The following is a 72,089-nucleotide window of genomic DNA, read 5'->3' on the forward strand; positions in this document are numbered from 1 at the left end:
CAACTATCTCGGAGGCAGATAACCCAGCCAACAAAACTTCCAAGCTTCAGATCAAGTTGAAGAAATGAGTCTTGCCTTGTAATATAATTATGACTTTTGTAAGGGATTTCGTCCCCCTTTTTTTTTAGACACATTTTAATGAAGTATGCGTTTTTAACCTCTTGAATTCATTTGAGTTATTATTCATTTCATTTTTATTTTATATGTTTTGTTACTTTGGTTTTGAATAGTTTCCATCTTGACTGTCCTTTGTCTGTACAAAAGGAAAAAACATAGTTTACTCATGCTTTTGATTGGCAGTTAAAATGGACGATAACCATTGAATCTGTCACATTGCATAGACATATTTTGAATACATATATATCTATTCTAATAAGTTTAAACTCAAGTAAACATCCAAGCGTTTAATTAAATAAAGTTAAATCCGGAGTGAGTCGGTATGCTTTAAATGGTGCTCATAGGCTTATTGAGGTTTATATCTTTACTAGGTGATCACAAACCCTGTGATCCGAGAATGGAAATTAAGGGTTTACTCCCTTTAAGTGCTCAAATTCATGTTGAACTGGCATTTTAATAGTACGAGGGTGTATCAATTTCTATTGAACCTGTTTAGGGCTTCAATAGATGTCATAGGGTATTAATTTCTACTAAGTTTGTGGTCCGAGGAACTTGACATAACTTAGTTTCTGTTTAATACTTCGATAGATGTCATAGGGTATTAATTTCCACTAAGTTTGTGGTCCGAGGAACCTAACATAACTTAGTTTCTGTTTAATACTTCGATAGATGTCATAGGGTATTAATTTCCACTAAGTTTGTGGTCCGAGGAACCTGACATAACTTAGTTTTTGTTTAATACTTCGATAGATGTCATAGGGTATTAATTTCCACTAAGTTTGTGGTCCGAGGAACCTGACATAACTTAGTTTCTATTTAATACTTCGATACAGGTCATAGTGTATTAATTTCCACTAAGTTTGTGATCCAAGGAATCTGACATAACTTAGTTTCTGTTTAATACTTCAATAGATGAGGAAACACATGACATATGATTGGAGCAAATTAAAGGGAAACTAAACAAGACTACTTCTATTAATAGTAATACCTTTTTAAATTGTTTACATTCCAAGCGTGGAGTACGACTTTTTTGTCTAGATCTTCCAAATAGTAGGCACCTATTCCTGCCACTAAAGTGATCTGATATGGTCCTTCCTAATTAGGCCCCAATTTTCCCCAGGTTGGATTCTTGGTGGTTCCCAGAACTTTCATCAGTACCAAATCTCCTACAACCAAAGGCCTCAGCTTTACATTGGTATCATAATCTTGCTTGAGTTTATGCTGGTAGTAAGCCAGTTGGACCATCGCATTCTCCCTTCGCTCTTCGATTAAATCCAGACTCCTTTCCAACAATCCATCATTACCGCCCGGGGTGAATGCACTAGTTCTCAACGTTGGGAAACCAGTTTCCAGAGGGATTATGGCCTCGGCTCCATATGTCATCGAGAAAGGGGTTTCTCCTATTGATCGTCGAGGCGTTGTTCGATACGTCCAAAGGACGTGTGGTAATTCCTCCACCCATCTTCCCTTTGCGTCGTCCAACCTCTTTTTAAGTCCACTCACTATAACCTTGTTGACAGCTTCAGTTTGCCCATTCCCTTGAGGATAAGCCGGAGTGGAATACCTATTTTTTATTCCCAGGTTAGAACAGTATTACCTGAAGCTTTTGCTATTGAACTGAAGGCCATTATCCGAGATAAGGGTTTGGGGAACCCTGAATCGAGTAACGATATTCTTCCAGATAAACCTTTTAACATCTACGTCCCTGATATTAGCCAAAGGTTCAGCTTCGACCTACTTAGTGAAATAATTTATGCTGACCAGCAGATACTTTTTGTTCCCCAGTGCTTTAGGAAAAAGACCTACAATATCTAAACCCCACTGAGCAAAAGGCTAAAGGCTGGAAGGAGGATTAAGAACTCCTCTAGGCTGGTGGATGTTTAGAGTGAATCTCTGACATTGGTCACATTTTCTGACATACTCTTGTGCTTCTTTCTGCATATTTGGCCACTAGTATCCTTGAGTAATAGCCCAGTGAGATAGGGATCTTCCCCCCGTGTGACTTCCGCAAATTCCTTCATATAGTTCCTCTAGGAGTGACTCTGATGCCTCGGGATATACACAAAGCAAATATGGCCCAGAAAAAGAATGTTTATATAACTTTCTGTCCTCAGACAACCAAAACCGAGGAGCTTTCCTTCGTATTTTCTCAGCTTTTGGCTTCTCCTCAGGCAATATATCCCTTTCGAGGAATAACAGTATAGGGTCCATCCAGCTCGGCCCCAAATTAACTTGATGGATTTGGAGCAAATCTTTCCTCATTGGGGTGAGAATGCACAAATCCTCGACAATTATCACTCGGGGCAAATTCTGTGCTGAGGAGGTAGTAAGGGTAGCCAAGGAATCTACATAAGTATTTTCACCTCTGGGGATATGTGACAAATCGAAGGATTCAAATTTCGTTTGTACACTCCTAACTTGACCCAAATATTCTTGCATTCTTGTATCTCGAGCTTCCAGTTCCCCTTTTACCTGACCCACGATCAGTCTTGAATTTGAGAACATTTCCACTACCTTTCCACCCATTTTCTAGACCACAGTCATTCCCACCAACAAAGCTTCATATTCCGCTTCATTGTTTGTAGCCGAGAATCCCAACCTCAAGGACTTTTCAAAGATGATCTTTTCGGGAGATACCAGAACTAGCCCCACTCCTGCTCCCCATTGGTTTGCTGCTCCGTCCACATATAATTTCCAGGATAAGGTGTCTTGTGTGGAGATTAGGCCAAGCGATTTTTCATTCATGTCATGTCGCTTCACCTCTACTTCTTCTAGAAGTTCAGCGAACTCGGCTACTAGATCGGCAAGGACCTGGCCTTTCACAGACGTACGAGGCATATATTTGATGTCAAAAGCCCCCAGATTCGTGCCCCATTTAGCAATCCTCCCAGTATAATTTGCACTTTGAAGTATGGACTTAAGCGGTAATTGAGTCAGAATCACCACGGTGTGCGCTTGAAAATAATGGGGGAGTTTTTGTGTAGTATGAACTACTGCCAAGATAGCTTTTTCCAGTGATAAGTACCGCACCTCGGTCTCGTGAAGTGACTTACTAACGTAATAGACTGGTCTTTGGATGCCACTGTCTTCTTGTATCAGAACAAAACTTATTGCATGGGAGGCTACCACCAAGTAGGAAAACAGGACCTCATCCACCTCAGGACTGGACATGATAGGTGGCCGAGATAGGTACTCTTTTAGCTGCTGAAATGCTACAGCACATTCCTCATTCCATTCAAATCCTTTCCATTTATACAGTAAAAGGAAAAAGGGTCTGCACATATCAGCTGACCTAGATATAAATCGGTTCAAGGCAGCAGTCATCCCTGTCAGTTTCTGTACCTCCTTGGGATTCCAAGGTGCTTGTAAGCCATTGATGGCCTTAATCTGATCTGGATTCACCTCGATTCCCCTGTGAGTCACCATGTAGCCCAAAAACTTTCCAGAGCCTACACCAAATGAACACTTTGAAGAATTCAAACGTAACTAGTGCTTCCTCAGAATTTCAAAAATGTTCGCAAGATCTCCCACATGCCCAGACACCACTTTGCTCTTTACAACCATATCATCGATATAGACCTCAATGTTCCTACCCAATTGTGGTTCGAACAACTTAGTCATCATTCGTTGATAAGTAGGCTCTGCATTTTTTAAACTAAAGGGCATCACTTTGTAATGATAATTTCCAATGGGAGTAACAAAAGCTATCTTTTCTTAATCAATCAATGCTAACAGTATTTGGTGATATCCTTGGAAGGCATCCAAAAAGCTCATTCGAGGATGACCTACCATTGCATCCACCAACTGGTCTATCCTAGGCATAGGGAAAGGGTCCTTGGGACAGGCCTTATTGAGGTCCGTGAAGTCCACGCACACTCACCATTTCCCAGTTTTCTTCTTTACCACTACCGTGTTGGTTAACCATTGGGGGTAAAAAAAACTTCCTTGATAGCCCCAGCCTGCTTGAGCTTGGCCACTTCATTTCTGACAGCTTCGGCATGCTCTTTTGACGGACGCCGAGGTGACTGTCTCTTCGGGGTGATGGAAGGATTAACATTTAGATGATGGCAGATGAAACTTGGGTCAATACCCGGGGCTTCATATGCGCTCCATGCGAACACATCAACATTTCCTTTGAGGAATTCAACCAAATGCTCTCTCTCCTACAGAGGCAGTTTAACTCCAATCTGAAAGAATTTCTCTGAATCATCGCCAACGATTACCCTTTCCAAATCTTCGCACTCCGCCTCGTCGGCTGGTCCGTTGAAGGGTAACGTCGGGGTTTCTGATTGCTATAAATCGTTATCAACGGTGGCCGAGGTTTCTGCCTCAGGCCAATGTTGGATAGCTACCACCAGGCATTGTCAGGCCGCAGTTTGATTTCCTACTATCTCCAAAACTTGGTCTCCAGATGGGTACTTCATCTTCTGGTGTAGAGTAGAGGAGACAACCCCCAGGATATGAAGCCAAGGTTTGCCCATAATGGCCATGTAGGGAGAGAAGACATCTACAACGATGAAGTCCACCTCCACCACATTCGTACCGGTCTGCACAGGTAATCTGATCTGACCTTTTGGGATAACTGTCTTTCCCTCAAAACTCACCAGAGGAGAACTGTAGGCCGTCAAGCTCTCAGGTTTCAAATTTAACCCTTTATACAAGTTAGGGTACATTATGTCAACAGCACTGCCTTGGTCAATCATCACCATTTTCATATCGTACCCACCAATTCTCAGCGTAACTACAAGAGCATCATCATGAGGCTGTATAGTTCCAACTTTGTCCTCATCTGAAAATCCCAACACCAATGAGGCACCCATCTTGACTTTCTTAGGCATTGAGCTAGAGTCCTCGGCCGGAGAATGGGATACCAACATTACCCTCGAAGGACAAGATCCAGTCCTTCCCAAGGCAGTAAAAATAACGTTTATTGTGCCAAGGGACAGTCTTGAAGAAGCATCCCCACGAAGTTCTGAGCCCGCCTGGCTTAACCGACCACGGGAATGATGCAATAGTTACTTCAACTTCCCTTCTCGGACTAACTGGTCCAAATGGTCCCATAAATTCCTACAATCCTCCGTTATGTGTCCATGATCTTGATGATAGTGGCAATAAAGGTTCTGGTTATGTCTCATAGGATCTCCTGCCATCTTGTTTAGCCATTTGAAGAACGGCTCATTCTTAATCTTCTCTAGTACTTGTTGCACTAGCTCTCGAAATACAGCGTTAACCGCCTGGGTGTTGGCAGATCCTGACTGCCCTACAAAGTCTTTCCAAGGTCAGTTATTATTGTACCGGTCTGACCTGAAATCCCTCCTCTCCTGAGGGATCACCTTAGCCTTTCCTTTTTCCTGCAGTTGGTCTTCTTCTACTCTTGTGTACTTGTTAATCCGATCCATCAATTGACGTACACTAGTAACAGGTTTACCAGTTAGAGATTTCCTTAAATCATGCTCGGTTGGAAGACCAGCGTTGAAAGTGCTAATTGCCACATCATCATGCTCTCATTCTATTTCATTAAACATCTCCCAGTATCTATCCGAATAAGCCTTCAGAGTCTTACCCTCCCACATGGACATAGATAATAAGGACCCCAAAGGTCGAGGAACCCTACTGCAAGTAATAAATTGAGCACCAAAAGCCCGGGTGAGTTTTTTGAAGGAATCGATAGAATTCCCCCTCAAACCGTTGAACAACCTCATTGCCATCGGGCCCAAGCTAGATGGAAAGACCTTACAAATCAAAGCCTTATCTTTAGAGTGAACAACCATCCTTTGACTGAAATAGCTAACGTGTTCTACCGGGTCAGTTCGACCATTATAAATGGTGAATGTGGGTTGATGAAATCACCGAGGAAGGCTCGCATCTTCAATATTCCGTGTGAAGGGTGATATAGAGACTTGACTCAGCGTCTTGTTCATGGCATCATTGCCTAAGCCTCTGCGAGGTGGGCTTTTGTACCTACGTCTATGGTGGTGCTCCTCTTCATAGGAAAAGGTCTCATTGGGCGGGGTTCTGGACCTCTGTCTATAACTAGCACCATCTGTCTCTTCAGATGACGGCCCAGAACTGGGTGGTGAACGTCTTCACCGAGCATGATGCAACTCCCTCTTTAACTCGTCGATTTCACGTTGCATATCCCTGTCATTCTTTGCATGGGAAATATGACTCTTCCCTCGAGATTGACTTTTACTGGTATGAGCTGTGTGCACACTTCCCTCACGGCCCCCTTTCCGTTTGAGGCTCCTGCGCTGATTGCCATGTTGGGAACCCTTTGACTCTACTTGATGTAGGTCAACATCTACCTGGTGTGGTCCTGCTACTGCCTGGTGTGGACCTGCCTCCTCCATCGTGAATGTTGTAACCGAATGTCCTTTGAACTAGATCGAGCTCTTCCCACAGACCGCGCCAATTGTAAGGGCTAAAATGGGATTAGGCCCAAAATAGGATTGGGTTCTAGCTCGAGCGGCCCAAACAATATATTTGTAGAGCGTGGATGAAAGAACTAGATCTATTCCAGAAGAAAAACGATTAAATTAGGTAATGTAACACACGTAAGATGAGAAAATCTGTCCTCGGAGTCACTTGAGGAGTTTATATTATATTGTACTTGTTAAACAATAAGATCATACAAGAGTTCACAGTCTTCTTCTCCAATTACTTGATTTTTTCCACCATCCCTCTTTTTGGTACATCTTCCTATGTTATATACTGCAATCTTGGTATCATCCCTACCACACACGTGTAGGTTAGATTTGGGGAACCCCTCTCTGTCCCATCCAGCACCTCCCAGAACCATTAACTAGTAGCTGTAAGGCTGCTTGATCACTGTTCAGGCATCACTTCCACATTAATGCGGCCAGAGAGTTGGTTGGGAGGTATTTAATGCGGAGGTAGCAGCCTTTGAAGATATTTTTTTGCCCCTTTTCCTTTTTCTACCCCTTGTCCAACGTCCAACCCTTGTTTGTGATGTAATTTTGAAGAAGGTCCATGATGATATGGCACTTTTACTAACCTCGGACACTAGATACCGAGATGGCTTTTCTCCTCGGACATTCGTTGGACTTATCTCTTATTATCCCTATTCTTCTCTTTATTCCGCTCCCTTATAAGTTCATCTTAACATCCTCGGATGGTACAATGTCCTCGGATTGGGCCATGGGCCCAATCAGTATAGCCTTAAGAGTACCTCCTAATCAAATGGCCCCCACATCGAGTTCGCAAATATCAAATCAATTGGATTTATACAAACTATACCAATTATATCTCAAGTGAAATATTATTTTTATTTGTTTTGATAATTCAAAAGTTGGGGGAGGGGAAATTTAACCACTAGACGTCTCCATTATAAACACCAAGAATTGTCAATTGAACTATAAAGCTATTGGCATCTCAAATGAAATACTTATATGCTTAGTTTTTGGAATTCTTATGTCATTAAGTAAAATGTCCTTCATGGCCATTATCATAATTCATTGGCTAATAATGTAAATGATGAGATTCACATCTATATGTAGAGAAGATATTTGGAGTACATTATTCATTAACACAAATGTACTATAACCCTCTCACAAGATATTCATACAAGATGTCAACATTCACATTAAGTTTGAATTGCATTGAATACTTTGCTACAAGCCTTATAGCAACTGAATCATATTAAAATGATTTGACTACCATCCATATCAAGATTGGAATTGTGTGCTATGGGACAGATTATTATTTTAGTCATTTTAAGAGTAAAATAAGCTTACATATGATCCAGGAGAACCAAATCCTTATTATCCTACCACATATTGTTCTTTTGTCATAATCTTCTTGTGCTTCTATTGTATTTGTTGGTGGATCGTCATTTTATAAGATTGTTTCGCAATCTCTCCATAACGAAAAGAAGTCTGGGGCAATGAAGTGGAGACAAAGGCATTGCATGCAAAGATAAGCAAAATGGAGGAAGAAATCATAGAATGCAAAAAATTAATTGGACGAGCAGAGATATATAAGCCTTTTGCAGATTTCAAGCCAAAGAAGATCTCTTCCTTCGAATCAAATGTGGATATAAAACCAGAGGATGTGATTAGATTCTTCATGATGAAGGAATCTATAGGTAGGCAATTTTTGGATGATATGATAGTTCCTACCGTCAGAATAACTAGGAAGAATTCTAGGAGAATGCAATTTCATTTCAAGGTGACAAGATAGGTGGAGTGATGAAATAATTGTTAACTACTGGGATGATAAATATTTGTATGTCTCAGATTTTGTGTAATTATTGGGGAACCCCCCTCCTCACCCTCTTTGGTGTTTGTTTTGAGTTGTGGCAGAATTGGGTGTGATTAGAAATGATATATGCTGTTAAGTATTGGAGTGATGAATTTATTATTAAGTATTTGGATAATAAGGATTTGTATGTCTTAGATTTTGCAATTTTGTGTAATTATTCCTCTCTCTCTCTCTCTCTCTCTCTCTCTCTCTCTCCTCACCCTAAACTACCTCTTTGGCCTTTAGTTTGATGAGGTAGAATTGGGTGATTAGGAATGATTTATGTTGTTAATATACTAGTCTTTAAGGCTATATTTGCAAACCACACCCCTAAAGTTTTTGAGTGTTTTGATTCTACACCCAAAAATTTCAGAATTTAGATTTTATCCTTTGAAGCTCTGTTATGTTTGCAGCAACTGCTCATCCAACCATTTTTTTTTTTTTTTAGTACCACAAACTTGCCACACATGCTTAGTTTGTCCAATAAAATGATGCCCCATTATTTTTGTAGCCTAAAAAATATAAATTATTAAATAATTTAAAATGACATGGTATAATAAAAATGATGTCATCATTTTATTAGATGAACTAAATATATGCTACAAGCTTATGGGGCACTTAACAAAAAATATGAATGGAGAGGCTACTGATGCAAACTAACAAAATTTGAAGGGGCAAAATTCAAATTCTAAAACTTCAGAGTGTAAAATCTAAACACCTCCAAACTTTAGAGTAGTAGTTTGCAACATGAATATGAATAAATTAAAAAAAAAATTACTACAATCTCATTTAAGAATATCTTTTGATAAGTTTTGTTGTGAGCAATATCATAAAATTAGATGAAAATTTTGCAAATGGACAAGAAATTCATTAAAAAGAGTTAGAAGATAATGGAATGGTATTATATGAAGATAATAACAAAAAACAATAACTATAATGAAGTTCAAACATGTAATATAGCAATTCTTGATTATATAAAAAGATTAGATTCATTTTTAAATGCATGTGTTGTCCACAAAATTTTATTGACAATGCGGGTTATAGTTGTTTATGTAGAAAGAAAATTTGCTAAACAAAAATTTGATAATATTGAAACTGAGAATCTGGCAATACTATTTTTCTCTACAAAAAGAGCTTTCTTGGACTTGCAATTTTGTTACACTTGTCCAAGGGTGAGAAACTGAGAATGTTTGCTTATTATTCTGTGCTATTGTTGTTCATGTAGCTCATTACCATTGCAAATTCTGGTTGCACGTTGGTAATGCTTAAACGTACATCATGCCCCTCCAGGGAAACATGATATATGCTTCAAAGAAAGGAAGGTTAGATTTCATGTTCCAAAATTCCAATGGTTAGGTTAAAAATTTTATGCCAATTGCCACAATGAGCAATAGTGAAGCTTTTTTTAAACTACAACATATTTAAATTGAATGATGGTTTCATGCAGTAAATAAGTTGGTTTCTGTATATTACATACTTGAACTTTTCTTGATTTAAATATATTATTTTATACTTAGGTTCTAAAAAAATATATTATTTTACACCATATCAAATTATCAACTCAAAATCAAAATAATTTACACTCTTTTTTTTTTTTTTAAGTTATATTATTTGGTTTTGAATTGATAATTTGATATGGTATAAAATAATGTGACGAATTGACAATATTTCTAACTCTTAATCGATATGCTAGAATAGATTGATACTGAAATAATTTGTTCTAATGGACAATAAAAATGATCAATGCTATGCAATTGACAAGTTCAGATTCAAAACCATATTTTTTATCTAACCATAAGTAGAAAAAAAAAAGATTTTAAATTTGGGGAAATACTTGATCTTTTCTTGATTTAACATACTTTTTGCAAAGGCCATAGTTCCATTTGATCTGATTTGGTTTTTCTTTTTTGGTTGCAGAATCACATATTTGGGATTCATCTATCCCTAGGAATACTTGGTCTATACCTTGGGGTTAGTGTACAAAAGCAGTGCACGCTTCTGGCATGCTGATGTTCAGTGGTTGTGAACATCTTTCATAGCTATTCTTAATTGACATACTTTGTATGTATGATTTAATAATCTGTGGAAAAAAAATATGCTGATGATACAAGCTTCTTTAATCATCAATTTGGCTTTACTTCTTTGCATCATGTTTTTTATTCTTTTGGGTTAATTAGTTGAGAAGCTTTTGGGTCATCTACCAATATGTAACAATTTTCTTCCCATATCTTTGTTATTCCTGTTGTAAGGACCAGAATAGAATTCCTAGCCCAACACGTAGATGGGCTTAGGCCCAAAAAGCCCAAAACAATAAATTTGTAGAGAATGGGTTAGAAAACTAGGTTTTAGTTAACCGAACAACGAGTTAGATAGGTTTGATGACAAAAGAATGAAAATACACAAGTGTAAACTGAAGAAAAAACGTCCTCGGCGAAATCCGAAGACAGTGGTTCTTATATAAAGTTTTTAGGTAACGTTACAAATTTGATTGTAGACTGCTACAGTGTTTCTTTCCTGGATTTGTCGATCCCCTTTTCTCACCCACTCCCTCTCCTTTTATACTGTCTTTCCTTTTCATCTCCACCTTCCACGTGCATGCTAGACGGTTGATTTGGATACTTGTCCCATTAGCACTCCCCATATGTCCTTATGTAGTAGCTGTAACGCTGAAATCCACTGTTCAGGCATTACCTCCACATTAATGTGGCCAGAGAGTTAGCTGCAGTGCATTTAATGTGGAGGCAACAGCTTTCACCTAAGAGATTTTGGGACTCTTCCTTATAAGATATCTCTGCAATGTTTGTCCACTCCAATTGAATTTCTGGGGTTGTCACCCTTGCTGATAAATCATCTCCCAGGACCTCGACTTAGTCTGGCTGAGGACGTTTTCATCCTCGGCACACTCTCTGGAGCTATTATGACCAAATCCCACCTTTCTATTTTTCAACACAGTCTCTTCTAACGAAGGCTTCTCCTTTTCGGGCTGGTCTTTGTCCTCGGCTTGGGCCATAGGCCCAATATACGGGTAGATAATGAACCTCAGGGCCCAAGGACCCTAAACCTGTGTATTCATCATGAAATTATTCGTGACTATAAATGGCATTATCCTTATATTTATATTCATTCAATTTTTTTCTTGTTTTATCCTAATTTATGATTCTAATTCATTCAAGTGTGGTTTCATCACAACTTGAATGCTGTATAATCACTCTCAAAATGATTGGTGCAACCTATATTAAATTTGCTCGAGACTAAGAATATCAATCTCCACTAGAGGTCCCTTTTAACTGTTTATTCAGTATATTAAACTTGGTTTGAGTTCTATAATTTACCTCCTTTCCCTTTCGAATAAATAAGCTCAATCACGATGGTTCCTAAATGTCTTAATTTTTGACCTAATAGTTGGAATTTTTGACCTAAATGTCTTAATTGCTTTGGTGGCCAAATTAATTCTGTTATAATTAATTTTATTTTTCTTTTTGCATACTATATATTATGTTATATATAATAGTAAAAAAAAAAACGAAAATAATTTAAACTTTAGTAGTTTTAGGAAACTAAAACAATCAAGTATCAAATTTGAGTTAAACTTTTCATTTCTCAACAATTTCTCTCTTAATATAGGCAACCGCATTATCTATTAAAAAAAAACCATAGATTTGAAAGGACACTTTTTGGGAATTGAAAATTCATTATTGGAATCCAGAGTTATATTGCTTTCTAAATTGTTTAGTTTTGATCAATGTATAAATAGTTCTAACTTGTCCATACTTAACTTTTTAAAAGTTAAATCATCATGATGATTAATAAAATAAAAAAAAGAACCTAGTTCTTGGTACATTAGTTAGATTTAATAGTATCAGATATAATCAAGAATTTAGCATTAATATAGTGAAGTAAGAACATTATTTTGAATGCAAAGACTCAAATATGAATGAAAATTGATATATATTAAAAAAATCAACTAAAAAATTTCTAGAGATAACAAGATTAAAATTTTTGTTGATGAGAAGAGGAATTGGGAAAGACAGTTACATATTCTTGCTACAACATGACATAGGACAGTGGTATTGTGCCATTGAAAGATATTCTATATAGAGTGGTATTGTGCGCATGAAAATATTTGATATGCAGTGGGATTCTGCCAATAGTTACCACTTGCAAATGCAAATTGTAATAGAAAAAATAAACCATCCTTTTTTCCAGATTTTATTTGAATGGATGAATGCAGGTATTTTCACGTTTATCTCTTTATCTGATTTGATTGACAAATATGTACATTTCATGAGTCTTAGATTTGGTGTTTTCCTGTTTCATTGGCACACACTGCCTATGTGCTCGGGTTCTTTGTATTCCATCAAATTTTTTTTTTTCCCCAATAAAGTTTTTAATTATATATAAGAAAAAATGTTGTAAACGAAAAATAGGGATGTTTACAGGTTGAGTTGTATCTGATTTTGTGTACAACAGCCACTCGACCTGATCCTTTTGGATGGCACACTCTTTCACTTGCTACCGGAATGAAGGGTTGAATTATATCGTCCCGCACCTTATGTTTGGTTGGATGGTTAGCATCGGATGGGTGGCCAGGTTTAAGATCTATGCACATGGGCAAAAAACATTCATAGTCCTCCAATAAAAAGAAAAAGAAAAAAAATTACACAATTCTAATACAGCGAATTTCCTCAAATCTATATCCCAACAACCAAAACGAAAATCTATGTTCGTAAGTCTAGATTTAGACAAATCTCAATCTCATGCAAAAAGAAAAAAAAAATGATCTAACTAACCATTAGGTTTCCACATTTAAATCTTGGCGTAAATGCACTTTTAATCCCTATATTTTGGCTTTTTTTCATTTTAGTTTCTACATTTTAATTTTATCACTTTTAGTCCCTAAATCAATTAACGCGTTTTATTTTGGTTATTTCCGTTAGCCTACCAACGGAAATTGCTTAGGGGGCACACTGATGCTGACGTGGCCAATTAAAAAATAATAAAAAAATTTAATTAGCATTTAAAAAAATGCCATGTCAGCTTCTAAATATAAAAAAATTTATTAATCAATTTTAACGAAATTAAAAAAGAAAAAACAAAATTAAAAACAATAAAATAAATCAATTCAGATCTAATTCATTTTGAACAAGAACATAATCACAAATTTAAACATCAACACAAGAACATAAACCACAAACCCAAAACCAAACACAAAAAACGCAAACTCAAATTTAAACATTAACACAAGATCACAAACACAAAGAACACAATAACAAACATAAAAAAATGCACAAAATTTCAAAGTCACGAAACAAATCATATTTACATATATACACAGGAGAAGAACAAATTGATGAGAACAAACTGGACGAGCAAACTCGATCTTGATAGGGTGGCCATGGAGATTGGCGCCTTGTAAGGTATCCTTGGTGGCCTTAGCGTCTTCAATTCGCTTGAAGAAGACGAAAGCGTAGCTGTGAGAAAAGTAGGAGGTGACGCTATCAAGCGCACCGTACTGGGCAAAGAGATCCATGAGATTTGAGTCTGCAACATCGCTGGCTAGGTTACCGACCCAGAGATTGTTCGACGGCGTCTCCGATTCGTCGGAGTCGCCGCTGATTCTTCTTGGTCTGGTGTTTATCATCATGGATTTGTTGTTCAGAGGCGGCATTTGCGGATCAATTGGGAATTAGGGTTTCACCACACAGAGAGAGAGAGAGAGAGAGTGATTGGGTTTGGAGAGAGAGAGAGAGAGAGAGAGATAGAGAGATTTGATTTTGGGAAATGGTCTAGAGAGAAAAAAGAGAAGTGGATGAGAGTGAAAAGAGGGGCGGAAGAGATTTGATTGGGTTTGGTGGTTTCGGGTTACTGCTGTGTTTATTTTAAATTTCTGAGTTTGTTTTTTTCATGTGGATTTTATTATTTTTCTAGGTTTATGGGTTTGATTTGTTGGAGAATTCAGCGGAAGAAAGGGATTTTGAATGAATTTTTGCATGTTTATTTGCTTAGAAAATGTAATAAAAGAAAAGAAAATATTGATTATTTTAATTTTCTAGGCAACCTTCATGTTCTTTCCCGAAGAACATGAAAAACATGTTACTTTGTTCTTTCAAAAATAATGAAAAGAAAAAAAAAGAAAAAATTTTAATTACTCTTTTTAATTGGTTTATGTTTGTTATTGTGTTCTTTATGTTTGTGATCTTGTGTTAATGTTTAAATTTGAGTTTGTGTTTTTGGTGTTTGGTTCTGGGTTTGTGGTTTATGTTCTTGTGTTGATGTTTAAATCTGTGATTGTGTTCTTGTGTGTTCTTGTTCAAAATGAATTAGATCTGAATTGATGTATTTTATTGTTTTTAATTTTGTTTTTTCTTTTTTAATTTCGTTAAAATTGATTAATAAATTTTTCTATATTTAGAAGCTAACATGGCATTTTTTAAAATGCTAATTAAAATTTTTAATTATTTTTTAATTGGCCATGTCAGCATTAGTTTGCCACCTAAGCAATTTCCGTTGGTGGGCTAACAGAAAGAACCAAAATAGAACGCGTTAATTGATTTAGAGACTAAAAGTGGTAAAATTAAAATGTAGGAACGAAAAAAAAAAAAAAAAAAAAACAAAAAAAACAAAATGTAGGGACTAAAAGTGCATTTACACCTTAAATCTTCAACACTCCAAATACAAAAATATAGGTTCATGCATTTTGCACTTGTTGATAAAACTTGATAAAAATTACTTCTAGGTTGGTGCATTTTGCATTTGTTGATGCATGCACATTTACTTTGTATTCATGAAATTTCTCTCCACTATTTATGCGAGAACAACAAGCTTCAAGGGAGAACTCTTTACCCATTCCAATATAAAGGATTAGTCAATCAAATAGTAGATAGTGATTAGTTTGTCAAACAACCCATTTTCATCACCATCAATACTCTACGTACATTTGGTTATATGCCGTAAGGCATTTTGCACCTTTATAAACATTGTTAAGGTGAAAATCCATTAGGTTATTTGATAATTCGATTGTTGAAAGTGGGGAAGGGGGACTTGAACCGTGGTTTTCCTCGTAAAGGAGTTCAAGACATGCCATTGAACTACAAGGTTTTTGGGCGAAAATCCATTAGGTTCTTCTTTCTTACCTTTTGCTATTTTTTGGTTTCTTGATTAGCGTATATACTTATATTACCATTCTTCTTGTGGAATTACTTGGTGCTTTTGAGAAAGATACAATCTCTACTTATCATGGATGAATCAATACCCTGTAATCTTTTATTACAATACGATCAAAGTATCACATGCATAAACATGCACTTCCTCTTCTTAATAAGTCACTTATCCCTTTCAACAACCATATAAATCTCCCAAACTTAAAAGTCACAGGTTAGAATTGTGAGGTTTAACACATGGGATGTCTAGTGGCTTTTTGGCTTCATAGCTAGACTCTTTATTTTCACAAAGTGCTTAGCCACCATGTTTATTTTTCTAGGATTTTTTGGGTTCCTTCATTAAAAAAATTACATGTTGAACGTGTCAGTTTCCATTCTTGAATGCAATACACCCATATTTAAACTTCTCAATGCTTGAAGGATAATGTATTACACCCTTTTAATTCTTAATTGTATGTATATAATGAAGCGAGAACTTTAAATGAATCCAACAATTTTGATTTTAGAAAACTACTTTCATGAAAGGCCTATTTATCATAAATATTGAGTTCGCAAATATCAAATCAATTAAATTTATACAAACTACACCAATTATGAAGCTTTTTTGATTTAGCATTTAACGCGTTGCGTTTTCAGCTTCGCGTTTTCCTTTTTCTTTTTTTCTTTTTTTTTGCACACGTTTAAGTTGGGAGTGCGGCTACTATTCATGAATAGTAGCCGCAAATGTTGACTATTCCACGGTAAACAATGCATCTGTGAACATGAACAGTAGTCACTGTTGACTATTCCACGGTAAACAGTGCATCCGTGCACTATTCATAGACCCACAAATTCTACTTTTTAGCAACTTTTTCATTAAAAATAGGTTCCACGGCACTATTCACACATTTAAAAATTATTTTGCTACAGTGTTTTCAGTTTCAGCAAAAATAAGCTCAATCCAAACGGACCCTATATCTCCAGTGAAATATTATTATTATTTGTTTTGATAATTCAAAAGTTCGGGGAGGGGAAATATAAATACTAGACATCTCTGTTAGAAACACCAAGAATTGTCAATTGAGCTACAAAGCTCTTGGCATCTCAAATAAAATACTTATATGCTTAGTTTTTGGAATTTTTATGTCATTAAGTAAAATGTCCTTCATGGCCATTATCATAGAGCTAGACTTTAAATCATTATTCCTTGATTAATAATGTAAATGATGAGATTCACATGTATATGTAGAGAAGATATTTGGATTACATTATTCATTAACATAAATGTACTATAACCCTCTCACTATATTTTCATGCAAGATGTCAACATTTGCATTAAGTTTGAATTGCATTGAATACTTTGCTACAAGCCTTGTAGCAACTGAATCATATTAAAACAATTTGACCACCATCCATATCAAGATTGGAATTGTGTGCTATGGGACAGATTATTATTTTAGTCATTTGTACGAGTAAAATAAGCTTTCATATGATCCAGGAGAACCAAATCCTTATTATCCTCCCATTTTGTTATTTTGTCATAATCTGCTTGTGTTTCTACTATATTTTTAGGTGGATCATTATTTTATAAGATTGTTTTGAAATCTCTCCATAACGAAAAGAAGTTTGGGGGTAATGAAGTGGAGCCAAAGGCATTGCAAGCTAAGATAAGCAAAATGGAGGAAGAGGATGTGATACATAAGCCTTTTGCAAATTTCAAGCCAGAGATCTCTTCCTTTGAATCAAATGTGGATATAAAACCAGAGGATGTGATCAGAGTCTTCATGATGAACGAATCTATAGGTAGGCAATTTTTGGATGATTTGATAGTTCCTACCAACAAAATAACTAGGAAGAATTCTAAGTAGAAGGCAATATCATTTCAAGGAGACAAGATGGGTGGAATGATGAAATAATTGTTAACTATTGAGATGATAAATATTTGTATGTCTCAGATTTTGTGTAATTATTGTGGAACCCCCTTCCTCACCCTCTTTTGGGGTTTGTTTTGAGTTGTGGCAGAATTGGGTTTGATTAGGAATTATATATGTTGTTAAGTATTGGAGTGATGCATTTATTATTAAGTATTTGGATAATAAGGATTTGTATGTCTCAGATTTTGCAATTTTGTGTAATTATTCTTCTCTCCCCCCCCCCCCCCTGCGCCCCCTTTAAAACCACCTATTTGGCCTTTTTTTTGATGTGGTAGGGCAATTAGGAATGATTAATGTTGTTAATATACTAATTTTTAAGGCTAAATTTGCAAACCACACTACAAAAATTTGGAGGTGTTTGGATTCTACACCGTGAAATTTTAGAATTAAAATTTATCCCCTTGAAGCGTTGTTATGTTTGCATTAGCTGCCCATCCATCAATATCTTTTGTTAAGTATCACATAAACTTGTCATGCATGCTTAATTTGTCCAATAAAATAATGCTCCTATTATTTTTGTAGCCTAAAAAATTCAAATTATTAAATAATTAAAAATGACATGTATAATAAAAATGATGTTATCATTTTATTAAATGAACTAAATACGCTTGACAAGCTTATGGAGCACTTAACAGAAATTATGGATGGAGGGGCTACTAATGCAAACATAACAAAAATTTAAGGGATAAAATTCAAATTTTGAAATTTCAGAGTGTAAAATCTAAACACCTCTAAACTTTAGGGGAGTAGTTTGCAACATGAATATGAATAACTTAAAAAAAAAAAAAAAAAAAAAAAAAAAAAAAAAAAAAAAAAACAAAACAAAACAAAACAAAACAAAAAAGAATAGAAAAATTAGTACAATCTCATTTAAGAATATCCTCTGATAAGTTTTGTTGCGAGCAAATATCAAAAAATTAGACGAATATTTTGCTAAAAACAATAATTATAATGAAGTTCAAACATGTATTATAGCAGCTCTTGATTATTGTAAGGGACATATTTTATTTAATTGGCTAATTCTTTGATAAAACGCACTTTACTTATAATTGGGTAGATCTAGGATGGGTTTATTACTTCAAGAAACAAGTGTTCAAGTTAAGTATTGAAGTCATGCAAATTTGATCAAGAAACAAGTAAAGAAACTGTTGTTCATTAAAACTCGACAGAATCCTTTTTATTGAGATTTAATGTTAAAGCTCGACATAAGCTGTATCTGTCTAGAATTATGAAATCAAACTTTTCAGATCTGATTACACACATATTCCTATGTATTTATGTAAGGTTTCTTTTCTCATAACCCTAGACATATATAAGGATTATTTTGAAGGCCGTCGCGCATGCATTGTGTGACCAAATGCAAAAAGTGGCTTAGTTCATTATTCTCTTTGTAGAAGTTATTGTGTCTTTATGCCAAGGGTTTTGTGACCAAGGTGTTTCCTGATCTTCATTGTTGATAAACTGAAGAACTTTGCAGCCAACAATCTTTTTCAAGTTGGTGGAGTTAGTCACGTATTGGGATTTGTGCATCATTGGTTAGTCACGTACTGTGATTCGTGTATTAAACGAAAAGATTGCCACTACAATATAAGTCCAATTGGGTATTGGGGTAAGGGTTCAACTGTAAGTTGATATTTCGGGATAGGCTAAAGGGTTTGGTAAGATTCCTTATACTTGTAACCGCTTATAATTAATAATAGTGGATTCTTGGGAGTGGTGACCTTAAAATCAACCGATGGAGTTTTGCCTCGGTAGTTTTCCCCATTTTGTAAACAAATCACCTGTGTTAAATTTATTTTCCACTGCAATTAGTATAATTGGTAATTTGTTTGTGCCTCCACACTTTGCATGTTAAATTGACTTAATTAATTAACTTGGGTAATTAATTAATTTGCAAAGGGGTTAATACATTTTTGCCATATTAATTAACGGTACCATATGGCCAACGGCCCCACGACATCTGATGAGCGTCTCCGTGAAGCTGACGAGAAATCTTTGGACGAGGTGAGTGACCAACGGGTTGAAGAGGCCGACGGGTCTAGTGTGGCTTAGCATGATCTCCACGAATGTCTATATATGGAAATGTCTTGTGTCCCACGACCAAACCCAATCAAAGGAATCCCTATAAGGAAAGGATCCAACAAAATACCTGCATTAATGAGGATCTTCCCTACAAGGAAAGACCCTCTCTGCTAAGAAACGAATGTCAGTTCTACGCTACTATAAAAACCCCAAAACCCTCACAAACCAAGGTACACATAATTTTCCTAGCTCTGCCACTCTAGATTTGTAGAAATTCTCTCTAACTTAACCTTCGGAGGGTATTTGATTAGTACCACACCGGTACTCTCCACAAGGTTTTTTTTGTTTTTGTTTCGCAGGTTCTGTCTAGAGCATGTGAGGACTGTGCGGCTCACTGACGATTTTTGGCATCATCATATATTATTTTATTTTTCCTTATACTAAACCCAATTTGCATGGCATATTCATTATATAACTTATAAGCTTCCTTTTCACAGTTCACAACCTTTCCAAGTAAATTTTCACTTTGACCTTCATGATTTACTATCATAGAATTGTCTCTCATGCTAGTTTTTGTAGTGTCATCTTCTTTATTTTCAATAGCAACTGCATGTTAAATATTTCACAAATATGAACATACTTAGGAAAAAAAACTGAATATAAGAAATAAAAACAACTAACTATTTACATTTTTCACATCAAGATATTGTTATAATAAAATAGTATAGCCTTGAAATAACTACTAGATCTTATCAACATCTCCAAAAAAATATTAGATGTGATATCTAGCTTGCGCCATCTACAAACATAACATCACTTTGATTTGTAGTTTTTGACTAGATATGAGGTTGTTAAATAAGGCAGAGTGTATGATCCTATGTAAATTAAATCTGTAGGCTCTAGTCTCAACCAAACAAAAACTAAAGAGACTTTATGTCCCTATGTTGTACAAATTGTACCAGATGAACTTTAACCCAAAAAGCATAAGCAAATAAGCAATAGCACTGGACAATCAAACAGTGGCAGACAAAGAAAAAGCATATTTGTCAAATGCTACAAATCAAAACTAGAATATAAATTAAAACGAAGGCATTTGAGTGTCCAGTGCAATACGAAAGATACAAAGGCGGTGTATGATCCTATCTGAGGTGGCGTGGATTTTGGAAGATATTGCTATTATTAAGGATAATTTTAATTTTCTTTCTTTTTCTAGTATTCCTTTAAGATGTAATCGAGTTGCACTAGCTTTAGCTAATGCTGCAAAAGAGAAAGAGAAGGTCATTGTTTGGTTATTAGAATGCCCCTCTTTTCTCTTCCCCATTGTATAAAGTGATATATATCAATAAGGTCTACTATCATTTCTGCTAAAAAAAAAAGATCCTTTTGTCAACTTTTGTTAAAAATTTTTGAAAAAAAATCTAGAAAATATTTTTCAACCATTAATTGATTTTTTTTATTTAATTTAAAAATTTTGAAGAAAAATATTTTTAAAAAAATGAAAAATTAACCACAATATATAACAAAAGTTGATGGAAAAGCCTTAATTGAATAAACTAGAAAGTTAAAGGACTGAAATGAATGAAAACAAAGTTATAGGACTAAAATGAATTTTCATGAAATATAGAGGTTGGTTTTGCATTTTAGCCTCTTTTTTTTTTTTTTTTTTTTTTTTTTTTTTTTTTTTTTTTTTTTTTTACTCTTTGTTATTTAAACAATAAATAAATGACGCACTCATTTGGCCTCATCATCAATATATATATAAAAGCAGGGACCTTATATGGGAGTGCATGATGTCCTGCCAAGTGGTGCTCTAATTTTGCATTTAGAATTTTTTTTGACCTCTTTCATTAAGTTTTTTTACTATTACTCAAAAGTTCATATTAACTTATTTTACTGTTAGCTTATTAATGTCTCATTAATTTACTAAACTTACACCACACCTTTTTCTATTCTTCATATCTTTTAGCACACCCACCGTTTTAGTATTTTAAAAAAACATAAAAAAAAAAATAAGGACTAATAGTAATAACTAACCAAATAAGGCCCTAAAGAAAAACAGAGAGACACAAAAATGTTGAGAATTGTTAAATAAAACACACTGTTTTACTATATATTACCAAAGTAAAAAACTTAAGACTGACAAAACATTTGAAAGAGAGAGAAAGAGGAATCTAAGGGGTCACCGTCTTTGTTATACAAGCCACCCACTACCATCAAGATGCCGAAACCCCTACGGGCATTTTTTTTTTCCTTTTTCTTTTTAAAATTAGGGGCTTACATATGATTTAGGTTTGGGTAATTTGGTTGGATAATTTTTGTTTTGGGTATATAAGTAGAGAGAATATTTGGTGTGCAATGTAAAGCCATATTCTATCATGGTTCAATTTTAAATCATCTATAAGACACATGCATACATATTTGTCCAAACCATGTCATAATGTCGCACTATCGACGAGTGGAAGACGATTAGAGAGTTTGGCATACTTTCATTTCATGGTATGATGAAATATGTGAACACAATACAAATTAGTTGATTTTCATAGTCCCATTACTCTTTTGCATTTATTTTTGGTTTCATGGTTTAAAAAAAAAAATTAATCTTACCTTAAGAAGGGTACAAATATGCAGTGAAGATACTAAACTAATTTTTAATATCTTAAAATTTTTATGTTTCTTTACTTTAATTTACTTTTTTCTTTATAATATATGTACAATATTATCCAAAATTATTTTACATAAAATATTACAAAATTATCCGTGCATCGCACTGGCAACTTACTAGTTATTTTATAATAGCATAACAATTGAGCCTAAACAAGACATCTTTGTGATTGGTCTAGTGAAATATTAAATTATGTAATTCATGAGCACCTTATAAACTTCTAACCAACATATTAGGGTTATTTTTAAGAATTCTTTCCTATAATTATTCGATATGCATAGGCCTACAATCACCTCATATTAATCAGGCACTATAATAGTGAGATTAGATATATGGGGGTGGGGAGTAGGGTAGAAGGAGAATGAGGGTTGTTTTTAGACATTATTTTGAGCATGAACTTTTTTAAACAACTCACACTTTTTTATTACTTTTTAAAGGCAGGTAAAAGAGTTTGAAGATAAGATACCCACAAAGTACTCATTTTTAATTCATCAAATTTAACAAATTTGGATAGAATACTACTTATATTATAAAATAAATAAAGGGTCCATTTGGTCCATATGATATCAATTTATCTCTATTTGTTTTAAATTGAGCAAAAGAGGGTTCATATTTATCTCATTTTAATTTTTTAAACATATAAATTAAGGGGAGGGATCTCTATTTCGCTTCCTCTTAAAAGACAAAACTAAAATTTGTACCCTTAAATTTTGGTGTAATTTTGATTTTGTCCTTTAAAGTTACAAAATTTTGATATGTACCCCTAACATTACAAATATTTTGAATATAAGCCATTTTGTTGAGGCGTGGTGATGAGGTGTTCGTTAAGTATCATCTCAACTTAAAATAAAGTAGTTTTTCAAATTGAAAATTTGAAATTTTTAGGCTATCCAAAAATTTAAGGGTGTAAATTGCAATTTTTCAAAATAATATTTGAAAGGACTTTAATACGGTTTAAAATGATGTAGTTCTTAATGATGAAAAAAAAAAAAAAAAAACCCCACTTTTGAGCTTAGTTGGTATTCAATAGATATCTCATCACAATACATTAACAAAATGACTTAAATCCAAACAATAATAGTAGAGGTACGGATCCAACTTTTGAAATTTTAAAAACAAAATCAAAATTATCTCAAAATTTAAGGATGCAGATTGCAACTTAATTATTTTTAAAAACATTCAATCATCTCATTCTCTCTCGTACCCTCAATTCACCCACGTCTATATTTTGATATACAAAAGATTTTGCTTTGTGATAATGGGATAGGGATATGAAATAGGATTAAACAAATTGATTTATGCTCTTTAAAAAACAAATGTTCACAAATCTTTTTAAATTTCAATTACATCATTGATTTTGAAATATAATTCAACAGTTTGTAAATTGAAAGGAAAGATCAACGTAATGATTTTCCAACCAATTGACTTCGAAAGTTATGCAATGAGACTTGACTTGGTCGTACAATATTAGTATATGACCAATCCCTGCTTTTGTTTGTTTGTAAAAGTAAAAGTTCACTTTGCATGACCCCGTCCCCGCATGCTATCTGCGCAATGTAATATCCAAAAGCTTCTGTACCCTTTTGAGTTTTCAACTTTACTGCTAATCTTCCATTCATTCTTGCCAGAGAAATAGAAGTTTACAGTTCATTCTTCATCGTCTCTACTCTGAACCATCCAATTCAAGTGAGTACCAGCTTCTCAAGCTTTATTAAAATAAATTATCTGGATGCCTTTATGTTTGGTTTCTTTCTTTTGCTCTATTGATTGGAGTAATTAATTCTCTCGTGTTGGGTATCTTTTTTTTTCTTCTTCTTCTTCTTCTTCTAGTTCTTGGTGGAAAACAAACCATAAGCTTGTTTTGCGCTAAGACGGTTTTTTTTTTTTTTTTTTTTTTTCTAAAGCACTAATATTTGGTTACCCTTTAACCACAAATATGAATAGAAATTTATGTCCAGGGCTTTTAGTGCCTCAAGAAATAAGCAATCACACCAAAATTTCTCTTGCATGCATGAACGTTGTTTCTGTTTTTGACTATATATGTTCACATCTTTAGTTTACCCATTCCGGATAGTATTTAAAGCAGAATATATATTGTTAAATGTTGTTGCGATTGAGCTCCAAGAAAAATGAAATCTTGGCTTAAAATAGGACAGTAAAGATTTGTTTGGATACCGCTTATTTTGCTGAAAGTTGAAAACACTGTAGCAAAATAATTTTTAAATGTGTGAATAGTGCTGTGGAATCTATTTTTAATGAAATTTTTGGTGAAAGAAGAGATTTGTAGTTCTCGTAAACAGTGCACAGGACCTATTGAAAAAGACAGAAATGCCATTCTTAAACAAAAAAAAAAAAAAAGGTGAAACACTAGACACCAGACGTGGACATGTATCCAAACGTACACTAAGATGTTGGAATAATGTTAATGTATACCTGTCCTATACTCTAACATTTACCTGTTTTCAATTCAGTTATTTAATTTTCATTTTAGTCAATTAACTTCCATTCATTTTTAATGCAGTCCTTCTGTTCAATCAACCCCATTAAATCCACCAAAACAATCACTACAACAAATATGACTTTTTTCAAGGGTCAAAACCCTTAAAAAAAGTATTAAAAAACCTTGAAAAAAATTATTTTAAGAGTCCAATTGACCCTTGATAACCTTCGAAATATATACCGTCGAAAAGGAAATTTTGAAGGCCTTCGTGGCCCTCAAAACAAATGCTTTAATCTTATTTTAAGGGTCAAGAGACCCTTAAATAACCTTTTACCAAGGTTTAAAAGATTTATATTTACAACCCTTGATAAATAAGGTTATTTAAGGGTCCTCTTGACCCTCAAAACAAGATTTTATTTTATTTAAAAAAAAAAAAAAAAAAAAAAAAAAAAAACCACAATCATGCACAATATATATATATACACACACAAAAATTCACGATTGTTGAGATGATATGCTATGATATTGATGTATAGCAAAAGTGGTATATTGCTACAATTACACTTTCTTTGATCTCTAAACTCAACCTACAAATTATTGTCAATTATTGTTTAAGAGAAAAGATATCAACAACCACACTTTGTACAAAGACCAAATCTGTCCAAGAGTAAAAAGTTTTGATACATTTTATTCTTCATCATCATCTCCAAAGGAAGAAGTTATCAGCTAGTACAATTGAACATTTCAGCCATTATGGGTGCCCTCAAGTTTCTGAAAAAGAGAGAATGATACCAAAAGTTTGTTAATTTCCCAGCAAATATATCTACAAACCTTTCATGGGAGTGTCTGTCTTGGTAAAGCAACCAGATGCAAATGGCAAGCAAAAGACATATCAGTATTGCATGCTTCACCTTGAAACCTTTTAACCTCTGATTTCTACTAGGTGATTGTTTCAACATAGTTGATTCTTGAAAATATGTCTACCAAATATCAGCAGCAAGTGGGGAGCCCAATCTACATGACTGGGAAGGCCAAATTATAAGGAAATAAGCAGAAAAGAAGTTAACCACTCTAAATAGGCAAAGTCCATAAAATAATAAAGCCTAAATTTCAATTTGATTGAAACCAAACTAAAGACATCAGAAAGAATCAAAGTTGCATGGAAACTAATATTACCCGTCCTACCAAATATCAGTAGTGAGTGGAGAACCAAGCAAGCAAATTTAACATCCATACTCCAAAACCCAGAACAGGGGTCACAATCATTAACAATCTTTGCTTAGATTTATTAAACCAAAAAAAAAAAAAAATTACCCACATCAACTTCTTCTAATGGTCCATGAGCCAGATCTAAGAGTTACTGGATTGACTGCTTCTACATCACCAATAAATGATGCCCCATCACAGTATCTAATCTTAATTCTGTTCCAGTTGTAGAAGTCTGGAAATTTTAGACAGATTCTATTAATTTCATTAAAATGCTATAGTAGTTTCCTTGGACACTATCTATTGAATGAATCTCAACCACAAGAGAGCCCGATTAATCACAAATCTAAAACCAAAATCAATCCTAGCTTGGCCAAGCCAATTTTATTATTTCCTTTCGCATCAGCCTGCTAAATTAATTGAATATAGAATTACAAAAAGACTAATTTATAATAAAAAATTGCAAAAAAGACTTAGAATTTTTACTAACCTATATGAAATGATTGAAATGTTGAATTGAATTGTAACAATAACATCAGTACTCCATCTATAGCTGGTTGAAATGTTGAATTGTAAAAATACTCAGCTACAAAAGCAAAGTTTAAAATCACACACCAAAATTGAACCCTAAATTAGTAAATCACACACTAAAATTGAACCCTAATTTCCATAGTCAATCAATAAAAAAAAAGATTGAGGCACAGAGCAATGCACAATATTCAATCACTATGATTGCGTTATGTATGATCAAGATACGAACTTAATTTTTACAAAAATAAAAAATACCATCGGAAGATTCGCCGGAGGTGGTAACCGAGAGAGTATGACAGTTCTCGTCGGCGCTGCTGTCCTCGTCGGAAAATTCCTTCCTCCGATCAGAGATTCCTCACATTCTGGTGATTCATCTTCGCACATAGAGAAAACGCGATCTACTTCGAGAGAGAGCGCAAGAGAGAGAAAGAGCAATCAAAGGAAAAAGAGGAAAAATAAATGAAAGAGAATAAGCCAGGGAGGACCTAAATACTTTGAGAACGAAAATGTGAAATTTTCATACAAAATTTTTGAGTCTTGCTTAGAAATAAATCAGTCTTTATGTTTTACAGTATTTTTTCGAGGGGTACTGGGAAATCTACAAATTTTAGAGTGAAAACTCACATTGGTGTGCCCGCCATTTTTTTTCAGCACTTATTTCAAGGGTTATACGTTGACTTATTTTAAAGGTTCTCAGTAAGCCTAGTAATAGTCACTCGCCATTTTTTTCAGCACTTATTTCAAGGGTTATATGTTGATTTATTTTGAAGTTTCTCAGTAAGTGTCGTAATAGTCACCCGCGTGTTATATTTAGTGTTTATTTGGACAAATTTTAATAAACCCTCGAAAAATAAGGGTTGAAACAGGTCCACTTTTTTGTAGTGAATATCATTTCTGAATGTTAAAAATAATAAATTGAAAAAAAAATAAAGGACTAAAATGTAAAAGTATTGAATTGAAAACATGTTAAAATTATATGGTGTAATTTGTAATTTTAGCCCTTTTTTCTATAAAACAATATTAATACTACAAAATGAAAGTATTGTAAATTCTCATAACTAAAGATCCTTGAAAGGAGAAATTGGCCTATTAGTGTAAAGTATGTTTCTTCCCATCAGTACATTGTAGTTTTGTTCACTCCTTCTCTAAGACACCAATTAATTCGAAAATTTCCATCTCACAATCTTGTTCCATTCTAATTCATGCTAAGGAAGACCAGAATCTGTTCTGCTCGCTTTGGATTGTGTGTGTGATTTTTTTTCTACATTCAAGTACTTTTAAGATATCTACGTTAGACCAATATTTGTTCTATCACTACAAAAAATAAGCTTATTTGCAATGGTCAAAGTTCATCGCAAAAGCACAAAAAGCCGTCGCAAATTCATATTACTGACGGCAAAAAGCCATCGACGTCCGTCGGCAAAAGCCTTGTCGGTAATACTATATTGCCGACAAGGCCGTCGCTAACACTTATTTTCGACAGCAAAACTCCGTCGTAAGTACCTAATAATTGCCGTCGCAAATTCAACTTCATACGAGGAAGTTGGACGACCAAATAGAGTTTGCGACAAACTAAGGCTGTCGTTAATGTATTTTTTTCGACAACTAAAAGTCATCATAAATACTTGCCTTGTCGTCAAAAATAGAACTTCAAACAAGGAAGTTGGTCGACCAAATACCTTTTGCGATGAACAATGACCGTCATTATTGTATTTTTTCGACGACTAAAAGTCATCGTAAATACCTAGTTTTTCATCGAAAATATAACATCAATGCAACCAATTACGTTTTTTTGACGAACTTTAGCCGTTATGAAAAACCATTTATCTCGTCACTCATACATTATTTGCAAAAAAATAGCTCCGTCGAAAAAAAATTTATGATATTTTTATTTTATTTGATAATATCAAATATTTCTGTATATGGAATAATTAATATATAAATTACAAACACAAATCCATAATTGTTCATAAAAGTTTCTCCATTCAAATAACAAACACAAATCCATAATTGTTCAAAACTAATAAGTGCATTAAAAATGAAAATATTAAAAGGTCTACAAAATAGCATGTTGTTCAATAATACACGAAGGCTATATTATATCCTTTACTAAACTTGAAAGCATAAATATTGGAAGATCAATTACAATCTGAGTCAGTGTCGTCCTCCATCTAAGAGTCATCTTCCTCCTCATAGTCATCTTGTGTCATTATTTACATTGTGATCTCCTCCTCTAGCATTGGTCTGCAATATTTTAAATTAAACTCAATAAATATATAAGAACATTGTAGTGTTCTAGTTAATGAGAACTTAAAAGAATACATCTACCACCAATAACCATATTAATAGTACATCTCCATCACCCTTAACAATATATCCATCACCACAACAAGTCACATGAAATCACATATGTACCAACAATAACAATTAATTGAAAATTATAATGAGCAAATTTATCACTTATTTCGACAACCTAAATAAAATAGCAAAAAAAATTTAATGTTGATTATACTGAGAAAATATTTATGTGTAGTAGTTTCTTGCATATAATTAAAGCCCATCGATTTCAAAACATTTTCTATAATAAAAGCTATCACCTCTTTCAATTGACTGATTGTTCCCTCCAATAACCACTTATCATATCATAAGTTAATTTATAGAAAATATTGGAAAAAAAAATTTAGAACTTTGGTATTTTTCATTTTTAATATAAATATAAATAAAATAATATAACTTTAGAGATTGTTATATATACACGTGTGTGTGTGTGTGTTTGAACTACATTTATTCTTTAGTCTAATATGATCTATCAATATATATTGAATATAAATAATAAAAGAATAATATAATCACCAATCCTATTATATAACTATAAGCTACTTTTGTCTTTACTTGGAACTTTACTAACAAAGAAGAGGCAAACTCAAACAGGGAAAACTCTAAAAGGTTAAAACACAAATTGAACAAAGCACTATTATCAAGTGAAAAACGCTTCCCATGAATCAACAGATTGGTTGAGGCCACCAATACACACAAACATTACACTATGGGCTAGTACCAAACTATCAAGAACTTTGCCTACAATACTAGATGATATATTATGAAAGAGGTATATCTAAACCAAACCCAAAATTTAGATAAATGAAATAAACAAGCAAATAAATTTACTAAACCACAATACATTAACAAAAAAGAAAAAAATCCAAAGATAAGGATCTAAGAAGACCAACCTTTTGGGTTTGATTATGATTGGGAGAAAGAGTGAGAATGAACAGTAGATGGAGATAAGGGTTTTTTTTTTTTTTTTTTTTTATTAGTGAAATAGGTGTGTTAATTTAGTGAGGGGGCAAGGGAGGGCAGGGGATTGAAAAGAAAAAAAAAAGGTGGGGGCGCTTGTTTTTTAGTGAATAGTGAAATAAGTGTGTTAATTGAGTGAATAGTGAAATAGGTGTTTTTTAGTGAATAGTGAAATAGATTGGTTGAGGCCACCAATACACACAAACATTACACTATGGGCTAGTACCAAACTATCAAAAACTTTGCCTACAATACTAGATGATATATTATGAAAGAGGTATATCTAAACCAAACCCAAAATTTAGATAAATGAAATAAACAAGCAAATAAATTTACTAAACCACAATACATTAACAAAAAAGAAAAAAAAAATCCAAAGATAAGGATCTAAGAAGACCAACCTTTTGGGTTTGATTATGATTGGGAGAAAGAGTGAGAATGAACAGTAGATGGAGATAAGGGTTTTTTTTTTTTTTAGTGAAATAGGTGTGTTAATTTAGTGAGGGGGCAAGGGAGGGCAAGGGATTGAAAATTAAAAAAAAAAAAAAAGGTGGGGGCGCTTGTTTTTTAGTGAATAGTGAAATAGGTGTGTTAATTGAGTGAGGGGGCAAGGGAGGCAGGGGATTGAAAAAAAAAAAAAGGGTGGGGGCACTGGTTTTTTAGTGAAAGGGAGAGGGAGAGTGCTAGGGAGCTAGAGTTTTGTCTTTTCCTCTTTTTCTTTTTTCTCTTTTTTTTTTTTTTTTTGACTAAAAGATAAAAAGATATTGTGGGGTTTTCTTTTTTATAAAAAAAATAATAATAATAAGGGGCATGGCTGGGTTTGTTTTAAATCAATATAACTTTATTTATTTATTTATTTGTATAACAAAACTATTTATTTCATTTATGACAACCACGCCACTACTTTTTTTTTTTTTTTTTTGTTGTTGTTGTTGTCACTTTGAAATATCACTTTTTTTTTATTATTATTATTAATAAAAGATAGAAACACTATGAAATCTCACTTCTTGCATTTTTTTTTTTTTTTTTACATCAAGATTTCTTTTTTGATAAAAGAAGATAGATTGTTTATTTATTCAATATCTCAATTTAAAATAGGAAGAGAGATGAGAGACATTCTTCACATTGTCCAAAGCTTGAATGTGAATGTGACTTGTGGATGATTTAAAAAATGAAGATGTGGATGTAGTGAAGGGATTACTTACTATGTACCCACAATTTTTCAGTTTTCCAATGGGTCATAGACCCAACTTCAATGTTGACCATGTTTGACCAAATATTGACTAATTTTGACCAAGTTTTGCAAACTTTGACTACTCATTTTTCACAATCCGGCCGTCTGATTTTTGTCATACTTTACAAACACCAATATATCATTACATTATTCCAATCCAACGGTTAGATTTTGGATTTATGTCTAGAACATTATGGACATGTGTCATTGTACCAACACATCAAGAAATTTTGATTGGTCACGTTCTCACAATCCAACCGTTTGATTGAGCTCAAAGTTCATCAAAACAAATATTTTATCATACTCTTTCAATCCAATGGTCAAATTTTAAATCGGATTATGGCATAAGATGAAAGCGTGTTGTTGTATCCACCTATCATGAAACTTCAATCACTAAAAATATTCAATACTCTTTCAAGATAGTTATATACTCTATAAACATTACTAAGAATTGAGAAAATGATCTAAAAAACACAACCCAAAATCTACAAAATGACCATAATGAATTTGTATGTGACTTTTGACTACCTTGTTTTGCTATTTTAAAATTTGAAACTGATGAAAACATGAAAATCAAGAAAACCTTAAAACACTAACTAATACCCAAAACCCAATTAAATCCTCCCTGATCAACCTAATTTGATCAAATCTAGTGGTCCTAGAACCAACTTTGAAGTTTGACCAAAGATTGAACAAGTTTAATAGTCTTTGACGAATTTTTGCAAGATTTGACTACTCTGTTCTCACAATCTGGCCATCTGATTGTCACTGTAATTTACAAACACAAATATTTCACCACTTTCTTCCAATCCAATGGTCAAATTTTGGATCTCTATCTGGTTGCATGATGGACACATATTGTTGTACCCACCTAATGGAAAACTTTGATTAACCCTATTAACACAATCCGACCATCCAAAATGGCTGAAATACGACATCAAAGCTAGGAGATGACTGAAATACCCATAAACTTCTAAAATAACCAAAACACAACCCAAAACCTACAAAATGACCAAAGTGCCCCTCAAACCTTTAAGATGATCAAAATACCTTTTACCTCTAAAATGACCAAAATAGCCCTTAAGTACTTGGAGGGTCTTGAAAGATGTTTTTAAGCAGCTTTTAAAATTAAGATTGAGGAAAATTCACCATTCAAAGAAAATAACCATTTTTTATGGCCATATGTATGTTGGAAATAATCTTTATTGTGATGGATTTACCTTACCGTCACTATTACTTTCTTTTCCTAAGAATATTTTAACTATTAACGACAACCAACATATTCGTTGCAAATAACAAATGCAATATATAGTGAAAAAAAAAAAGAGTTAAACACATGAAAAATAAGGGCATGAATTCCCCCTTTGAAAAAATTATCATTGTCGACGGCTTAGGTACATCGCAAATCTTATTTATTGCGAGGGATCCAAGTCCATCACTAATACATTCTTTCTTTTAAAACAAATTAACTATTTACGACGGTCAACATGTTCGTCGCAAATACAAACTCAATTAGAAAAATAAAAAATAATAATTGTGATGGATAAATGTCATCACAAATGTGAAAACTAAGGGGGGGATTTTCCGTCCAAAATATTTTACCATTTTTGATGGCTTTATGTCTATCGCTAATATTCTCTTTTATATTTACGATGGAAGAATGTTTGTCACAAATACTAACACCATAAAAAATATATTTTTGGTATTTTCGATGCATGAAAGCCGTCACAAGTGTTAATAGTTCCGACGGTTTTTCTCCGGTCGTCATAAATAATACTTTATTAGCGACAAATATTTTTATTACGTCGCAAAAAGTAAGGCGGGAACACTTCCCTCCAAAAAAAATCATATTTTCGACAAAAATAATAGGCATTTTCGACAGACTTATTTTGCCATCACAAATGTTTTAATATTTAACGAGTAATTGTCGACGAAAGAGACTTGCCGTCGAAAAAGCTAGTTTTTCCAACGGCTTTTTGTAGTCGTCGAAAAAGTTTCGTCGCAAATAGCAATCTTTTTTGTAGTGTGCTGATGTTAGGTTCTCCATAAATTCTGTTTGAGTAATCTGTCTTAGAATGTTGCCAAGTTGTCACTGCATCTCCATTGTTATATGCCCTGCGGTCAACTTATCTATGCAGGCTGTTAATTACATCAAGTTAAGATAGCTCTTTATGCATCAGTTGTTGAACTGAGTATCTGAAGCCACATTGCCAGCAATCATTCACTATTCTTTTCAGCAATTCCTTAAAAAGAGATGATGATATTTTGAATCATGAAAGAGAATAGGACTGTATTACTTAATTTATTTTCATTAAAAATTAAGACGGGCTAAAAATTTATTTTAAATCATGGAAGAATAGTACCATCTTCTTCTTTATACATTTATATCCTTTTTAGTATGACTATTTTTTGAGCCGTAATGATATCTTAGCCATAAAGAATTGGTCCTTAATATCAAATTTTGTTTTACTTCATCTTCCCTCTTAATAGGCATGTTGTCAACCTAGCGAAAAAGTACTTCTCCTATTTTTTTTCTTAATATGTTGATCCCTATGGAACATCTCACATGGAAACAATGTGTTGTTGTGTACAAAACTTTCTTTTAGATTGATTTCATTCCCAAGTCAAATGTGAAAGACTAAATTTTGCCTCTTTGGTATTAGGTATGGCAAAATTGGGAAAAATAATTTGACATGGGCAACAGCTATGCTTTTGCAATAGCCTTGATGAAAAGATGCAAAAACTAAAAAGAAAATTGGAAGATCTGAGCAGCAGGGAAGCTGACATAAATAAAGAACTAGAATATGCAGAGTCACTATATTTAAAGAAACGAAGGCAGCAAGTTGAAAATTGGTTGACGAATGTAGAGAGAATAAACAGGCAAGTTCATAGCCTGGAGCAAACACTAGAAGAAAGGAGATTGCTTGGGCGTGTACAGTTGTGGAAACGAGTGGAAGAGCTGACTGGAGAATTGACACAACTTGTGGATCAAGGAAGATTTCCTGGAGGGCTCACATTTGAAGCACATGAGACCAAAGGAGATGCATTGTTGACAACAAAATTTGTGGGTCAAACATTTCAAACAAATATGGATAAGATTTGCACATGCCTAATGCAGGATGAGGTCTTAATCATTGTCATTTATGGAATTGGGGGGGGGGGGGGGGAGAGAGTGGGGAAAACAACGTTGGTGACTCATATCCATAACAAACTTAAAGAAAATCCAAACACTTTCGATCATGTTTTTTGGATCACAGATTCTTTGTTTGAGCATTTGCATGGGCTCAAGGTTCTTGATCTATCATATACTGGTATTAGATCTTTGCCAAATTCAGTCTTTAGCCTGGAGAATCTTTCTACATTAAGGCTAACGGGGTGTGAAGGATTAATTCATGTGTCATCATTAGCAAAGCTTACAACATTGAGAAAGTTAGACCTAGGGTTAACATTAACTAAGGAAGTGAAAGGAGAATGTTGGTCAACTTGACATATCTCAATTTGAATGCGTGTAGACTAAAAACCATTCCACTTGGGATTTTACCTAAACTATCTCATCTTCAGTATCTCTCAGTTTCCTGCGATTCAAACTCAGCAATAGTGAAAGGAGAAGAGATAGCAAGCTTGAAGAAATTGGAGACTTTTGGGGGCCATTTTTATGACATACTAGCCACGAACCCGCGTGTTGCGCGTGATAATTATTTTTATGGTGGTTTTATTAATTTTTTTTTTTACAATTTAAACTAATCTAATAATGAGTAATGTATTTTGTAATTATATTTTTATTTATTATAGGAACAATCATAAATGTAATATAGGAACAATCCAAAACACCAAAAAAACGTAAACTAAAAAAAATAATAATAAAACTTAACAATGATTAATTGAACCAATATTAGGATAAAATTTTGTTTTTGATAATCTATTAAGGTTATTTTCTTTGTAGAAATTGAAAGTTCAAAAACGTGTACAAAACACCTTTGAACGATTAGACCCCCAAAATACAACTTAACCAACTCAAGCAATATGTCAAACAACTAGTGTGCGGAAACTTAACACATGCTATAATATGAAATTGGTTATAAACTATCTAAGCCATAACAAAATAAAATCACAGCAGATAATGTAAAGGCAAAGATAGAGAGGAAGGAAGATGCAAACACAAAGACAACACGCGATGTGTTATCGAAGAGGAAACCGAAGTCCTCGGCGAAAAACCTCTCCACCGCCCTCCAAGCGGTAATCAATCCACTAGAAAATACAGTTGGGATACAAGGACAGCAATAGACCCTCCAAGCCTAATCTACCCAGTGCACCTAAGCCCTCCAAGCTTCTTGCTGCAACGAGGTTGCGCCGAACCTTTTTCTTTTCTAGCTTCCCGGATTCCGCTACTAGACCGTAGCATCAACCAATGAAGATTGGCTCCTTCCTAACTGCTTCCCAGAACTCCAAACGACTGTCTCACAAAGATGATGATGGTGAGAACCAGGTTTGGTATAAAGCCTCTCAAGGTTTTGACAATGGAGAGGAAGAGAGTAAAGGAATTTGAAGAGACTCTAAGGTATAGATTGTGGATGAAGCAATCTGGTTTTTCTTTAGGGTTTCTCTCTCAAAATTCTCTCTGGAAGCTCTCTTTCAATCGTGGGTTAAAGGGGTATTTATACTGGAGTGGGAGAGGAATGTGAAACGTCAGGTTTTGGCAAAACAGGGGTGGCTCGTGGCTTGACCTCGCGGCTTGACCAAGTCGCGAGATCCGGTCGCGAGTTAACCGTATGGCCAGTTGTCCTGTTTTGTCCTGTAGTGCTCCAGCTAGCATGACTGTTCATCTTCCAGTATGCTTGGCACGTGTGCAGCTTCTGGCGGCTTGCAGCCGCGAGTCCACCCGCGAGTCCCAGCCGCGAGTCTCTGTTTTCTTGCACACTCTTGAGCAAACTTCACTCTATCTCACTCACTACCCTTACAACAAACCCACCTAAATACAGGGTTACTAAATGCTGAATTACAAGCAAATTTGGCACGGAATAAAGCCAATTAGATGGTTGAATAAATTCAACCTTACAGAAATTATAATTTTGGCCACCCAAAACATATTATCAAATAAACAATTATTAGCAAAATCTAAGAATTAAATTTCTATACATGCATTGTTATAAAATAATAATAATAAAATTGCAAAAGTTAAAATTTGTTGCCTATCCAATTATTTTTGTTTAGCTAACCTTTGCTTTTCTTTAAATAAATAGCATTATAGAGTACTTCTAATACAACTATTAAAAGTACTTTGTCCACCACAAAGGATTAGAAAATAAACAAAAATTAGTAAAGTCTCATAGTTTAACATCTAAATTGAGCACTATAAAAATCATGCTATGTAACAAAATAAATACCAAATTATCCAAATCATGCTATGTAATAGAATAATATTATATTTTTATATGCTATATTTAATTCTTTAGAACTCAATAGGATAACATTTAACAATCAAAGAGAATAATAAAAAAAAAAAAGACAACAACAACAACAATTTAAAAAACAAAACTAAATCACAATTTTAAAAACAAAACTAAATTGCATTAACCCAAAATAAAGTTTTAAAAAATATAAAAAAAATTATCAACCTAAAGTAGAGATGCAAGAAAAAGAAAAAAAAATCCACCAAAAAATTTAGAGAGAGAGAGAGAGGACCTTTTTTTTGTGAGGGAAAGAGGAAGAATGATATTAATGTAGAGGGTAGTAGGGAGATGAAAAGGTAAGGGAGGGAGAAGATTGAAGCAATGGGGAGATGAAATGGTAAGGGAGAGAGAAAGGTTGAAGAAGTGTAAATATTAAAAAAATAAATGTTAAAAACAATTATAAGAAAATTGAAAAAAAAAAAAAAAACCCTAAAAGCTTGAAAGGCTTCAACGTTTGTTTGTTTTTTTTTTTTTTTTTTTTTTTTTTTTTTTTTTTTTTTTTTTTTTTTTTTTTTAAGCTGAAAAGGCTTTGGGTTGGACTTGATTGTGGAACTAAATAAATAAGAGGTAGACTGGATTAATTATACATATTTATTATAGGGTGATAGTGGAAGTAAATAAATAAGTACTGGCTACATTTATAGGGCTGAAAATTGTAAAAAACATTTTAAAATTGTAGGACAAATTATATTTTAAAAAATAAAAGAAAAAAAAGAATGACGTGATAGCTGATGTAGCGCAACGTGAGAGTAGTAGCATTAAACGTTACGCTTCAGGTTTTAGTAATATATAGATATACGAGTTCAATACGTATATAAGATCCTTGGAGAAAAGGCAACTTGCATGTTACGAAATTGAAGTTGGAGTGTAAATTATGGATGACTTTCTAAGGGTAGACGTCTCAAATGGCAAATCTATAATGTTAAACAACTGTAATTTAAGAAAAGGAGAAGAGTCCTTTGTGCTACCAAAAGATGTGCAATTTTTAGGTATTGGAAACTGTCACGAAATAAGAATTTTATGCGAAGGAATAGACCACGTACTTTCATTTTCTTCTTCTTCATCGTCCTCTTCTTGTACCCTTTCTCTTCAAACTCTCGAGACTGTAGCGCTTTCTAGTTTGGATAACTTACAGGTACTGTGTAGGAAAGAGAAAGTTACATCAGCACGGTTCCCACACGACACCTTTTCCTGTCTCAAAACATTTGCAATAGTGAATTGTTCTAGAATAAAGAAGCTGCTTCCGGCTGGGTTGCTGCTACACTTGCACAACCTGGAAGAGATCGAGGTCCGCAATTATGGACAATTAGAGGAAATAATAGCAGAAGTATTTGATGAATTTGAAGGAGAAGAAAAGGAGGGAATGGACACTACCAAAATCACTCTCCCCAGATTGAGAACTTTGGAATTACGGGACCTACCAAAATTGAAGACCATTTGTAGTAGCAGAAAAGTAATAATTTTTGATTCTCTTGAAAGGGTTGATGATGATGCCGAAAATTATCACCAATAGGTCACACCGCACTCGCGACTCAAAGCGAACCTGCACAACAAGAGCAATCGAAAGAAAACCTTTAGAGAGCACCGGTGTGGTGCCGGCCAAACACTCTCCGAAGGTCAAGTTAGAATTCTTCTCACCACTCTAGAGCGCTAGAGAGGGTCAATGAAAACGTACCTTGATTTGCGAAGGTGTTAGGCCTTTTATAGTGGTAGAGAGTTGGCTTTTCTTCTTGATCTCCAAATCTTTTCCATGTGGGACTCTAATACAAATTCTCCTGAGCGTGGTGAGCAAGGATTTCCATTTTCGGATCTTAGGGCTTTTCTAGGCGATAGAGATTTCGGATCATGGGCCCTTACTATGTCTGTCAGCGATGGGCCTTTACAGCGCATGGGATCATCTTTACACAGGCCTAACAGTTCCAATCCGTCAGGCCCATTAAGGTAGGCCCATCAGGCTCTATATTTTATCATCTTCAGTTGCCCCCTTCACCTCAATGGTCCGTCAGCTTTTAGGACAAAGGATCAATGGGGTGACGATCCTAACGTAAGGGTATGATGGGTATTTTTTATGACGGAACGAGACCCATGAGACAGAAGGTTTTAAGTTTATAGTCACAACTGGTTGACGGATTTATGCAAGATAGAATGACGGTTCCAGATGGATCAACCCGTCAGAAGAAGATTCGTAAAGTTGACGGTTCCATGAAGGGTACAATCTGTTGATGCGTGCTAACAGGTTGTCAACATTTATTGAGCATGCCACGTGTCAATCTCTGAATGGCCGTTGTATAGGATCGAAGCGTCGCTTTGTCTTCCGTGCATCTCCTATATATATAAGGCGCCTCACTCTCCCATTTTTACTATTTTCAACCAGAAATCGCTTGTCAGAGCGAAGCCGACAACCTTGTCAGAGCACTCCGTCGAGGACGAGTATCTACCGATTACACCAACTGTCACCTATCCTCTGCTAAGTGTGGTAAGTACTTACTTTAATACCATAGTCAAGTTACATTTCCATCCTTGCATTGTTGTTAGGCTTACTATACCCGTCAATACTTTCAAACCCGTCAGTCTTAGGTTTCATCGTCAATTGTAGGAAATGTCTAGTGCGTCAAGTAACCAGTCGGTGGTTCGTGACGGGACGGAATACGAGGATGTATACCCGTCCGGTCATAAAGACCAAGAGAGTCCCGGCGAAGATAGGAGTCCGTCTGCCTCCTCTTCATCCTCAACAAATGAGGATATGGAGATAGTTGAAATAGAAGGTTCTGATGACGACGGGAATCAAGCACTGGAGTCTATTGTAGGTGCTGATGGACTAAGGCAGTTCATCATGTTACCAGAGTGGACAGTGCATAGGTTCACATCCGTCATCAGGGAGAGACATTTCAGCACTTTTAGAACCAACTTCCAAATCCCGGACTACATTTCCATCCGTCTACCCTATGTGTCGGAGAAGTGTTACTATGAAGGGGTAGAGGGTGTCGGAGTATACGAGCAGGCGTTGAAGGCAGGACTTCGGTTCCCGCTCTCTACACTTCATAGGGAACTTTTGCACTATCTGGGGTTGTCCGTCACCCAGATATCTCCTAACGCCTGGAGGATCTTCATAGCCATGGAGATTCTTTATGGTGCAATGTCGAATGGAGAAAGGAGACTGACGGTCCGTGAATTTCTTCACTGTTACCGTCCAGACGAGATTTCTGGATCAAGGGGGATGTATAGTTTTGCTAGTCGAAGCCCCTTGTTGAAGGTGATCTTTGAGACCCCAGACTCAAATAGAGACTAGAAGAGTCGTTACTTCTTCCTGGAGGGTGACAGATGGATGAACCGTCCAGGGGAGACGGAGTACATGCCCGTTGACACAACCTGGGCAGTGATAAATCAATCGTGTATGCACCCGTCTTAATTTTGTAATGCTTTTCATATCCGTCCATTTTTATGTATATATCTTGATCGTCTTTCTCTGCAGGTAGACGGGGCCCGCAAGTTAGCCTTGAGGAATTTAGTTTCCTTGAAAAGATTTGCAGAAAAACTAAGCAGGAGGAAAGGACCTGGGCTAAGTTGGTGAATCCGAAGACCATACATTGGTACTGTGACAGTCCTGAGCCCACCCAAGAGGCTATTAGATACGACGAGCGAGTTCATAGACGTAAGCCCGTCGACTTTACTTTTCCATTCATTTAACTTTACTTAGTTTAAATTCATCCGTCATCATTTGCAGAGATGGAAGACGCAAAAAGGAGAGCTTTAATTAAATCTCAAGCCGTCAAGAAGAAGGAATCCGGCGAGGTGGTACCTAAGGGGTCGGCTTCAGCCTCGAAGAGGAAACCGACATCAAAATCTAACCGTCCGTTTAAGCAACCCAAGATCTCTCTTGAACCTATGGTTGGCTTGATGGCTGAGGGTGCCAAGACCGTCACCCCAGCTAAGCATGGGACGGGAAAAGGTTTCATGACGGCCCCAAACTCTAAACAAGAGAGACCTCCTCCCCTCCTCCGTGGCGACTCCAAGTTTGCGTTGGAGAAGCTGTCGTCCATTATTACGGCGGAAGATTATGAGGATCTGGGAAACCACTCGACGGAGGCTATGGGAGAGACGGGCCTCTTTGCTGTTGCTCAGGTGAGTTATGTCCGTCAAATATGTTTGTTTCTCTTTTTCGTTGTTTAGTACATTACGTGACGGGCTCTCTTTTTGTTTGTAGTCCTTGGTCATGATGAAGGGATTACTGGACCGGTGTCTCAATCGTGAGAGTACTTTGGACCTGGTACGTGCAAAGGCGGAACAGATGAAGGAAGAGCTTGGTCAACTCCATAAATGGAGGTCCAATATGGAGAAGAAGCTGGAGCTTTCTAAGAAGGCAAGGAAAGAGCTGGAGCAGAAGACGGACGAGGCTTTGACGGTTATAGAGAAGAAGGAGAAGGAGATTAAAGAACTGAAGGAAGAGATCCGTCATGCTAAAGAGGTAGCCGTCAAGGAGTACCGCGACTCAGACTCCTTGTTGAGCGAGCTGGCAGACTCTTTCCTGCAAGGCTTTGACGACTCGCTCCGTCAGGTTAAGAAGGCCTACCCCGAGCTGGATGTGTCAATGATCAAAGTTGACGACCAAGGCCAGACTTCTGCTCTTCCCGTCGCTTCCGAAAATACGGAGGACCTCTTTGGAGATGGTACAGCTCAGGACGACGGAGAGTCAACCTTGCCGAAGGATGTTCCGGATGCCGACCCTAAGAAAGTTGATTGAAATTCTGTAATTCTTATATTTTGAGGACAGTTTGTTCCTTTTTGGAGTGGTAGACTTAAATGTGTACTTTAAACATTTATTTCTGTTTTATGTCAACCTTCATATCGAACAATGTTTTTTCCTTTGATTACGTTTATGCATATTTTCGTTGTTGATTGAGCATTTGCATCCGTGAGGATTTTCCTTTTACGTCTACTTTTAGAGAAGTTTATTATGAGGATCCTCCACTTTGTGGTAGTTGTCTTACTTCTAATTGGATCCGTCTATTAGGTGGACTTATGGATATACTATCTGTCTACTTTGTGGTGTTTTACCTTTAGCATGACCGTTCATTTCATGGTTGGCTTTTCTAACCGTTTTGATGATCCGTCCGCTTTGCGGACAGCCCTTTCATCGTCGTGGTTATCCGTCCACTTTGTGGAATTGTATATCACTTTTAAATGTACCGTCCATTTAATGGACTTGTAAAAAATTTTAACGTAGTCGGTGGTCCGTCCACTTCGCGGACACGTTCTTTTATTGTTGTGGCGATCCGTCCATCTTGTGGACTTTATTTTATTTTCGTCCACTTTGCGGATGATCCATCCATCTCGTGGATTGTATGTGGTTATCCTTCTGGGACGATCCGTCAGACTTCATTTTGTATTCGTCCATCTTGTGGATTTCAAGTAATCATCCCTGTAGGATGTTATCATCCCTATAGGATGGTCCGTCCATTTTGTGGACTTTATTTTGTGTCCGTCCATCTTGTGGACTTTAAGTTATCATCCCTGTAGGATGTTATCATCCCTTTAGGATGATCCGTCCATCTTGTGGACTTCATTTTATATCCGTCCATCTTGCGAACTTTAAGTTATCATCCTTGTAGGATGTTATCATCCCTGTAGGACGATCCATCCATCTTGTGGACTTACAGTGATCGTCCTTGTAGGATGATCCGTCCATCTTGTGGACTTTGTTTTGTGTCCGTCCATTTTGTGGACTTAAAGTGATCGTCCTTGTAGGATGATCCGTCCATCTTGTGGACTTCATTTTGTATCCGTCCATCTTGTGGACTTCATTCAGTTTCTGTTAATTTTGTGGACAATTGTAATGACATCCAAGTAGAAGCTCAAAATTGTATCTGATTATAGAAATGCGTAAAGGAAAAGTGCCTGCCCCCTTTGGGCTTAAAAAAGGCACGACAAGATTGTAGCAAAAAAACAGTTAAAAGAAAAACTTATAAAAAGCTTAAAAAACAAACTGGTTGCCGTTCGCCGTGTTACTATTACTGGTAGTATTTTCTCAAATGCTCGGCATTCCATGGATGCGGTAGCTTCTCTCCATCTGTTGTCTCCAAGTGGTATGTTCCTTTCCTTTTCCATGACGTGACTCTATAAGGTCCTTCCCAGTTGGGACCGAGTTTTCCCTGTGTAGGGTCTCTAGTTGCACCCATGACCCTCCTGAGTACGAGGTCTCCTACTTGGAAGTTTCTGTGTCGGACCCGGGAGTTGTAATGTCTGGCCATGCGATCCTGGTATCTAGCGATCCTTTGCTCCGCCGCCGACCTAACCTCATCTATCAGGTCCAATTGTAGCCTCATAGATTCGTCATTCCTACTCTCGTCATGGTTGTGAACCTTGTAACTTGTGAGCCCAACTTCTGCTGGGATGACCGCCTCGCTCCCGTATGTCAGTCGGAATGGCGTTTCTCCTGTTGGAGTCCTCGCCGTTGTCCTGTATGCCCACAGTATGCTCGGCAATTCTTCGGGCCATATGCTCTTTGCCCCCTCGAGCCGAGTCTTGATAATCTTTAACAGGGATCGGTTCGTGACTTCAACCTGGCCATTAGCCTGAGGATGGGCGGGTGATGAGTAGTGGTTTTTTATTCCTAGCTGTGTGCAGAAATCCCGGAAATGGTCGTTGTCGAACTGCCTCCCGTTATCTGAGACAAGAACTCTAGGAATACCAAACCTGCATACGATGCACCGCCAGACAAAACTTCTAATGTTCTTTTCTGTAATGGTGGCCAAGGCTTCCGCTTCTACCCATTTTGTGAAGTAGTCAATACCCACTACCAAGAACTTTAGCTGCCTTACGGCCGTTGGGAAAGGTCCCATGATATCTAGTCCCCACTGAGCGAACGGCCATGGAGCCGTTATAGGGGTTAGCTCCTCAGCTGGCTGTCCGATAAAATTGCTGAACCTCTAGCATTTGTCGCAGCTTTTTACGTAAGACTCGGCATCCTTCTGCATGGTTGGCCAGTAATACCCAGCTCGTACCAGTTTGTTCACCAACGACCGCGATCCAGAATGGTTCCTGCATATCCCTTCGTGTACTTCCCTCATTACGTAGTCTGCCTCTTCAGCCCCCAGGCATCTTAGATAAGGACGGGAGAAACCTCTCTTGTAAAGAATGTCTTTTATTAAGACGAACCTTGCCGCTTGGACTTTTAGCTTTCTTGCTGCCTCCTTCTCTTCTGGCAGTAACCCGTCCTTTAAGTATGAAGTTATCTGTGTAGTCCAGTTTCTTTCGGAGCGTATCTCCTGCATGTTGTCGGGGTCTATTAGTGGAAAAAGTTGAACAAAAGAAAGTACATTACCCGGTGTCATCATATGTTCTGCTGAAGCGGCTTTGGCTAGCCGATCGACGAGCTCATTTTCTCCCCTGGGGATTTGGACGATCATCGCTTTTAGTCCGTCGACTCTCGCCCTTACTTGATCAAGATATTTCTTCAACCTTTCCCCCTTGCATTCATAATCTCCGTTTACTTGATTGGTCACGACTTGAGAGTCGCAGTAAACGACTACGCTTTCAGCTCCGGCGGCCTTGGCTAGGTCGAGTCCTGCCACCACTGCTTCGTATTCTGCTTCATTGTTGGTAGTGGGGAAGTCGAGACGGACCATACATTCAATCTTGTCTCCTTCAGGTGACAGCAATACTATGCCGGCCCCTCCGGCTCGCCGATTGGATGATCCGTCGGTGTATATGCTCCATTGGAGGGATTCTTCTGCCCCCTTGTCTTCGTCATGCGTAAATTCTGCTATGAAGTCGTCTACAGCTTGTCCTTTAATGGCCACACGTGGATGGTACTTGATATCAAACTTACTCAATTCTATTGCCCACAGCGTCAGCCGACCTGCGACTTCAGGATTACTTAGTGCCCTTTGCAAGGGCTTGTCGGTCATTACGTTCACGATATAGGCTTGAAAGTAGGGCTTGAGCTTGCGAGCCGCCGTGACCAATGCAAAAGCGAGTTTCTCCATAGGCTGGTATCTTTCTTCGGCACCGCGGAGCACCCGGCTGGCGTAGTATACAGGCTTCTGTGCATTATCCTCTTCTCTAATTAAGGCCGCGCTGACTGCAACAGAGGAGACAGCCAAGTAGAGGAAAAGTTCTTCACAGGTTGCGAGGGACTCAATAGGGGTGGTGAAGATAGGTATGCTTTTAATTCCTCGAATGCTCACTGACACTCGTCCGTCCACTCGAAAGACTTCTTTAACGTGCGAAAGAAGGGCAAACACTTGTCCGTGGCTCTCGACACGAATCTATTTAATGCCGCTATCTTGCCGTTAAGGCTTTGTATCTCCTTCACATTTCGTGGGGGGGCCATCTCTACTATGGCTCGGATTTTGTCCGGGTTAGCCTCAATCTCCCTCTGGATACCATGAATCCTAGGAATTTGCCTGCTGTTACGCCGAATGCGCACTTTCCCGGATTGAGCTTCATGTTGTAGGATCGAAGCGTACCGAATGTTTCCTTAAGATCTTCCTGGTGGTCTTCCTCCTTCCGGCTCTTCACCAGCATGTCATCGACATAGACTTGTACATTCCTCCCGATTTGCTGTGCGAACATCTTGTTCATTAACCTTTGGTATGTTGCCCCCGCATTCTTCAGGCCGAATGACATTACTTTGTAACAGAAGAGTCCTTGACTGGTTACGAACGAAGTCTTTTCCTGATCGGCCTCGTGCATGCGGATCTGGTTATAACCCGAGAAAGCGTCCATAAAGCTTAGTAATTGGTGTTGATCCGTCGAGTCTACTAGGACATCGACCCTTGGAAGGGGATAGCTATCTTTGGGGCACACTTTGTTAAGATCGGTGAAATCCACGCACATTCGCCACTTGCCGCTCGCTTTCTTCACCATTACCACATTCGCCAGCCAATCGGGATAGTAGACTTCCCTGATGAAGCTTGCCTTTTGGAGTTTGCGGACCTCTTCCGCTATTGCTTGGTCTCGTTCCGGTGCGAACACTCTCTTCTTTTGTCGGACGGGTGGAAATGAGGGCAATACATTCAATTTATGTACCATGACCAAGGGATCGATTCCTGGCATATCGTCATGGCTCCAGGCGAACACATCCTTATTGCTCCTCAAGAAAGCTACGAGCTCTTGACGGATTGCGGGTTTGGCAAGCGTTCCGATCTTGGTTGTTCTGTCCGGATTGGAACTGTCGAGAGTTATCTCCTCTAGCTTCTCTGTGGGTTCTGCCATCGTTCGGTGCTCTTCTATGTTCAAGGCCTGGATTTGGTCTTCCATTTTCATCATAGCTACATAGCATTCTCGTGCGGTAACTTGACTTCTGCGTAGCTCTCCTACCCCATACTCCGTTGGGAACTTGATCATTAGGTGGTAAGTTGATGTGACCGCCTTCCACGAGTTGAGCGTAGGTCGTCCAAGAATAGCATTGTAGGCAGACGAGCAATCGACCACCAAGAATGTCACGTCCCTGGTGATTTGTTGGGGGTAATCTCCTACTATCACCGATAACGTGACCGCGCCCAAAGGGAATACCCTACTCCCTCCGAAACCAACGAGCGGGGCGTTTGTCGGTATTAGCTGTTCCCTGTCAATCCTCATTTGCTGGAACGCCGGATAGTACAAGATATCGGCCGAGTTGCCGTTGTCGACCAACACTCGGTGCATGTTGTAGTCGCCTGCCCGCATGCTGACGACGAGGGCATCGTCGTGTGGATGGTGTAGGCGCCGTGCATCCTCTTCCGAGAACCCGATAATGGGTCCTTCCCTTCTTGCTATCTTTGGCACTGTACCCGCCAACTGGACATCTGTACCATCCGAAGGTATGTTTTGCGAGCCTTTTTCGACGATCCGGCCGCAGCCGTTCCTCCGATTATCATCCTTATGTCCCCTAATGGGGGTCTTGGTCGCTCGTTTTCTCGGCGGGGGTGTTGTTCTTGCGGGGGTTGATCCGTTCTCTCCTTGCTGACGAACTTCTTCAGCTTCCCTTGTCGGATAAGGGCTTCGATTTGCTGCTTCAAGTCGAAGCAATCGGCCGTGTCGTGACCATGGTCACGGTGGAAGCGGCAATATTTGTCTCTGGACCTTTTGTTGGGATCACTCTTCAGCTTTCTTAGAAACGTCAGGGACCCTTCGTCCTTAATCTGCATTAGGACTTGGTCTATCGGAGCGGTTAATGGGGTGAAATTTGTGAACCTTCCGCCCATGGGTTTTGGACGTCTCTCCTCCCTTCGGTCTCCCATCCTTCCTCTCTTTCGCCCCTGGTCCTGTCGGGGATCCTCTTGTCTGTCTCTTTTCTTGGGTCTATCTTCTCGGGCTAATAGCGCATCTTCAGCGTTCATATATTTGGTGGCCCTGTAAAGCACCTCCGACATGGTCTTTGGGTCGTTTTTGTATAGGGAGAACAAAAACTTACCCCCCCTTCAGCCCATTCGTGAATGTTGCTACCAGTATCTTGTCGTCGGCTTCGTCAATCGAGAGCGCTTCCTTATTAAAGCGCGATATGTAGGCCTGTAACGTCTCCTCCTCTCGCTGCTTGATATTCATAAAACAAGCCGTGGATTTCCTATACCGATGTCCTCCGATGAAGTGCGTAGTAAATTGAGCACTTAGCTCCTTGAAGGTGCTGATGGAGTTGAGTGCTAGCCGGCTGAACCAAATCCTTGCTGCGCCCTTTAGGGTTGTAGGAAAGGCCCTGCACATAATCGCGTCTGCCACTCCCTGAAGGTGCATCAGGGTCTTGAAGGTCTCTAGGTGATCTAGAGGGTCCTTGACTCCGTCATAACTATCCATATTTGGCATGCGGAACTTACTCGGCAGGGGGAAGGAGTTGACGGTTGTCGTGAATGGCGAGTCAGTTCGGTTGACAAGGTCGTCAAGATCACTTGACACTCGCCCCTTGAGAGCGTTCATCATTACTTCCATCTGTTCCTTCATCGCCTGCATCTCCGCGATGAAGGGTTGTGGAGCCGTATCCGTTAGGGAAGGGATGCTAGTGTCTCGTCGCACTGGTCTGCTCGGGGCGTTACTCTCTTGTGGTCCGTCCTGATTTCTCCTTTCAGCGCTGGTCCCTTCTTGATCCGCTCCTTGGCTATTAACCGCCGCATTCTTTTGGTTCAGCTGCTCTTCTAGGTCGTGGTTTTGTTTGGTGAGGCGCTCCACGGCTGTGGCGAGCGTCCTGACCTGTTTCTCAAGGGCAGTCGTAGGGGCTTCTTCTTCTTGAACGTCATTAGTGGTTGCCATTGAGCGAGTGAGTACCATGTAACTCTTTTGTCTAGGAAACGATAAAGTGCTACGCGTTTCCCACAGACGACGCCAACTGATGATGCCGAAAATTATCACCAATAGGTCACACCGCACTCGCGACTCAAAGCGAACCTGCACAACAAGAGCAATCGAAAGAAAACCTTTAGAAAGCACCGGTGTGGTGCCGGCCAAACACTCTCCGAAGGTCAAGTTAGAATTCTTCTCACCACTCTAGAGCGCTAGAGAGGGTCAATGAAAACGTACCTTGATTTGTGAAGGTGTTAGGCCTTTTATAGTGGTAGAGAGTTGGCTTTTCTTCTTGATCTCCAAATCTTTTCCATGTGGGACTCTAATACAAATTCTCCTGAGGGTGGTGAGCAAGGATTTCCATTTTCGGATCTTAGGGCTTTTCTAGGCGATAGAGATTTCGGATCATGGGCCCTTACTATGTCTGTCAGCGATGGGCCTTCACAGCGCATGGGATCATCTTTACACAGGCCCAACAGTTCCGATCCGTCAGGCCCATTAAGGTAGGCCCATCGGCTCTATATTTTATCATCTTCAGTTGAGATAATTGAATGTCAAAAGCTGAAGAGACTCTCTCTCTCTCTCTCTCTCTCTCTCTCTCTCTCTCTCTCTCTCTCTCTCTCTCTCTCTCTCTCTCTCTCTCTCTCTCTCTCTCTCTCTCTCTCTCTCTCTCTCTCTCTCTCTCTCTCTCTCTCTGTGTGCCACTTCTTAATGCAAGAAAGATTTATAGCTAAGAAATTTTTGTGTGATTTTATTCATTTTTTTTTTCATATTTGCTAATTAATATGAACTTTGCTGTGTTATTAACGTGTGCTCCTCTTTGACTAAGTGTGACAATCTTCTATAGTCATGGACGGAGGTAGCTTTTGGCTTGGGGGACAATGGCCCCTCCTAATATTTTTTTTTTAAATATTTGAATATATACTAGGTATTAATTTTAGCAATTTTGTTTTATAAAATTACTCTTTACCTCCTTAATAATATCATTAATTCTTTTGAGAGTGTTATTATAACCACAAAGTTTTCTACAATATTTTTGCTAACTCTTGAGGTAGCAAATATTTATTGATTCACATTTAGGCCCACTACTTACACCATTTTTTTACTTACTAATAACCACTCACCATATCACTAATTTGTAAAAATAAAAAATTGTAACTCTAGCATTTTGTTCTTTTTAAAGACCATAAAAAATCTATAAATTTAAAATTTAAAACAAAATATACAAGCCCAAAAATATTAGTCCAACAACAAAAATTACCAATAGTAAAATTTAAAAAAAAAAAATTAAATCTAATCAACCAATTTTATACAAAACAAACAATGCGACCTTTTAAAATATTTCAAACAAAATAATTGTCCTCACCCAACAACAGGCATCAAAGTCAAAAAAAAAAAAAAAAAAAAAAAAAAAAAAAAAAAAAACCTCAGTGGCTAAACCACCGTATACAACCAGTAGCAAAGTCGCCCCCCTAACTACAAGTCCTAGCTTTGTTCCTGTCTGTAGTAATTGATCCTCTGGTTGGTTTGTTTTATACTCCCTTTCTATTTCTGTTTCTGTTTCCACATCCCCTTTTATCTTCTTCATTTAAATTTTTTTTTTTTTTTTTTTTGAATGCCGTGTACATTTTGTTCGTAAGTAATCTTTTCCCATTAAATGTGGTGAAGATGCATGATCATTTCTGGATATCTTGAAACACTCCTTTTACAGAGATCTTGGTTCCAATTGATCTTGTTAGAGATATATTAGCCCATTAGCATAGGTCCAAGCCTAATTCTACTTTGTGTGCAAGTCAAGTCTTCTATTTGTACTAGAAGTCTATTAGTCTAGGGTTTAGTCTACTATATATACACATGTTATGATTCATTGTAACACAGGATTTGTACTACACTCTAATATATTATTGATGTAGCCCTTTAGGGTTTCCTCCGTGGATGTAGGCTATTAGGCTGAACCACGTAACTCCCGTGTGTTACTGTGTTCTATACTTTATGCTTTCGCTTCCGCATCTATACTAGCATATTCAACATTTTGTATCAATGCTAATATTTAACAGATCTCATTTGTGATTTTTATTTTAGAATGTCAAGTCTTGGATTCCTATATCATTAGAAAAATGAGGTATATACCTTGCGCTCAATTTACAAAATTGGTGCACATCTGGTCAATATCCTTTGTAACTACGCCTATCAATATGTTCTATATGTGTGGTTTGATTAATTTGGGAAGTGGGAACTAGTGTGCTTATGATGCAAGCATCTTTGATCTTCAATTTTGCATACTTTTTTGGTTTTTGTTTTTTTTTTTTGGGGGGTGGATTAATCACTTGAGCTGTCTTCGGGTGATCCAACAAGATGTCAACATGATCTTTTCCTGGATTCTCTACTCTTTTTATGTTGATAAATAGCCTTCCTTTTGGGCGATTAAATATTTAAATGTTTATATTTATTTCCATTCCTTTTCCTTTTCTTTTTTGCCCCTTCTTGTTATTTTTGCAATTTCTCCCTTTAATGTAAAATCATTCTCAAAACTACCTGTGTTAATCTATGCTGAAGTTTGGCATTTTTTAGTATGGATTTTTTATTATTGACTTATTACCATTAATAACTGTCATATGAGTTTAGTTCAAGGTTTAAATGAACAATCCATTACTCAGTTCAAGGGACAGCCCAACTTGGCCAATAAAAAATCAGGATAAATGTCATTCCAGAATCAGTCAATTTGCCAGCTTGCATATAACACTTCCTCTTTTATTGTCTCGTGATACTGTTGCACTTAATTTATATTTACGTATAAATGTAACATATGCATATACACACTTTTTATGTATGCACCTATCTAGAGTATATGTGTATTTTTTTAAATGGTGAAAAGTATTAGAAGGACTACTGGTGCATCAGATTTAAGGTAGCTACAAATTATACTTTCAGTTGGGAATCATAGGACTTCTGGTTAAGTATTTGTCTAAGCATACTAAAAAGTTGGTCCAATCTTTTCTTGTAGGTTATGAGAAGAATTGTGTAATATGTTCATTACATTTGAATTTATATATTGTAACTTGATGCTATTTTTCACTATTGAGTTGTTTTCACTTACTAAAATGTTACACTTTTGTACTCTAAATTTTGGAAAAGATGGAATGGTCGACTACTTGGTTTGAAATAAAGGATATATTGATGAGTCACCTCATTTGAGGCACATAGCACTGTTCATTTCAATTTTATTAGTTGAACTATTTGTATAATTGATAAATTTTATAAAAAAATGTAAAAGAGGAATGTATTAAAATGTGGTTATGTTAGTGAATTTTGTGGTATACTTGTTGATGCATGTATTTTGCTCCCCATATATTCACAAAATCTCCCTTCACTATATATGTGGAGAATGGGAAGCTTAAAGAGGACGCAGGTGGTAATTTTCTTGATATGCATAATTTCAATGCAGAAAATCTGCTCTTCAAAGCAAAAACTGTAAATTTATACAGGATCTTAGTAAATCCCATCCTAGCCTCGTAAGAACCTGACTTTGTGTAAGGCCAGAATTTTTAGTAGAGTATGACAAATATTGGTCATACATGGATAAGACTAGTTGCTGATTCCAGGACCAGAGGTCTTGTCCATCTGATCAGTCACACAAGAAAGTTTCTCAGCCTCTGTGCCCTTGTTCCCTGCTCTGGAACTAGGCCAAAGAAATGGTCCATCGGAATGTTAGTACCATCCCTAAGTTCCCACTTAACATCAGTTAACTGTGTCCCTTTAGACCAAAGGATACTCCTCCTAGATTAAGAAGAAATATTGGTAATCTACACTCAAGTAGAGTGTTGTAATTATAATATTTTTTTGTTTAAGAACATCATTAATGGAAAAAATTTAGGCTTGGTAACAAGCGTCCAAAAGTGGTGTACATTTCCGAATTAGTAAATCTTTAACATGAATCATGGTTTTATGCAGTAAAATTATATCTCAAAAAAAGAAAAAAAAAAAAAAAAGTTTATATATAGTGTATATTTCTGTTCTACATTTTGATGCTGAATCTGGTGAAGATGCTTGGTCTCCACTGTAAAATTTTAAAACATTCCTTTTGCAAAAACCATAAATCCAACTGATCTAATTTGTGCTTTCTGTTGCAGAATCAGAGCTAGGACTTCTCTATCCCTGGAAAGACGTGGTAAAATTGTATGTGCTTTTTACTTCCTTATCAGTCTTCTTGTAAAATTCTTTCTCAAAAAAAAAAGTCTTCTTGTAAAATTGTTTTCACTAGTGTTTTTTCCCCCCTTGTTTTGGTTTGATATAGGATTTGTTGACAAGCCGAACCTGACATGAATTGTTTCCGTGGTGAGTGCGAGTGCAAGCAAGGAGAACTTCACTCCCAAACGCAATTCTTTGTGATTTTTTTCTTATTTGCTAATTATAAACTTTTTTATGTTATGAAGTTGTATTCCTCATTGGCTAACTGCCACAATCTTCTGTAATAATTGATCCTCTACCTAATTTATTTTGATACTCACTTTTTTTTGTTTTTTTGATAAGCGATACTCACTTTCTATTTCTGTTTTCGACATCAACTTTTATCCTCTTCTTCTTCCTTTTCTTCTTTGTTCGCCAGTGGAGAACAACACAAAATAGGGAATTGTTTTATGCTGTGTACATTTTGGTCCTAATTAATATCTTGAAACTAAATCTGGTGAATTTACTTGATCTTTTTTGGATACCTCAAAACATTGATTTTTCAATAATTATGTTTTCCAATAATTTGTGATTTTTATTGCCGAATATCAGATCTTGGGATTCCTCTATAATTGGGCAAACGTAGTAGTATATATCTTGTGGTCAATGTACAAAATTGGTGCACATCTAGTCAATATCCATTGTAACTATGGGTGGTTTCATAATCTAGGAACAAGTATGCTTATGATACAAGCATCTTGGTCATCAATTTGGCATTATTTTTTTCTTCATGTTTTCGCTTTTTTGTTGATAACTAGCCTTCCTTTTGGGTGTTTGTATAAGTCATTGAATATATAATTTGTTCCCATTCCTTTTCCCTTTCTTTCTTGTCCTTTTCTACTTTCTCTATTCCTTCCTCTAATAGAGATGGATTTGTGAATTACATGATATTGAGTTTGGTTTATCTCAAGCTAATAGATGTAAAATCATTCTCAAAACATCCAATGCAAACTCTGTAGAAGTTGGTATTCTTCAATGTGGATATTTTATTATTGCCATAAATAATTTCATCTGCGTTCAATTCAAGATTAAATCAGCAATCCATTACTCAACTCAAGAGACAACATATCAATCTTGAAATAATCAAAACTCATTTTAGATGAAAGGCTATATTGATGAGTCACCTCATTTGAGAAATGCAGCATTGTTCATTTCAATAATATTAGTTGAACTATTTTTAGTTATTGATAAATTTTATAAATAAAAAATAAAAAAAGGTGAAAGGGAGAAATGATTATGTTAGTAAATTTTGTGCTTTACTTGTTGATGCAAGTATTTTTGCTCCTCATATAGTCACAAAATTTCTCTCCACTATTTATGCGGAGAACAAGAAGCTTAAAGAAGATGCAAATAGTAATATTCGAGATTTGCATAATTTTAACGCAGAAAATTTGCTTTTCAGGTTGATATGACCTGTATTACTAGAACCTATGCTTCATTGTTATGCACATGATGAGGCTTTGAAAAATATTTTCTATTGAGTACCAAAATGTGTTAAGTAGGGATATAACAATCAAATAAAATATTTTCATCATGAAACATACTCAGTGCAATTAACTTGTTTCTCCTATTAACGATGCGAGTAAGTATTAAAGAGAAAAATCAAATAGATTGTTAATTTTCCTTATATTTTGTTACTTTTTTAGTTATTTGAAAAACAAGCTTTCAGGAAAAGCTACTTGAATGTTCTGTTATCTTTCATTAAGTTTTTAGTATCTTCTTTAGTTCCCTATAAGTTAAATATTGCTGCTTGGTTCACATTTCTCACAGTGCACTAGCTGTAGTGCAACATGCTCCATACACTATGAAAATGCTTAATCATTTAGGAGGCCTTTCATTTAGAATTATTTTATTTCTTATCTGAATCAATAGATGCACCTTGCGTACCCTAGTATTGTCCTTTGCAAACTTGTAACTCTAGAATACTTAAAAATTTAAAGGACTCTCATGTGTTTGTGAACTATTTCTCAACCTGTAACTCTAGAGTGTTTAAATATTTATGGTATGTTTGGATTGAGGGAGAGGGAGAAGGAATAAAGTAGAATTAGCTCAAAATTAACCTATTTTCAGCCAACTCTACTCTACTCTCCTCCACTCCCCCTCCCTTTCCCCTCAATCTAAACAGGCCCTTAAAGAAATCCTGTGTGTTTGTGAACCTCTTGTATCATTTTTTTTTTTTTTTTTTTTTTTTTTGATGATCGAACCTCTTGTATCATTTTTGAAAGTCTTGTTTTTGAAGGAATTTGTAAGGTCTTTAAAATGCGTTAATGATCAATCTTATGCTAGAGTTTCTCTTCATATGTGCCAGAGTCATGAATCATGGTTTTAAGCAATAAATAAGTTATATCTGGTGTACTTTTTTTTTCTTTCTACATTTCGAATTGATATAATTTTTTTTTTTTTTTTTTTTTTTTTTTGCAAATCCACAGATGAAGGATTTCTCTATCCCTCTAAAGGTGTGGTCTATTCCTCATGCTTAATTTACAAAAGTGTTGGACACTTCTGGCATGTTGATGTTTGATGGTTGTAAATATCTTTTGTTGCTATTCGGCAATTCCTATCGACATGTACTGTATGTATTGTTTGATAATCTGGGAACAAGTATGCTAATGAAACAAGCTTTCCTGATCATCAATTTGGGGTTAATTAGTTGAGAATCATCCACCAAGAAGTCACCACAAATTTCTCCCTTTATCTTTGTTCATTGTGTGTTAAAAACCAGCCTTCCTTTTAACTGTGTAATGTATTAATCAAGATATAACACATGTCATCAAGATATCATACATGTTTAAATAGTATTATCTTTATATTTTAATCCATCCTGTTTTTTAATTATTTTTTTGGATAAACTACATAAATGGTCCCTATCCTTTACACCATATTTCAATTTGGTCTCTAACCTTTCAATTGTGTCAATTTGGTCTCTAATCTTTTAGTGTTGTGTCAACTTAGTCCCTGCTGTTATCTCATAGATGGAAAAGTCTGACGTTTCAAATAGCCTAAATCCATCCATAATGTTGCTTTTGCTCATCTTGACTGTGTTGGTCAGCCCCAAGCTTGTTGGTCCAAACTTTGGAAGGCAAACTTCCCAGAGAGACTCAAAATGTTAATATGGAGGATAAGCGTCAACGCCATGCTGACAAAAGCTAATCTCCAAGTTCGCCTTAACCATGTGGATGCATCTTGCCTGTTATGCAATGCCGAAAAGGAAGACAGTGAACTCATTTTTTTCAGATGCCCATTTGCTCAAGCTCTATGGTCAACTGCTTGTTGGGGTCTTCAAGTTGACAACGTGATCCTTACCTCGGCTAAGGATATAGTATCCTTCATCGTGGAGCCACTTGCCTCACTTATCCCTTCCCATGAGTCTTGGAGTGTGTCCCTCAACATGGCTTTAGTAATTGATGAGATTTAGATGTCAAGAAACCTCAAACAGTTTAGTAACATCGACCCTGATGCGATGAAGGCTAGGCAGAACATTCAAACCAGATTCAATGAAATAGTTAAAGTCTTTTCTTCAGCTACCCAACCTCCTAAAGAGCTAAGTAGCAAGACTTGGTCGCCTTAACCATGTGGATGCATCTTGCCTGTTATGCAATGCCGAAAAGGAAGACAGTGAACTCATTTTTTTCAGATGCCCATTTGCTCAAGCTCTATGGTCAACTGCTTGTTGGGGTCTTCAAGTTGACAACGTGATCCTTACCTCGGCTAAGGATATAGTATCCTTCATCATGGAGCCACTTGCCTCACTTATCCCTTCCCATGAGTCTTGGAGTGTGTCCCTCAACATGGCTTTAGTAATTGATGAGATTTAGATGTCAAGAAACCTCAAACAGTTTAGTAACATCGACCCTGATGCGATGAAGGCTAGGCAGAACATTCAAACCAGATTCAATGAAATAGTTAAAGTCTTTTCTTCAGCTACCCAACCTCCTAAAGAGCTAAGTAGCAAGACTTGGTCGCCTTAACCATGTGGATGCATCTTGCCTGTTATGCAATGCCGAAAAGGAAGACAGTGAACTCATTTTTTTCAGATGCCCATTTGCTCAAGCTCTATGGTCAACTGCTTGTTGGGGTCTTCAAGTTGACAACGTGATCCTTACCTCGGCTAAGGATATAGTATCCTTCATCATGGAGCCACTTGCCTCACTTATCCCTTCCCATGAGTCTTGGAGTGTGTCCCTCAACATGGCTTTAGTAATTGATGAGATTTAGATGTCAAGAAACCTCAAATAGTTTAGTAACATCGACCCTGATGCGATGAAGGCTAGGCAGAACATTCAAACCAGATTCAATGAAATAGTTAAAGTCTTTTCTTCAGCTACCCAACCTCCTAAAGAGCTAAGTAGCAAGACTTGGTCTCCTCCCCCTTCTAGCTACATCAAGCTGAATGTGGATTCTGCGATTCAGCACTCGGGCTTTGCTTTAGCAGTTGTTGCAAGGAATCATTTGGGTGAAGTTCTATAAATCTGGGCCAAAAAACATCATAGCTCCTCCCCTGTGATTGCCGAAGCTAAAGCACTTTACTGGGCTGTGAATCTTGCGGTCAAGGAAGGATGGAAATCTGTGATATTTGAAGGAGATGCAAAGAATTGTTTTGATCCACTCATCAACCCAGACTTATCCCCTGATTGGCTTACTCACAATATCATCTGTAATATTTGTAGCTTAGCTATTGCTTTTGATTTTGTCAATTTTTGTTGGGTCCGGAGATCATGCAACTCTGCAGCACATGTAGCTGCCAAGTTTGCACTGAACTCTATTTTAGAGTTTCGCTTTAATAAAGGAAATCTCCCCCCCCCCCCCCCCCCTCGTTAGAGGCTGTTTGTAGGGATGATTCCTTAGTTTGTATTCCTGTTTCTCTCTAATAGAAGTACTGTTTACCAAAAAAAAAAAAAAACTTAATTTATTGCCACATCAACGGACACACGTCCTACCACATTAGTTTTTTTTTTTTTAACCCAAATTAAAGTAATCCAAATCAATTTTTTTTTTATAAGAAAATTTGCAGATTTTATTAAACAGGGGCAAACCCTCCTTCCGACAACGCTTTCTCTCTTCCGGCGGCACCTTCTCTACTCCAGCAGCGCTTTCTCTATTCCAGCAGCACCAAGTGTGTGTCTCTCTATCTCGTGATTTCTCTCTCTCTCTCATCCTTACTTCATGTTTGGCTCCCTCAAAATTCAATGATTTAGTCTTTTCTTGCTCTTAATTTTGTGTTTTCATTTGGCTTAGCTTTGTGTATTTTTCGTATTTTTCTACTTCATGTTTTGACGTTTTGCTTATATATACTCTTTTTTTTTACTTGATTTTTAAGCTCAATCTCGCATCAGTGGAGATTGGCCTTATGGATGCTGCAATGTAGAAACTCCATTTTTTCATCATCATCAGTGGAGATTGGGTTTGTAGGACATATGAACACAGGATAAGGAGGTATAGCATTGTTGTCATCATCATCATCCATACTCAAAAGCTCCTCAGATTCATAAGGTTGGTCACTATCACTAAGACCAGTTACGATCTTGGCATTTGACCCCATCACCATGTTACTATCTTGTTCTTTGCTTGCATGACCTAAATCTATTGGTCCCATCACCATCTTATCAAAAGCATCATCACTACCACTTGAGTCTTTAGAATTTTCAGAATAGTTTATATCATCCCCCACATCATCAATTATGATAGGCACATCTACACAGTGCTCAACATACAACTCTATCACCTTATGCCCCTAAACAGCATCTGCCATACCTATAGCCAAATCATCATTGTCAATAGTTACAGGCCTAAGCCCACCATCCTCCAAGCTCACCATAGGCATCCTATACTACAACTTACCATAACTCATATACCCCAACTTCTCAACCATATTTCTCAATTCTTGGGCAAACCAACAATCTCATTCATTACCATCAAAATAATTTATAGCAACCCCCTCATACCTAATTGGATCGCTCAAAAATTTCCCACCATGATGAACTTCCACAGAAAATTCATCCATTCTTGCAAAAAAAAAAAAAAAAACAAAAAACAAACAAACAAACAAAATAAGATACATAAACAATATTATTTTTCACTAGTACTAGTTAGGCTTTTATGCACTTCTTTTATTTCATTAAAGGGACAAAAAGATAAATACAAATTTAATCTTTTGTTATCATTCTTAGAAATAGGTCCTCAATTTCAATAACCATTTTTGGAGAACATATTAACTTTGGAATTTAGTATATATAAAGAATGATGTGTCAACTTGACCATCTCCATGTCTTGACTCTTTTGTTGAATTTTCTATGTGAATTTGGGACCTTTTGAATCATATTACTTATCATGCAAAGGTTCATTTGAATGTGTTTGTTTGTATGTGTATATTACTACAAGTGGGTCCAACCATTTAAGGTAGAAATGGTCCCAAACAGATTCACAATGGACTATAGCGGAGTTAAAGGGTTTAAAAAAATGGAGTTTCTACATTGCAACAACCATAGGGCCAATCTCCACTAATGCTAGATTAAGCATAAAAAACAAGTAAGAAAAGAGTATACATAAGCAAAAAAATCGCAATATAAAGTATAAAAATACGAAAGACACAAAGCTGAGCCAAATGATAATATGAAATTAAGAGCAGGAAAAGTCTAAATCATTGAATTTCGAGGGAGCCAAACATGAATTAAGGATGAGTGATAGAGAGAGAAAGAGAGAGAAATCGCGAGATAAAAAGACAGACCTGGGGTTGCTGGAGTAGAAAAGGCATTGCCGGAAGAAAGAAGGCGCCGTTGGAAGAAGAAGGCGCCGCCGCCCTCACCGTTAGGGATTTTGGATTTTAGGGAGATATATGTTTTAGATTTAATTTAGGTCTGCCCTTGTTTAATAAAATCTGCAAATTTTCTTATCAAAAAAAAAAAGAAATTTTGATTTAGGTTAAAAAAAACTAACATGGCAGGACATGTGTCCGATGATGTGGCAATAAATTAATTTTTTATTTACGCCATTTGACACGCTAGACTTTTCCATCCATGAGATAATGGCAAGGACTAAGTTGACATGACACTGAAAGGTTAAGGACTAAATTAACACAATTGAAAGGTTAATGACCAAATTAAAATATAGTGTAAAAAATAGGGACCATTTATGTAGTTTACCTTCTATTTTTTATTATTTTTTTATCTTACTTTATGATTCAATTGATTCAGATTTGGTATAATCACAATTCACAACTTGGTTGGTTGTATAATCTATTAAGATCCAAACCATGGCCCAGTTGAACTCGTCGTGGCCCAGTTGGTATTGGATCTCAATCTCACAACTATTATGCCTTTGTAGACTCAGACCATGGGACTCTAAGACTTGCGAACGAATAGATTTCGTAAGGGCCTAAGAGCATCCACATCTGGAAATTCTATCTCATTCTATTTTACCATCCCAAAAAGTCACTTTATCAATTATACAATACAATTTTATAATACACTCAGCATCCCAACTTTTATTTTTCTATTCTACTCATTAAAATAATATTTTTACACAATAAAATATATTTTTTCTTTTTTCTTTTTTTTTGTTTTTTTCCAATTTTCTCCTCCACATGCTACCTTCCAGACTCCTCCATTAACCACTTTCTTCCACACAACTCCGTCCCTGTATCCTCCATCATCCATATCAACCCAGATTGGCGAAAAAAAAAAAAAAAAAAAAAAAAAAAAAAAAAAAAAAAAAAAAAAAAAAAACGCCACCAACATCGCTGCAAAACCCATCACCTTCTTCCACACAACTCCATTCCTTTATCCTCCATCATCCATATCAACCCAGATCGACAAAACAGGAAAAAAAAAAAAAAAAAAAACCGCTTTCACAGCAAAACCCATCACTGCAAAACCAATTTTCACAGCAAAACCCGCTCTCATCTCTCTCTCCGTTTGTGGCTCGGTGCTTCTCTGATCTGATCTAATGTTAATGCTCACAACTCCACGCCGATTTCCACCACGCCGGACAGCAAGCTCCACACCATCACCCTCAATCACCCATCCCCACCACCACTGAAACCCTCCATCGCATCAAACCCATGAGCTCTCCACCACATCAAACCCATCTGCCACCACATCAAACCCTTGATTCAAGGGAAAATAGAGAGGAAAAAAAAAATGAAAGGGAAGAGATGGACGAGAGAGGGGGCGGGATTGAATGGGTGAACTGAAAAAAAAAAAAAAAAAAAAAAAAAAAAAAAAAAAAAAAGAAGAAGAAGAAGAAGAAGAAGAAGAAGCTAGAGAGAGGAGATGAGAGTGTGACCGGTGAGAGAGGGAGGAATTGATAAAGTGTAGACCCAATAAAATATTAGTTTTTTTTTTACAATTGTGCTACAGTGCAATTCTACCTTTAGAATTGCACTGTAGCAGTATTGCAAATTTTTTTGCAATACTTGCTTTTTACAAGCCCAGCTGTGGGGGATTTTGGAGGCATTTATGCTAAACCCATCTTACATTTGCCATATCCATGCCCGGCTGCGGATGCTCTAATATTCGATCCAAACATAGCCCAACAACAACTAAAGCAGTTACCAAAAGAGTGCACCATGCACTAAAAAGAAAATCAAATTGACACGTCACACACTCACCATTTTCCCTAAATTTTGCGTGTGATTTGAACTGTGTTTCTTTTTTTTCTTTCCCTTGATCTTTGAACCAGTTAAAATGGCCAAATACCATATTTAGATGAAATATTTAGTAATCTATTACTATTTGTGAAATATTTAGCAATTTATCATTATTTTGAAATTCAAGCTCTACATAGAACTCGAGTTTATGAAAATTGAGTTCTAGAAAAATGTGATGTGGTGGTTGAAGCTGATTTGGCATTTTATAATTTAAATGTCTATGTGGAACTCAAATTTTTAAAAATTTGAATTCCCTCTAATATGAAACTTGAGCTCTTAAAGTCAAGGGAGTCAATCTCGTACTAGAGGTTGTACCGGTTCGGCCAATGAAACGATATATTTTGGTATCGATCGACACTAGTGTACCATTTTGGATATATCGCTAATTATATATATTATAGAATTATTTATCTATTTATATGTTTATTAGTTAAAGTTTTTTTTTTTTTTTTTGAGAAGAGTTTATTAATTAAAGTAAGTATACTTTATTAAGAATAGTTAAAATTATAAGCTAACGTTTTCTATGCTTTAGTTTTTGGTTAAAATTTTATATATATATATATATATATATATGTGTGTGTTTTTTTTTTTTTTTTTTGAGAAGGATGGTTAAAATTATATCTGATTGTTATTTTTTATGATAAAACTAATATATCAAATTATCAATGTTAGTTGTTAATAATAAAAAACTCGTATAATAATAATATAAAAATACGTACACAAAAGTCTTCGACACTTTTTTTTTTTTTTTTTTTTGGTTAAAGTCTTCGACACTTTAATTCTTGATAGAAGAGGCAGGTATTAAAAATTCAAAATTTAAAAGGCTCACGTGTTTAGTCAGAGAAGGGCACACAAAACAAAATAAAGGTCTTTAACAAAAGTTAAAAGAAGACAGAACAGAAGGAAAACGAGTTTGGGGCTCTGGCGAAAAATATAAGGAAGAAGAAGACGAAGAAGCGATGAAGAAGAAGTAGAAGAATGGTGGATCATCAACATGGGGTTGAGGCCGGTGAAATTGTGGCGGCGACAGCGGCTATCCGGTATCAATTTTGGCTGCTATTTTCGTTTTAAGTGTTTTTTTTTCTTACCGGCCGATTTCTTTTTTCCGGCCGAAACACTCCAATAATCGCCGGGATGAGCCGGTATGGCCGGTATTTAAACTGGTACGAAATACCAGTGTATCTGTACCGATCTGAGGTCCGGTGCGACATATACCGGCCGGTACGGTACGGTATTCCCTACCTTGCTTGAAGCTCGAGTTCCTTTAAAAATTGATCTGGCCTTATGCGTGTGGGACATGCTGAAGTGAAGAAAAGCTGAAGGAAAAGAAGAAAAGAATTAGACTAAAGAAAGCACAAGTGTGGGACACGCTGAACTCGAGTTCCAATTAGAGTGAAAGAGAAAGTGAGGCTCTGGGTAGATTGTTTTAAACTTAATGAGTGAACTATTTTGCAATTAAACCATATCCTTCAAGGTATAATTAAATCGTACCCTTCAGGCGTTTGCAAGTGTAGTGAAAGACAAGTGAAGTGTAGTAAAGAAAGCAAGGACGATGCCCATGCCGTGTGACTTGTGAAGTGAAGGACAAGTGAAGTGAAGTGTCTCATAGGTGAAGTGTGTATCTAAAAAGCACAAGTCAGTCATTGTGTGTACCTCTGGAAGTAAGGTATTGTAAAAGCTGTCCAGAAGTAAGGTGTTATAAAAGTTTTGTTTAATGCAATTTTATGGTACAAGTAACTCAAGATTTGCAAACTTGAGTTCCACTCTCAGATAGCACACCCAGATGCCTAACATCCTACTGCTCCAATCCAATCCATTCTATTCTAACCTGTCTTAATCTATTCTTACCTTCAAAAGAACAACGGCAACCTAACAGCAGCAAAGCATAGTAAGATAGGTTGAAGCTGTTGGGGTATAAAAGATAGAGGCTAAAGAGAAATAAAATGTGGATTACACATGAACTGACTAACAATTCCCACTGCAAAGGTTATATCTGGCCTTGTCACTGTCAAATATATAAACTTCCCAACAAGTCTTCTATACCTTCCTGGATCATGAAGAAGTTCACCATCGTCTCTGTTAAACTTGATGTTTGGATCCATGGGAGTTTCACTTGATTTTGAACTGAGCATACCAGTTTCTTTCAGAAGATCCAACACATACTTCCTTTGGGAGATGAAGATGCCTTGTTTGGATCTCGCCACCTCTATACCCAAAAAATACCTCAAGTGACCTAAATCTTTCATATGGAAATGTTTGTTCAAATATACCTTAAGATCACTGATGCCATCTTTATCACTCCCAGTCACTACAATATCATCTACATACACTGCCAAGATGATGGTACCACTCTGTCTTACAAAGACAGTGATCTGATGTAGTTCTCTTCAGCCCATAGCATTTTTTAATTAAAATAATCTATGTCAGTGAGCGCTATTGTGGCAGTTTTTATAAAACTTGAGTTTTTGAAACTTTGAGGCTGTTTGGATTGCAGTTTGGACGTTTCAGTTTCAGCGTTTTGGTTTTTTTTTTTTTTCCAACGCATGAACAGTAAAATTACAGAGACAAAAATCACTGTTTACGTACGGTAGCAGCACTGTTCACGCACTGTAGCAATACTATTCATGCATAAAAAATATTAAAAATAGGTCCTACGACACTATTCACATATTTAAAAATTATTTTGCTACAGTATTTTCAGTTTTCAGTTTCAGCGACAATATGTTCAATCCAAACGGACCCTTTGAGTTACATGTCAAACTTGAGTTTCATGAACAGTGCTATTGTGCTGTTGTAGATTACTAAATATTTCACAAATAGTGGTAGATTGTTAAATATTTCAGTTAAAAATTATGTTTAGCCATTTTGGCCTCTTTGAACCCACACCCATAAATAGAATTTAATAGATTATTCAATTGAATTCAAACATACATGACTGTATTGACCATATAAAGTACAAATAATTTTATATTTTTTCAAGATAATTAAATTTTATATTATCCTGTGTTTGAATTTAATTACTAAACCTAATGTAATTTACCTAAGGAATCATACCTATTTTTTAACCCTAAAATAGAAAAGAGTTCGCGGACAGTATTTTGAAAATATAAGCTCTACAATGTAAAAAGCCAAACCAATAGTATTAGAAACAAAATTTCTTAGTGCATAAAAAAAACGTCCTTATTTGATTTTCACATCCAGGTTTTGCTTGAGAGGAAAATATTGAAAATTTTCTCATTTCAATGCTTTGGTAGGTATAAAACTTTTATTTTCCTTTTTGGTTTGATAGTAAAAAAGATTGAAATTTCCTTATTCCAAATATTTTTTTTGTGTTTGTATGTTTATCAAGTTTCAGAAAAATTATATTGATACTTTTTAAATTTTTAATATAATATGCATTATATGATTTCAAACTTTTAATGCATTAAATTTATCTTAAGGATTTCTATAGTTTTGCAGCTAACAAATCCTTCAGAGAGACCAACTTACAAACCCATGATTCTTTGTTTCTCTCTTTGTCCGTTTCGTCTTCGTTTTCTTTGAACGCTTTCATTCATTCATTAGATTTTTCCTCTTGTCCACTTTTTATAACCGAAAATAAAGCAATTAAAAATAAGGGGCGAATAGGTACAATTTGGGTGAAATCCAACCAATGGGCAAGATGACAGCCATTAAAATAACCTTAGTGGAGAGACACCATTCGTTTCAGTAGTATTGGGGATTATCCTTGAAAGTGGAGTATTCCAAAAAAGCTTGATGAGATTTTACCCGGAGCTTTCCTTGAAAGTGGCGAAGCATTGTTGGCAGCGAACAGCAGAAACCTTGGTCTATGGGCGGCGGTGGATCTGCCACAGGACAGGAAGTTGTTGGTGCTCCGGTGGGTTTGCCAAGAGAAATGGGTTGCTGAATGGTTAAGCTGAGAGAGAGAGAGATTGGGTTTTCGAGGTGGCTTTGTTTCCTACCTTTAGAGCTTCAGCATCACTCTATCTAAATTTTTTTGTCTATTTTACACATAAGAGCTTACTTTTTCTATTTTATACTATCATTTTACAAATTAACCACATCAGTTCATCTATTATACATATTATTTTATTTAAAAAATATTTTTTATTCTTTTGTTTATTATTATTTTATTAACATTATCTCCATTAAAGTCTCTCCATCTCCTTCCTCAACTCTTTGCCTCTCTCATATCCCAAACCCACACACTCTCACAGATGGAGGCGAGGAGATCCAACGAAAATGGCGGCAAAGATAATGGCGGTGGATTTGACGATAATAACGACAACTTTGAGGTAGATCGGCGGCAACTCTGACGACCTTGTTGGGTTTTTCTAATGGGTTTTCCGATAGGTTTGGATTGATTTTGAGTTGAGTTTGAGATTAATTTTTGATGGTTGGGTTGATTTTGTGTTTGGATTTTCAATCGTTGAAGTGGGTTGTGGTGGTGGAGGTTGGAAGTGCTGGATTGCGGTGGTGTTGGTGGTTTTTGGGTGGTGCTTGTGGTTGTTGGTGATTGGATCTTCATCTTCTTCTTCACGTTAAAGAGATTGGGGAAAGGGAGAGAGAGACTGATGAGAGTATGTAGGGGAAGAGGACTGATGAGAGGAGAGGTGAGAGAAAAAATTAATAAAATAGTGATATACCCATCTACAGTAACCGTGCAAATATGCACGATTACTGTAACAAATGTGTATATTTACACAACAATAGCCGGACTGATGCGGAGTAGATTTAGGAAATATTGTGTAAATTTTGCATCTTTTTCTATTTTGCACAATTTTGCACCCACTGATGTGAGTACTCTTAGATCTTTCATTTGACACGGTCTTCCATTTGAATAAAAATTGGAAAAAGCTGGAAGGATTTTAATGGAAGGGAATATGCTGCTAGTGTGGACAACTTGGCATTGAATTGTGTTTATAGTATTATTTCAATGCTACATTCTACAACATATAAAAGAAATATGGTATTTAAATAAATAAACTTAATCATCACATCTTCTATTTGGCCCCTCCAATCTCTAATTTCTAGCTCCGCCATTAGTCACATACATTTGAATTATTGAGTGTGTGTCAATGAATAGAAGGTGAAAATGAAATTGATTAGGTTATGAGTTTGGATTTGGAGCTGCGGTTAGGGGTGATTAGTGGCTACGACTTGTTGTATTTTTAATCTCACAAGGATTCTTGTCTTGTGGAAATCCTTCTTTTGAACACACATACTCTTGTTGACGTACACCATTCTTTGAGTATATTATTTTATTTTTCCTTATACAAAACCCAATTTGCATGGCATATTCATTATATAACTTATAAGCTTCCTTTTCACAATTCACAACCATTCCAAGTAGGGTAAGACTTAGTTATAGTACTTAGGTGCTGTTCCTTAGGTTCTCCTTTTAAGATTTTGTCATATGGATTTTTCTTCATGGGATGGAAGTGTATTTTTTAATTAAGTAGTCACATGACTAAATTTTAAGAGGAGAACCTACGAAACAGCACCTAAGGTACTGTACCTAAGTTTTGTCCTACCAAGTAAATTTTCACTATGACCTTCATGATTTACTATCATAGAATTGTCTCTCATGCTAGTTTTTGCAGTGTCATCTTCTTTATTTTCAATAGCAACTACATGTTAAATATTTCACAAATATGAACATACTTAGAAAAAAAACTGAATATAAGAAATAAAAACAACTAACTATTTACATTTTTCACATCAAGATATTATTATAATAAAATAGTATAGCCTTGAAATAACTACTAGATCTTATCAACATCTCCAAAAAAATATTAGATGTGATACCTAGCTTGCGCCATCTACAAACATAACATCATTTTGATTTGTAGTGTTTGACTAGATATGAGGTTGTTAAATAAGGCAGAGCGTATGATCCTATGTAAATTAAATCTGTAGGCTCTAGTCTCAACCAAACAAAAAAACTAAAGAGACGTTATGTCCCTACGTTGTACAAATTGTACAAGATGAATTTTAACCCAAAAAGTATTAGCAATAGCACTGGACAATCAAATAGTGGCAGACAAAGGAAAAGCATATCTAGTCAAACGCTACAAATCAAAACTAGAATATAAATTAAAACGAAGGCATTTGAGTGTCCAGTGCAGTACGAAAGCTACAAAGGCAATGTATGATCCTATGTAAATTAAAATTGAAATGACAACACCAAAGGAAAAGCATACCTTCATCAGCCATTGACGAAAGCGTACCTCCATCAGTTATTTGAGTGTCTATTGGTGCGGTGTAGTAAGAACTAAGAATCAAGAACTGTATTCACTGTTATGATAAAATGAAACATAAACAACTTTTTCACCTTAACATCAGCCGTTAAAAAAGAAGGAAGTTTTCCCTTCTTTTTCTTTTTTTTTTTTTTTTTTGGGAGCGCTTAAACAAGGAAGTTTTTCCTCTTAATTTTTTATTGTTTACACGATTCTCTTTTAGTTTTGATTTTAAATAGATAGCGTTTAAACGTGTTTATCTTTTACTTTAATTTTTATCATAAAATGAGTCAGCAAAATTTTAAACAAGTGAGAGTTTTTTAATAGAATGGTAAACCATTAGGCAAAAATGATGTTGTCCACTCTGAGGACCTTATAATTTCTCAATAACCAAAATTATTACAAAAACCAATGCACTAAAACGATCCTTCTCTTATGGAGTGTTTTTAAATTACCACTTAATTTTTGTGGGATCATTTTGCTTGATTGATGTTCTGATTAAACGGTTTGCGATTTTAAGGAGGATTCGAGCAAAATAAAATATGGATCTAAGATGTCATTGGATTAAATTGATTGCATGTGTGTAATTGAATGGACCTATAAATTGGACTGCCCCCCTTGAAAAAAAAAAATTGTAAGAACATAAGAATAACAATCTTTTAGTGTCATAATTTTCTTTTTGACAAAAAAAAAAAATGGATAAATTTGTTTGAAGACATGGATTAGTAGGAAAGTATCCTATTTTGTAGGCATTTTAAGTGAAGTTGGAGATATATTTTCACCGGATTACCCTCAAGTTTTTTCTTTGTTAAACATAGGGTTTAGAAATATTTCTGAAGCACATAAAAATCCAGTCCGAAAAGGGAAATCCTCTTATAGATAATATAGATTTAAATATTTAATTTTATATTAGCCCATTTCATATGCTAAAGTTATATTAAAGTTTCTATATTAATAGATGAAATAGTAATGACATTTCTTATTAATTTGATGTGCAATTTTGACATATAAATATTTTTAATATCATGTCTACTTTTTAAAGTTTAGAGAAATGTTATATCCACAATATTTTTACAACATTAATAGAACAAATCCTAGGTGGTGGGTTGTTATTGGTTGCTATAAGTATGCAAAAAAGTAATTTAAGTTGTAAATTTAAATTAGAACTAATAACAACTTACCAATTATGATTTGTTATGAAAATGTTGCAAATGTAACTCTCCTCTTAAGTTTATTATAGATTTTTTCCTAATTATTTTTATTTTTAAAGCTTTATACATATAAAAAAGTGTCAATCTACTAATAGGTGAAATAGTAATGTCATTCTTTACTATTAATTGTACTTGATTTTGTTAGGAACCCTATCTTAGTAAATGACATTACTTGTGACATTATTTGTCATCGGATTGAATTGAGTGTATGTGTGTATTAATGACATTACTTGGATCTAAAAAAGTATGTTAATAACATTACTTGTGATGTACAATTTTGAAATATAAAGAATTTCAATGTCAATCTACTTTGTAAGATTTTTTTTTTTTTTTTTTTGGAGATACATTGTAAGTTCAATGTAAAACTTTTTATTTTATTATCAAAGATTTATATATATAATGAATTCTGTGGGTGTTCAAAGAATTCAGTAATATATCGGTGGATTTCCTTGGATTCTAATGTTAAGGACCGACTTTCTTTTGGATCATTGTTCTTGTTAGGGTTGACCTACATGGACTACCATTGCCTAATTTATGTGTGAGGTAGTCCTTAAATGTTTTTAAGACATGTTCTATTACTTAGAAGTTTGAGGTCATCAATTTCTTTTCTATGGAATTGGAAGATTGTTAATATCCTAGGGAATAAGTTTTGATGCCAGAAATGTAATTCTTTGATTTTAACTGATATGAGTTAATGGATTGACTCAATAGAACACGAATTGTGTAGAATTTTATACTGGTATTATAAAATTGGAATAGTGAACCATATTTTGATTGGATATTGATGGATTTGGGTGGCAAGAGAGTTTATTTTGAAGACTATTACAATTTGAATTATAGTCAATTGTGGTGCCTTTTGTTTTATTTAGGTAGATGGTTATAATTATAAAGTTGCATTATACTCTAAGTTCTAGGCTACTAGGATAATATTATCTACAAGGTGAAAAAAAGAAAAAGAAAAAGAAAAAGTTGTTTGAGATATTTCATGGAATTCCCTCCTAGCCAATGTACACTTAGAGATTATGGTTTCATAATAAGCCGTATATTTATGAGGAACTCAACTCTTCAATGAGTTCAAACCAAGCATCATCCGGAGGTTAAAGGTGAAACAAATTTTTCTTAATCGCAAAGATAATTTATATAATTAAGATAGACATTCTATAACAGACCCTATATAAATGCTCAATAGTTTTTTATGGAGACTTTAGAAATTTATATTCTACAATTTTGAGGAAGGAAAAGTCTACACATATGTTGTGAAATAGTTTTGAACTTATATTTAAGTGGATACAATATACAACTTAATGGGATGTCAAAGCATAGTGATTTATGTTAAATTTTGATCATGTGGATTTTCCTTCATCATAATCTTGGAGGCTCTTTCACCATTTAGAATTATTGGAGATTATTTATTGAAGAAATATCATTTTTAATGGGTTTACTTGAACATGTAGGTTTTGAAAATTTTATTCGTTGTGGAGGTAGTTTGTAGAGCAGTTTGGGTCAGAGTGATAGGTATCTGAAAGAGATTTTTTTTCGTAGTTTAATTGCTCTTGAACTATGGTGATGAGTGACAAATTTGTATAGACTGATACAATTATGGCTTTAAAGTAGCGCAGTGGAAGCGTGATAAATTGGCTCAGCTTAGGATGAATTTAGAGGATTGAATTCTTGTAAGTGGGGGAGATTGTGATATTCGGTTCAAAAAAAGAAAAAAGGGAGATTTTTTTATAGGGGCAGCTTAGTAATTTTGATATTGGGGTTAGCAATATATATATATATATATATATATACCTTATGTCAAAAACCCTAGTCACCATAAAACAACAAAAACACATTTGTGGTCTTATAGATTAGAAGTGGAAGTCATATATGGCGTTTGGTAAGGGGTAATGTTTTAGGATTCCCGGGAATGTTTAAAGATTCCTATGTTTGGTTGCAAATCACGCTAAGGAATCAAATGTCAGGGGAATCTGAATTCCCCCCTTAAACCCCTCTCAGTAGGAATGTGGATTTCCTTTAAAACAGGTGGGAATCCAGACTCCCAAGCTTAAAGGAAATTGTATTTTTTTTATAAATTAACAATTTTAACCATTTTTCCTTATCATTTGAGCAATTAAGATAAAATATAAAACAAATCATCAATATATTTTCTCTTATCTTTATCTTTTCCCGCCAAAATAACATAAATAGGATAGACAACTCTGTTGATATATTCTTTAACAAAGTTTTATTTAGGTTTCATGTGTGGAAAAAAAAAAGTTTGAAGGGGACTCTCCATTATTGCCAGGTATTCACTTTTGCTGTTGTGTGTGTGTTGCTCAACAAATTATTAATTGATTTATTTTCATGGAAATTTGTTAATGTATCTATTCGTATCTCAAATCTTGGTTTTGTTTAGTTGCTAAAAATATAGATTTGGATTGGTGGCTCCATCTGGTTTATATATATATTAATGGCTTTGTTTCTAGATTCATATGTTACACGGGGTGAGTAACCAACCAATCCTAAACACAGTATATGCTAATTTTTTCCAGCCTTGATTCATTGATTTGATATTACTGTGAAAATATATAATGGAGTAAACTCATTTTACTCTTTTTACACTGGTCATTTACGGGCAATAACTAATCTAAGATTAAAAACAATAGATTTTTTTAACTAATAAGAATTTATTAGTATCCCAAGTAGTTTTCTTCCATTATATTAGTTACATAGCTATATGTCACATTGGAAGCTAGTCTAGTAGCAGTTGTTTTAATAATTTGTAATTTTCTTAAATGTCAAGTTTTTATTTCTTGTGTATGATTGCAGTGATGGCTCGACCACCAAGGAATCATAAAAAGAAAATTTTAGTTGTATTTCTACATCAATTAGATTTACTACGTCAAATGTGGATGATGTTAGTGCACATGTGTGCAACAGTGATTCTTTCTAGGAATAGGAGAGTTGGAAGAATTGGAGGTTGGGATGACCAAATATTAGAGAGAGCAAATGTGAGAGTTGTGAATATGAATCAAATGGTTTGGATGGATGATACAACATTCATAAACAATGTACGAATGGACAGGAGAGCATTTAGAAAACTTTGTGACATGCTCCACATACATGGGGGTTTGAGGCCATCTAAGAATATGGAAATGGATGAGATGGTAGCGTCTTTTCTACATGTACTTGCACATCATGCAAAAAATAGAGTTGTAGCACGACAATTAGCTCGGTCAGGTGAGAGTATAAGTAGAAACTTCAATGCTGTATTGCATGCTGTCCTTCATCTTCATAGCATCCTTTTTAAGAAATTGGAGCATATACCTGAGAATTGTACTGATGAAAGATGGAAATGGTTTAAGGTACATTACTATTTAGATTAGAATGTTTCTATGTATTTCTTATTATTGATTTAAATTTAATGAATAAGTCCTATAATAAAATTGTCTAGGTGCGCTAGATGGAACCTATATTCCAGTCAATGTGTCAATTGAAGACAGGCCTAGATATCAAATCAGGAGAAATGAAATAGCCACCAATGTGCTGGGAGTGTGTTCTCACGATATGCAATTTATCTATCTATTGCCTGGTTAGGAGGGTTCAGCTGCAGATTCTAGAGTTTTAAGAGATGCAATTTCTAGGAGAAATGGATTGAAAGTCCCTCAAGGTAAATAAATACTTATTAATCACTACTTTTTTTTGGACACGTCTATTTATATTCTTATAGTTTAAAAATGGTGTTAGGTTACTACTACTTGTGTGATGCTGGTTACACCAACGGTGAGGGATTTCTTGCACCTTATAGAGCACAAAGATATCACCTAAATGATTGGAGGCAAGGTCGCCAACCTACTTCTCTTGAAGAGTTTTTTTTAATATGAAACTCTTCTGCTAGGAATATCATTGAGAGAGCCTTTGGCCTACTAAAAGGAAGATGGGCAATACTTAGGAGTAGATCATTTTATTCAATCAAGACTCAATGTTGGATCATTTCAGCTTGTGCACTACTCCACAACTATATAAGAAGAGAGATGACACTTGACCCTCAAGAGAACTCTCCCTTGTCTGACAACTCAAGTGCTCAAGAGTTGGATGGTGAGCATATAAGGTATGTGGAGACATCTGATGCATGGAGTGATTGGAGAGATAAGTTGGCTGAAGAAATGTATGAACAATGGAGGGCCTCTAGGCATTGAATTGGAGATGATGTTTACTTGGTATCTTTTCATTCTATTA

At 35.8% G+C, this 72,089-nt stretch overlaps 2 long non-coding RNA genes across 5 annotated transcripts; one reads left to right on the plus strand and one right to left on the minus strand.

Annotated features, from left to right (window-relative positions):
- The first annotated feature begins 8,158 nt into the window (after positions 1-8,158).
- On the plus strand, positions 8,159-17,640 carry LOC126694907 (uncharacterized). The gene is made up of 2 exons (XR_007645927.1): positions 8,159-8,221; positions 17,319-17,640. It is a non-coding gene; the product is annotated as an uncharacterized LOC126694907 (long non-coding RNA).
- A 7,434-nt stretch (positions 17,641-25,074) lies between these two features.
- LOC126694911 (uncharacterized) lies at positions 25,075-27,016 on the minus strand. Of its 4 annotated transcripts, XR_007645933.1 has the most exons (4): positions 26,566-27,016; positions 26,270-26,365; positions 25,485-25,595; positions 25,075-25,344 (listed from the first exon to the last, which is right to left on the minus strand). It is a non-coding gene; the product is annotated as an uncharacterized LOC126694911 (long non-coding RNA). The 4 variants fall into 4 exon arrangements; XR_007645931.1 differs by lacking the exon at positions 26,270-26,365; XR_007645932.1 differs by having other exon boundaries at positions 25,075-25,595.
- Between the last annotated feature and the right edge of the window lie 45,073 nt (positions 27,017-72,089).

This window comes from Quercus robur, chromosome 8 (assembly GCF_932294415.1).
Source record: "Quercus robur chromosome 8, dhQueRobu3.1, whole genome shotgun sequence".
Taxonomy (NCBI): domain Eukaryota; kingdom Viridiplantae; phylum Streptophyta; class Magnoliopsida; order Fagales; family Fagaceae; genus Quercus; species Quercus robur.